We start from the raw sequence: 72,089 nt of genomic DNA on the forward strand, positions 1-72,089 counted from the left end.
GCCTCATCTGAAAGATAAGGATTTTAACCTGGATGATGGCAGATGTTTCTTCCATCTATAAAGTCTCATGATCTATAGAGGAGGAAAAAAAGAGGGAAGAAAGAAAGAAAAAGAAATGAAAGGGAGGGGGCAGTAAAGAAAGGAAAGGAGGAAAGAGAAACAGAGATACCAATGGTGTGAAACAAGAGAGTACTGTACAAAGCAAGTAGCCCAAGTCTTGCAGTGCTGGAGGAAGCAGCATGGGATGGCAAAAAGAACAGTAGATGTGTATTTAAAAGACCTTAGTTCAAATCCTGTCTCTGCTTGTCTTCCTGTGTGAACCAGGACAATTCATTTCCCCTGTCTTGGTTACCATCTTAATGGCTATTTGAAGGTCACCATGCCATAGACTGTCAGCCCCACCCAACTCCACCCCTTGTCCTGTCTTTTGCATTCTTCAATACACTCTGACTTGGCTAGGGTTGGTATCAGGCATGAAATGTGTCCTTGAGATGTCAGACTCAAACTGATCCAGTCCTTCTGCCATGATATCAGAGATTTGCCACTTGCCTTCCAAATAGACTAGGTCCTTGAAGGCAAAAGAAAGCTGTGGTCTCTTGACTTGGACCATCTCTCATCTTTTTTTTTTTTCTTTAAAGGAAAGACCCAGGGAGCCTTTTGTCATCTGCGATGACTCCCACATTGGCAGCCACAGGGGTATGTGGCGTGTGTGAGCCAGAGTCTCCTGTCCCTCACACACTATTCCCAGCAGTAGCTGGTGTGGATGGCTGCTGGGATGCTAGTGGGGAACACGTCACTTTTAATATGGCCCTTTGCAGGTAAGTCAAAGTTGGGGGATGGGCGGAGGGAGGGTTATTTTCAAACCCTCTGACTCTGAAAGGGAATTTCTTTACCAATTTCACGCCTTCACATGAAAGGAGTTTGTCAAAGGCCTGGGCTGGAGGTAAAGTGCTTTAGAGTTACATTGGCAGACCTGTGACTAACTTGCTGTGTGATCTTCGGCAAGTCCCTTAATCTCTGTGTGGTTCAGTTTGCCCAGCTTTTCAGCAAAAGTAATAGCTCTTCCTAGGGTCACCTTGACCTCTCACCCAAAAGCACATTTTGTCCGTGGATCCTCTTGGGATGAGAGTGGAACAAAAATGTGTTTGTTTTTTTTTAATCTTCCATGAAATGCTTTTCCCTCTGCAACAGATGAAGGCTGAATCCTGAGAGAAAGACACTGACATCCTTGACAAAGAGTCAGAGTACTTTTGAGATTTCAGCTAGAGGAGCCTCAGTGAATGCTTTAGAAAGATGGGGGATTGTCCCCAATTCACAGATGGCAGAGGGAAGACTAAATAACCACTCACTTCACTGCAGGGAGGTAGTGTTTTCCTCACCCTGGGCCTCCCTGTTCTCCTCCTGAGGATCAGGAGCAGAGAGCCTTCTGACTATGGGAAGAAAGTCCAATCAAGGAATTTGGGCAGGCTACCATTTTGGTATGACCATGCATGATGGGAGCCTTCCAGCAGACGGTGGGACCCCAGGGCCATGGGGTCTTGGCTGTTTAGTTTACTTTGTGTGATTCCTGGGTAGGAAGAGTACAGTGTTGGTGCCATCTGGGGAGATGGCCTTGACTATACCCTCCAGGGGGTTACATTTATCTCAGGAAGTGAGTGTGACATAGTGGGTGGATGGAACAATGTTTGAATCCTGACTGCTATTTACCACCTGTGTGACTTCTCCAGGACACTTCTCTCTGTGCACCAGCTTTTTCAACTGTAAAGTGATGGGGTTAGACTAAATGTTATGGCAGGGATTCCTTCTGTGTATGGGTTGGCCCAGGTGGCATCTGAGGTCTCTTCCAACTCTCAAATTCTATGATCCTGTGTTTTTGTGATTCTGTGACTAGATTGTCCCTACGGTTCCTTCCAGCTCTAAATTCTGCAACCCTCAGTCCTAGAAAAGCAAGACAGAGTTGGTCTCACTATCTTAAAGCCAGTTGGGCATAGCTACCTGTTGCTAGGTTCCTGGGCATTTTCAGGAGCTTAAGCAATTCCTAGTCTTCTCCCATTTTCCCCACCAAAAGCCATGGGGTAAATGCCCCCATTGACTTCTGGAAAAGTCCCTTCACAGATCAAGGAATGGCAATAGCTTATATTTATGGACTTTACACCTCACTTCATTCTCCCAGAAACACTATGAAGCAAAGCAATACATGATTGTTATTCCCATTTTATAGATAGGGAACCTGAGGCTCAACAAGAAGAAATGTCTTGGTCAAGGGTTTGGCATGACCAGACAATCACAGACACAGAGAACTGGAAGGAAGCTCAGAGGCCACGGAGTCCAACCTAAACAGAAACCCCCTCTATACATCCATCGAGGAGCTTTGCCTCAGAAGGCCTCAAGTCAAGGGGGCTCCAAGGCAGCCCACTCCACTTGTATGGATAGAATGGTTAGGAAACTGAAATCTGTACTCCAGAGCTTCCCCTCTTTGCTCCTAGTTCTATTAAACAGAACAAGTTTGATCCTTTATATATGCAACAGTTTCATAAACTTGAATTGTTTGATTAACTAAGTATTCATTAATCTTCTGCTGTATGCCAGGTACCATGCTAGGCACTGGGAATACAAGCACAAAGAATGAAATGATCCCAACTTGAAATGAGCCTATGTTGGAAGACAACAAGCTCATATGAAAAAAATATATATATGGCATAAGGTTAATATATTTCCCTCCCCTCCCCTCCCCTCCCCTCCCCTCCCCTCCCCTCCCTTCCCCTTCCCTTCCCTTCCCTTCTTTCCCCATTTCCTAGAACTACCTGTTACCCCTTTAATCTCCAAGCACATCTTGATCCTACAGCTTCTCAGGGCTCCTGGGGAAGTTTGGTTCTGGACTCATGGTCTGGGTTCCTGGACATGGTGAGCCAGGAGCCCTGTGACAAGGAGCTAAAAGGAAACAATTTCGAAGAGGGATTATAGTTAAAGCTCAATAGTCAGAGTCAAGTCACACAAATTAAACTGTCCCACAGAGCTGCATTTTGTTTGTTTGTTTGTTTGTTTGTTTGTTTGTTTGTTTTTGGCAGGGCAATGGGGGTTAAGTGACTTGCCCAGGGTCACACAGCTAGTAAGTGTCAAGTGTCTGAGGCTGGATTTGAACTCAGGTACTCCTGAATCCAGGGCCAGCACTTTAACCATTGCGCCATCTAGCTGCCCCCCAGAGCTGCATTTTGAATAAATTCTCTCCTGACCTCTAAGTTTTCAGTAGATATTGGGCAGCCCAACAGCTGCACTTGCACTTTAACCATAGGGATCCAGGGAAATGGCCAATGAATACTGGAAAGCAGTCTCAAAGGAAAAACGACATGACATCGGATCCAAGGGTCACAGACCACTGAAGCATAGCACAATGGAAAGAAAACTGGGTCCAGGGTCAGAAGACTGAGGTTACAGCCACAACTCTACTATTTCTTTAGTATGAAAAGTCACTAAACTTCTTGATGCCTCAGTTCCCTCATCTGTGGAATGAACTTACAACATGCAAGACCCTGTGCCACAAGGTATAGTTAGATCTAGAATGTGGAGGGCCTTAAATGCCAGTTTGAGTTTGTATTTTATCCTCTAGGTCAAAGCTTCTGAAATTGTAGGTAGGAACTCCATATGGGGCTGCATAACTGAATGTGGGGGTCGTGAAAAATTTGACAACAGTAAAATGCTATGTATAACTATTTTATATACCTATATACCTGGGGTCATGTAAAAATTTCTTGGATGAAAAGGGGTCGCCAGTGGAAAAAGTTTAAGAAGCCCTGCTCTAGGTGGGTGGTGTCAAACTCAAATGGAAGGTTTTTATTGTTCAGTTGTCTCAGTTGTGTCTGACTCTTTGCTGCTATTTGGGGTTTTCTTGGCAAAGATACTGTAGTGGTTTGCCATTTCCTTCTCCAGCTCATTTTAGAGATGAGGAAACTGAGGCAAACAGGGCTAGGTGACTTGCCCAGGGCCACTCAGCTAGTAAGTGCCTGAGTCCGGATTTGAACTAAGGTCTTCCTGACTCCAGGTCTGATGCTTTATCCACTGTGCCACCTAGCTAGAAAGGGGCCCCTTAAACTATACAAGGATCGCTGTGGGCTGCAGATTGACTTGGAAAACCACATATTAACATTATGTTTTTGGGGGTATTTTTATTTATTTTGATAAACTTTTCCCAATTACATTTTAATCTTGTTTGGGTAGCACTGGGAACTATGTGTTTGACATCTCTCCTCTAGGAAATAGGAAACCACTGAAGGTTTGTGAGAAGAGTAACATAGAAAAAACCCCCAGAACAGCCCTAACCATATGCCATTAGTACAGAGATGAGGTACTTTGAGTAAGAAAAGAGCCATAACTGGTCATGGAAAGGGCATGGATCAAGGAAGGCTTTGTGGAGGAGGGATTAGCTGAGCTGAGTCTTGAAGGAGAACAGTGATTCTGCAAGGTAGGGATGGAGAGGGAACAGTACATTCTGGGCATGGCAGAAGGCCTGAGCAAATGCATGGAGTACATGGGCAGATGATGTGTCAGAATTAAGTCCCATTGGACAGATCAGTGTCATGTCTGAAGAGGAGTAATGTTTAGTGTTGCTGAGAAGGTAGATTTTATATATATATGTGTGTATGTATCTATATCTATCTATGTATCTATGTATCCATCTATCTACCTATATCTCCAGGTTGAGGAGAGCCTTAACTGCCCATTAAAGTTTATATTGTGTTACCTTGATAAGATTATTTTAGCCAATGAGAAGATGGATCAGAGAGGGGAGAGACCATTTAGGAGACTCTACCTCTGTCCCTTGCATGACTGTTGTGAGAAAATGGATATAATACTTTGAAACTTAGAATGCCACATAAACATAAGTTATTACCATTTTCTAGTTCAACTTCCACATTTTACAAATGAGAAAACTGAGGCTGTCTGTCCTTTACCTGTCTGCCCATTGGAATGCGTCTATTTTAGATGGTAAGGTCATGAACTGTATTTGTATATTTTCTTTCTGGACTATGTCCAATACAAGATCATATAGAATTAGATCAAGGGTCAGCAACTTTATAGAAGTGCAATTTCCCACACTCGTCATTTTAGGGGGCCCTGTCGGGATTTTGGACCTGTGAAGATCATCTCATGACTCCTCATTTGGAAGCTGAAATTTCAACTAGTGGTTGAAAGGCTTGTCAAGGTCTATTGAACTGTAACAATGATGGTGGTGTTGGTGATGATGGTAAGGAAGGATGGAGGAGGAAGAGGATAGTGATGATGTGATGAAAGTGATGGCTTATATGGAAACAGGAAGGTTTTTTATAAACTCATGTGTGGATTGGAAGAGTTTCTGTACATTTTATGCAAAGATATTAGAACCTAGTAGTTGAAAGCAGGTTCCTCTGTTGGGAATGATATGGGATCAAGTTCTAGATGCCTCTAGCTGATGCTAAGTGGCACATTTGGCATAGTGGATAGAGCACTAGACCTGAAGTCAGAAAGACCTGAGTTCAAATCTGGCCTTGGACACTTACTAACATCTTACAGTGTCTGTGACTCCAGGCAAGGTACTTAACCTCTCTTTGTGTCAGTTTCCTTACCTGTAAAATGGGGATAATAATAGCACCTCCCTTCCAGTGTTGTTGTGAGGATCAAATGAGGTAATTGGAAAGCACTTAACATAGTGCTAGTATAGGAAGTGCTAGCTAAATGTTAGTTATTGTTGTTGTTGTTGTTGTTATTATTTCTGCCCTGGCTCATAGTCATTAGAAGAGAATCTTAGAATCCTAGAATTCTAGGCAGGAAATAGACAATGGGAGATCATCTTCTCTAATCTCCTGCCTTCTATTTGATATCCCAGGTAGATGGATCTGAAGTTAGGGAAACTGAGTTTGAGTCCTAACATAGCCAATTATGACCTGTGTGACCTTGAACAAGTCTCTTCATCTTTCTTTTCTTAATCTAAAAAAATGAGGGGGGTGGGATTTGGATTAGATAACCTTTCCCATCCCTTGCGGTTCTAACTCTATAATCCTAAAATGCAGTCTTCTATTTAAGAACTCTTGATTAGACTAGAAAAAATGCATCCTCTTTGGGTCCCTTTATAGCTCCTCTTTCAGCAAAGAAGAATAAAAGGACAATATACCAGACATTGAGTATGAAACCATGAAGAATTCCAGCTTAGGGGATTCTCTCAACCTAATAGAAGGGATGCAAGTTGTTTGCCCATTATGGATGCAAGCAATGCATCTGTTGGCATGGTGGGGGGTGAGTCGGAGGACTCAGCTTTGGAGAAAATATGCCTGAGACCTAGTAGTCTTCAATCAATAAAGTGCTTATGCTTGTTATTGGATTAAAATGGAGCATCCAGCCTGTTAAAAAGGATTCCTGTTGCACCAGACCACCAAAGCACTTCCCATCTCTTTTTTTGGCCACCAAATATTTTTATGATTTTCCACATAAACAAGCAGGGAAAAAGCTAGCAGCCACACTGGCACATCATGTGGCAGGCACATCATGTCCCCAAGAGAGTAGGGATTTAAAAAAAGTCTGGAGGGGGGGTAATTAGTCCATGATACAGGAATTTCTACGGATTCTACTTGGGGATTCTGAGCTAATAAACCAGAACTTGTACTAGGCCCTTCAGACAGTACTTACTTTGGGAGAATCCAAGACTTCAAGAATTCATTCATTTGGAGAATGAATGAACCGTTAGTGAGTTAGGAGAGAGGAAAGAAGGAGGCGGGTGGGTTGGTCTTGGAGTAACCCTGGCTACTTGGGGCACTAAGCCTGGGCACTAAGCATGCCCACTGCCTAGGTTTGGCTGGCTCTCTAGTCTTGGACAGGTCACCTCCCTTCCTGTCTCCAGTCTCTCCTTTGGCAAAAAAAAAATGTGACTTGGGATAGAGGTGAGGGCCTTGGATCCCATAAGAGATGCCACAGAGAGATGGCCTAATGCTTTATGATAACTATTGATTATTCGGTTGTCTTTAAAAAAACACACACACAACAAAACTCCCATCCCCAGGCCAGCTTTCCCAGAGACACAGAGGGGCCTCTCGTAGCCAACCAGCTGCTCTATGCTGAGAGATTTAAAATCCTGTGGTTGATTCTGACTGTGTCCAGAACAATAGGCGTCTGAATCTGATTTATTAATCTTCTGGGGAGTTGAGTAGAGGCAGAGCTTCCCTTGAGAGCCCTGGAGACCAGGCTGTTTACTGAAATGACAATGAGCATGGAGAGAACTCCTGTCGTTTCCATGTTTATTATGGGGCCAAGACATCAGAGAAGAGGTGACTGTGCCCCCCAGAGAGGGGGGTCAGGGGAGGCTCCAAGGGCAGTGGTAACAAAGGACGATTTGGACCTACCTGGATGGGACAAGGGTAAATAGGCTTAAATAGCAGCAGGGTAGCCCGAGGATTAGCCCAAGGGAGTCTTGGCTGTGGTGGGTACTGGGATCCCCCAAAACTTTTGAGAAGCTGGGGGAACTCTTTTCCTTGGAGATCCCTGAAGAAGGAAAAAATTGGTTGCCAATTACTCTCAATGAAGACATTCCTGCCAGTAGCCAATAAGATGGATGTGACTTCAATTCAGTGCAGTTCAGTTCAATTCAATTCAGTTTGGTTCACCTGAATTCAATTCATATCAAGTCAGTTTTCCTCAACGAGAATTTATTAAACCTCTAATATGTGCTGGGTTATCATGTTAGACAGTGGGGTTAAAACAAAGAAAACTGAAAATCATTTCTACTCTGAAGATGATTATATGTTACTGGGGTGTGTGTGGTGGTGGTCATGGTGGTAGAGAATAGCATGTGCATGGATAAGAACACACATATGTATATATACACACATATGTATGCATACATAAATTAATACACACATAAATATGTATAACATATATTTGAGCATTTCTGTGTATGGGTTTATATATATAAATACAAAGTAAATGTGTATATATGTATACAAAGAAAATGTGTATATATGTATTTATGTATGTATATATGTGTATATACATATGCACACAAAGTAATTTCAGGGGGTGAGAGGAGACTTAACAACTGGAGGGATAGAACATTTCAGGCACAGGGAAGAGATATCTTGTGCAAAAAAAATGGACGTGAGAGATAAAATATTTGTTGAGAGAATAGCAAGTAAGCTAATTTAATGGGGACATATAATGCATGGGGGAAAGAATGTTAAATGTCTAGAAAGATCAATTGGAGTCAGACTGTGAAGGGTGAAGTCAAACAGAGGGGTTTTTATTTGATCCTAGAAGCACTAGGGAGCCATTGAAGTTTCTTGGGCAGAGAAGTGAGATATTAAAGTCTTGCCTTTAAGAATGTCATTTTGGCAGCTGTGTGGAGGATGGGTTGGAGATAGGTAGATAAAGGCAGGGAAATGAATTAGGAGGTGGAAGTCCAGGTAGGACGTGATAAGGTCACTTCAGGGTTCTTTCTCTCTCCTAGAATTCTGTCTAACTCTGCAACAAGGAGAGCGATATTGCCTATTATTGATCCTAAGTGAAAGTGCCAGGGAAGAAATTATTAGGGTGGCTTATGGGACTGCAAAGTGAGACATTTGGGGATCAGTGACTAGCTATCAAGTAAAATCAGTTCTCCTCCTAGAAGGTCCCTGGAAGTAAAGTTAACTGAGTCCAAGGCTTGTTACAAATTGCTAATCACAGATGATAAATGAGTTGGTGGAGGGGCAAAGGAGGGTTGTCTCAGATAGCAATGAGGAAATCTGCTCTGCCTGCTTCTTTCTCATGGAGAAGGGGTAGGGAAACTCAGTGGTCTGAGACCCTGAACACTGTACAGTGACCTGGCACCCTGGAGACAGAGGGTCCCAGCCCTTCTTAGTAGCATTTCTCTCTCTGAACCTCTATGAAACCTAATCTTTGCATTCCTAGATTTGCTTGTTCCTGATTCCAGCCTTAACAGGGCTGGCCTTGTTTCCTGTTACTACCTTGCCTTTGTTTGGCATTCTCTCCTATGCAGAGAGCCAAAGAATGTCTGGTACAGTGTCAAGGGCTCTATCTCCAAAAGAGGAAGTGAGTTAAAATCCTACCTCTGAAGCCTCACTTGTGGGCAACTTACATCACCTTTCTGGACCTCATTTTCCTCATCTATAAGAAGAGGGGGTCTGAATAGAAGTCCTCGAAGGTCTCTTCTGGCTCTAGATCTGTGATCCAGTGAATGAAGGCCAATGAATGGACGTAGGATTTTCCTTGGAGAGTCATCCTGTTGGGGCTCAGGGGTGAGACAAGGACCCCGGATTCTGATGCGATGACAATAATCCAACTTTGCAGAAGGCTCTAAGAGACTGTAGGCTCCAGGCAGGGGAGGGAAGGAGAAAGAGGGGAGGGAGGAAAGAGAGAGGGAGAGAGAGAGAGAGAGAGAGAGAGAGAGAGAGAGAGAGAGAGAAAGCGAGAGAGACAGAGAACGAGAGAGAACGAGAGCAAGAGAGAACGAGAGAGAGAAAGCGAGAGAGAGAGCAAGAGAGAGTGAGAGAGAGTGAGAGAGAACGAGAGAGAACGAGAGAGAGCGAGAGCGAGAGAGAACGAGAGAGAATGAGAGAGCGAGAGAGAGAACAAGAGAGAGCGAAAGAAAGCGAGCGAGCGAGCGAGAGAGAGAGAGAGAGAGAGAGAGAGAGAGAGAGAGGGAGAGGGAGAGGAGGGGGTGGTGTGGTGAAGGGAGCCAGAGAAGATGGCCAGTGTTAGTAGGACTCCTGCTAAAGATACTCGGCAGTGATGCCACAAGGCTTTGGCGCCATGCCTTGGGTTGACCACGAGCTTCATTTTCATATGAATGTCAGGGCTGTGGCAGCGGGTTTATAGCTCCCTTCTTTAACATAGCTTTACCAGAAAGCCCCGGTGAGCTTGAAGCTCATTTGTTCCAAGGGCACGCCAGAGGCATGTTGTTTACTGCGGGGAGGTTGGTTGCATGCCTTTGGCTAGGACGGCATCATTCCCATCAGAGTCAATTACCGGGTGGTGCAGGCCCTGACATGGGCTCAGGAAGCAGGGATTGGGCTGGGGAGTGTGTGTGAGATTGTACATGTTGTATATATATGGCTATATCCACACATGGGTGTGTGGTTATAAATACACATACCTATGCATATATAGCTTTGTGTGCACAAATAGCTACACACAGCTTTATATGTAGAAATAAATATACACAAAGAGATATGGGGCAGGGTAGTCTGAGAGGCAGGAGGTCAGGTTCCCTGGGTGACCTTTGACAAGTCACTGAAACTATTGGGCTTCACTCTTTCCTATTGTGTTCAGTCCCACTTGTCAGACCCAGCAGGTCATACTTCCCCAGTTCAAATGATGAAATAAGGGCATCTGTGAGAGTATACCAGGGTTGTTGCTGAGAAAGTGATGACTCTATGGGTTCTGAGTGGCAGTGTGGTACAGAGGGATTTCCAGAGCACTGGCCCTGGAGTCAGAGGGATTGGGTTCAAATATTACCTTAAGCAGCTGTGTAAGCTTGGGCAAGTCACTTAACCTCTCTGGGCTATGGTTTTCTTCATCCTTAAGATGAGGATCTTGCATTTGTTGGCCTCCGAGGACCCTTCTGGCTATAGATCTATGGTTCTGTGTTAAAATCCTATCCATCCCAAAATTTTTCTCTGTGCCCTGGTATTCTTTTCTTTTCTTTTCTTTTCTTTTCTTTTCTTTTCTTTTCTTTTCTTTTCTTTTCTTTCTTTTTCTTTTTTTGGTGAGGCAATTGGGGTTAAGTGACTTGCCCAGGGTCACCCAGCTAGTAAGTGTTAAGTGTCTGAGGTCAAATTTGAACTCAGGTCCTCCTGAATCCAGGACTGGTGTTCTTATCCACTGTGCCACCTAGCTGCCCCACTTGGTATCACTTTCTTTTCTTTCTTTCTTTTCTTTTTTTTGTGGGGCAATGAGGGTTAAGTGACTTGACCAGGGTCACACAGCTAGTAAGTGTCAAGTGTCTGAGACCAGATTTGAACTCAGGTCCTCCTGAATCCAGGACTGGTGTTCTTATCCACTGCGCCACCTAGCTGCCCCACCTGGTATCATTTTCTTTTCTTTCTTTTCTTTTTTTTGTGGGGCAATGAGGGTTAAGTGACTTGTCCAGGGTCACACAGCTAGTAAGTGTCAAGTGTCTGAGACCAGATTTGAACTCAGGTCCTCCTGAATCCAGGGCCGGTGCTTTATCCACTGTACCACCTAGCTGTCCCCTGGTATCATTTTCAATGTCTCTATCAACATAATGGAAATAATGAGACATTCCCAAAATCTGCCTTGAGACTTAATTGTTGTATAATATATTTTGAAGGTGAAATTAAACAGATAAAGAAATTTTAAAGATTATAGACATTAGGTATTGCTACTTGACCCTGCCTGCATTGCAATGTTGAAAATTAGAGATCAAAATAGGAAATAGCCCATTGGACCAACCTTATTTCTCATTCATTGTGCCTTTATCCCCTTTGTCCACTTCAGCCAGTTTCATTAATGTCTTTGCTCTCATTTTGTATGCCTTTATAGCAATCAGTCGATCATCAGGCATTTATGAAGTGCCTGCTATGTGCTAGGTCCTAAGCTAGGCACTGGTGATACGGTTCTTTTTTTGTTTTGTTTTTGTTTTTGTTTTTTTTTTGGTGAGGCAATGAGGGTTATATTTTTTTTTTTGTTTGTTTGTTTTGCAGGGCAATGGGGGTTAAGTGACTTGCCCAGAGTCACACAGCTAGTTAAGTGTCAAGTGTCTGACATCGGATTTGAACTCAGGTCCTCCTGAACCCAGGGCCGGTGCTTTATCCACTGTACCACCTAGGTGCCCCCAGTGATACATTTCTTGATCTCAAAGAGTTTATATTCTGCTGGGAGTAACAACATGTACATATATGAATAAATATAAAGTCTATATAAAGGCACAGAGTAGCACAGAGTGCCAGGCCTGGAGTGAGGGAGACCTGAGTTCAAATTCAGTCTCAGACACTTACTAGATTATGACCTGGGCAAGTCACTTAACCCTGTTTGCCTCAGTTTCCTCTTCTGTAAAATGAGTTGGAGAAGGGAATGGCAAACCACTATGGTATCTCTGCTGAGAAAACCCGAATTAGGGTCACGAAGAGTTGAACATGACTGAAATGACTGAATAACAAAAAAGTCTATACAATAGTAGCCATTCCAGGGAGCATGAGTAGGTATAGATCTTTGCTCTGGCCCCTTCTACTGGCCCTGTTGAGGTACAACCAGAGGCTTCTGTTTAGTTCCTATGTGCCTAATGCCCTTCCCTCTCCACACCACCAACCTGCCTTGATGGAGGGAGTGTGGCAGGGCATTGGCCACTGAGAAGCAAGAGCTACAGGGGCAGCTAGGTGGTGCAGTAGATAAAGCACCGGCCCTGGATTCAGGAAGACCTGAGTTCAAATCCGGCCTTAGACACTTGATACTTACTAGCTGTGTGACCCTGGGCAAGTCACTTAACCCCCATTGCCTCACCGGAAAAAAAAAAAAAAGAGAAGCAAGAGCTGCCTACTTGGATTTTAAAGGGAGAGACAACTTCCACTAACACTCTTTCACTAGTCTTCCAAATGTGTGGTTTCAGACTCCAAAAGGTTTCCCTTAGACTTCCCATGAAGTGAGGTGAGGGAAGGGAGGGAAGTTCTTTCCCTTCCCTGCTCCTCCAACCAACTATATTGCAGCTGTTCTGATATAGCACCGAGAGAAGGTGCTTGTTTAGGTGAGCCTGAGTATAGCTCTGAAGGCCTTTGTAACCTCTTCTCCTTTGAACTGCTTTGCTTAAGCATAGGAGAATAACCTGTACTCCTCTATTTCCAGCCTTGGTAGCTGGCTCAGGCACTTCAGAGAGATCTGGCATCATTAAGAGAATCCAGTGTCTGACAGCAGGAGGTGCTTTCCTCAATGGTACCTTTCTCAGAAGAGAAAATGACCACCACTAGGTAGAGTTCAAGCCCTAGCCTGATTTATCAGAAGATATGGACCTTGAATGAGTTGTTTGGGTAGTGTAGAGCTAAAGTGAAAGAGAAATATATGTTCGGATGACCCATAAAGTGTTCCATGTTTTAGGTAGCAACTCATTGAGAGGAAATGAAGCATGTGAAGATTCCTTGCCAATCAGCAGTGGGGTTAGGCCTGTGAATGGCCATTGTACTTCTTCTTCTTCTTCTTCTTCTTCTTCTTCTTCTTCTTCTTCTTCTTTTGCTGCTGCTGCTGCTGCTGCTGTTGCTGCTGCTGCTGCTTTGAGGCAATGGGGGTTAAGTGACTTGCCCAGGGTCACACAGCTAGTAAGTGTCAAGTGTCTGAGGTAGCATTTGAACTCAGGTCCTCCTGAATCCAGGCCCTGTGCTTTATCCACTGTGTCACCTAGCTGCCCAGACACTGTACTTCTAGCCTGAGCAAGACAGGAAGGCTCAAGCCAGAACAGACAATAAAAAAATAAAGCAGGCCCCTCTGTTTAGAGGCTCCTCCAGAACTAGACCTGGTCTCTGTAAGTCCAGGAGTGGGAGAGGGCTCCCTAGCCTCCTGGGTCAATGTACCTATTACATATACTAAAAAAGAAATGTTTATTTACTTGATTGTTGCCCAGAATGGATAGGGAAGCACTAGAAGTTGAGGAGATAAGGAAAGGGATCATATAGGAAATGGTGCTTGAGCTGAGATTTGAAGTAAACTAGAAATTTTGAGAGGTGGAGAAGAAGAGGGAGTGTATTCTAGGAACAGAAAATACCCTGTTCAAAGTTGAGAGATGGGATATCATGCATGAAGAATAACAAGTAGGCCAGTCTGGGGCTGGAACATAGAGTGGATAGAGGGGATTCACCCTCTATACAATGTATAAAGTCTAACAAGTCTGGAAATGTGGGCTAGATCCAGATTGTGAAGGACTATTTAGTATTTTATTCTAGAGGCAATTGGGAGACCTGGAAGCTTATTTAGCAAGGAAAGGGCATCGTCAGGCCAATGCTTTAGGAAGATCACTTTGGCAACCCAGATGGGTACTTGAAGAAATACTTGAGGCAGGGAAACTAACTAGAAAGCTATTTCCGTAATCTAGAGGCAATCAGGGCCTGAGCTAGGGTGATGGCTGTATCCGTAGAGAGAAAGGGATAAAGGTGATAAATGTGTTGCCTCCTCTATTAGAGTGGAAGCTTTTTGAGGACAGGGACTGACTCCTTTTTGTATTTTTATCTCTAGCACTTAGAAAGTTCCTGGCAAGTTTTAAGCACTTAAATGCTTTTTCATTCATTTAGTCATTCTGGAAGTATGACCATGGTGGTGGTGGTGGGGAGGGTGCTAAGTGAAAGAGAGAGAGAGAGAAGTTGAGGATGACAAGATTGACCAAGTTTATGAACCTGGGTGATTGGAAGGGTAGTGATGCTCTTAGCAGAAATAGAGGTTAGAAAGAAGGGTAGATTTTGAAGAAAATATAATGAGTTCTGTTTTGGATACTTTGAACTTCATCTACCCATGGAATATTTAATTATTTTTTTGGTGAGGCAATTGGGGTTAAGTGACTTGCCTAGGGTCACACAGCTAGTAAGTGTTAAGTGTCTGAGGCCGGATTTGAACTCAGGTCCTCCTGAATCCAGGACTGGTGCTCTATCCACTGTGCCACCTAGCTGCCCGGAATGTTTAATTTTAAATGTCCAATAAGCATTGATCAATGCAGGACTAGAGCTCAATGAAGCTGGATAAATAGATAGCTGAACTCATAAGTACTAAGAAGATCATTGAGAAAAAGTGAATTTCTCCACTCTTCCTTGCTTATCCATGCACTTAGGTTTCATTAGAATATGACTTAACACTGTGTGACCCTGGACAAGTCACTTAATCCCAATTGCCTCACCAAAAAAATAAAAAGAATATGACTTAACAAAAATTACTTCTTCACAGCAGCCTTCCTTGATTTATTCCATTCAACTTATAGTCATAAAAGTTTGGGGTTGGGGCAGCTCGGTGGCGCAGTGGATAGAGCACTGGCCCTGGAGTCAGGAGTACCTGAGTTCAAATCCAGCCTCAGACACTTAACACTTACTAGCTGTGTGACCCTGGGCAAGTCACTTAACCCCAATTGCCTCACTAAAAAAAAAAAAAAGTTTGGGGTTGAAAGTAGTCTTAGAGGTCCTAAGATCATAGACCATGAGCTGAAAGGGTCCTCAAAGGCCATCTAGACTGACACCCTCATTTTATAGACAAGGAAACAGAGGCCCATGGAGGCTAAGGTTACATAGGTAGAAGTCATCAGGGGTGGGATGTAGGATTTGAATACAGCTCTTCTCAGCCATCTAGTATAACTTCTCACCCCATTCAGAGCCCCTTCTCCCTCCTCACCTGGATGTGTTCATCCAGGCTCTGCTCAAGCATTTCTAGCAAAGGGGAATTTCTGAGTCAGTCTGTTTTATTGTTAGTATATACATTTGTAGGGTGGTGGATATTAGTCAGGAACCCTTGATTTATATCCCCTAAGCCTATTTTATGAACTCACAAATGGGGGAAGGAATGGAGAATGAGGGTATTAAAAGCCTGAACAAAGTGCAAAGATGGGTTTTCACTTTGTTACTCCTTTATGAGATTTGAAGTTCTGCCTTGATGGAGTTAGAAAGACAACTTGTCATGGGCTGAATGGTTCCCACCTTACCCCTAGTGGCCTTTAAAAGCTTACTAGTAGGGGGCAGCTAGGTGGCGCAGTGGATAGAGCACTGGCCCTGGAGTCAGGAGTACCTGAGTTCAAATCCGGCCTCAGACACTTAACACTTACTAGCTGTGTGATCCTGGGCAAGTCACTTAACCCCAATCGACTCACTGAAAAAAATAAAAATAAAAATAAAAATAAAAGCTTAATAGTGCTAGAGGCAATTGTGACAGGAAGCAGCTTCAAAGAAGGCACCCCCTAGTAGTCAAGGCAAGAGTATTAGCTACAGATGAAGATCCAAAGCTTGATAGGGGATTCATCTCTGTTTCCCCCTTTATGTCTCTACCAGAGGGTGGGGGGCGGGGAGGAGGTTTTCTTCCCCTTTGTCATGGTCTCATATTGGAGTTTCTCAATTAGTAAGATACACTGCCCAGTGAATCAAGGAGATAGCCAGTGGAGGCAGCTCTGAGTAATGTGAATGTTGGCAGCAGAGACTAGTACCAGCTATGGATTCAAGAGAGAAACAGCCTTGGAGTTGAACTACAGAGAAAAGTAGGCCCAGGAAAACCAGCTGATCCACTTGCCCAGCAGAAACATTGTGCTTGGATGGGAACAACGTGAGGACACCACAAGGAGAAAAAGAATGTTGAGAGGCCCTACAATAACTGTCTTGGGTACGAGTTGTTTGTCCTTCGTTTTTGAATAGGTCGATGTTTTGACTTGTGTGAATTGGATTTAAGTGAGGCAGAATTGTGTAAAGCCATCCACCTCACTCTTTCTTCCTGAATCATCAAAGTCCATTGTCAGGATAAAAGTCAAGATGACTGGCAATGGCTCAAGATGCGGTAGATGGCCTTGGCATCTTCAATGTCTAACCAAACTCTAAGTGCTCCACAGTGCCTGCTTCAGCCACCTTCATGGACATGGGAACAAGTTGTTCTCATCCGCCCATTCCACCTGGGAGAAGTCTTCACATGCTTGGGGCAGACATCCCTCTAACTCACTGGCAGATTTGAGGACTGTTACCCGCAACCCAGTTTAACCCATCTGCTGAGAGTTACCCAGGGTGTAGCTGTTGCACATGCTACAGCTTCTTGGAGCCACAGGGGAGAGTTGAATGCCAGGTAGACACCAAAGGTGGATGAGCCACCCTGAAAAGAGCCCAGAAAACCCTGACCCCTGAAGGGCTAGTCCTCCTTAAACACCCTAACCCGTCCTGGCCACGAGTATTCCTTACATGTATGTCTCAGTATAGTATATGCCCCCTCTTCCTACTAATGCCATGTGTATTTGTAGGACAGTGTACCCCCAGTTTATGGTGGGGAGGGATATGTAAAACTGTAAAAGTTACCATTCTTATTGTGATCTTATGTAAATACTTTTGCTTCAAACTAATTGAATCTTCTGGTGGACCATTAAGAAGCACAATAGTGGGAGCTCTTGAGCTATACAGTTATTCTTTTCACATTGTGACTTGTGGTCTTGATATATCACCAGTCAGCATAAGAAATTAAATGGAGATATTGGGAGAGTTTTGCCAAAGCCACAGATGACACAGAAACAGTTTAGAAACTCAGAAATGCATGAAATATATGTATAATATCAACATGTTTTGTCTTTTTTTTTGTGAGGCAATTGGGGTTAAGTGACTTACCCAGGGTCACACAGCTAGTAAGCGTCAAGTGTCTGAGTCTGGATTTGAACTCAGGTCCTCCTGAATCCAGGGCTGGTGCTTTATCCACTGCGCCACCTAGCTGCCCATGTTTTATCTTTTAATACCATAATAATTCAGATATCTTTTGGCATGGATTTTCCAGATTGCCAGGCACCATGCCCCTAGTCCCCACAATGTGGAAGGGATAATTATAGTTTTATGAGTAAAGACTCACAGAATATCTGGAATCTGGAAGAAGTTGTCACCCTCTGGGGAACCCACCCCATGAATATGAGTGTGAATTGGCAGGTTAGGGGGTAGGAAATTCTTCCTTATATGTGGAGTTTAATTATGCCACCCATCCATTAATCCTAGTTCTACCATCTTTCAAACTAATTCCTTTTCTCCAGTCTAAATACCCTGAGTTCCTTCAATCCTTCTTAACTCAATGGCCTATAGTCCCCTGGAAGGATTCTGTTTTGTCAGTGTCCTCCTTAAAGTGTGGTCTCCAGAGCTGAAGTTCTCCTTGTAGATGTGTTTTAACCAGCACAGAGGACAACGGGACTCTTTGAGTCATGCTGATTCCTGCGACTGGGAATCAATCAATCAAATATGAGGTTTCCACAGCACTGACACAATCACTTTGCACTGTGAAATCTTGTGCTTGTTGGTGTCATGCTCTAATTCTTCTCTGGTGGTTTAATTTATGTGATTTCCCCTTCCCATCCTCCTGCCCCACCTCAACTTGATAATAAAATGGTTGAGTTCACAGACTATGTTTTGTATTTGTTTCTTATCTCTTCTCCTTGTTCAGAATGGGGCATTCAATTCAACTCAATGAACTTTTTGCACATTTAATAGATGTTCTGTTAATGTTTGTTGAGGAAATGAACGAATGAACGAACACAGATGAGTGAATATGAATAAAATTTACTAGGATTTGAGGTGATAAAGCAATGAAATCCCCAAGGGTGATTTTTCCTGCCTGGCCTGGTTTGAGTTAGGATTTGAGGGTTAACAAGACAATTTAGAGTAGCAGCAGGTGCTGGGATAGGGTGAACACAGCTGGGGACCCCACTATAGAGAAGCAACCTTGGCAGTCCTCACTTTTGATTTAGATGGCAAGAGTGAGCTGGGGCTGGCTCCTTCCCTTGCTGTGAATGATGACTTAGGCCTGGAGATCTTTGGGAAGTCCCCGGGGAACTGATAATGACTAGTTCATCAATTGTTTTCTCAGTATGGGCAAAGACAATACTCACTCTCCCTGGGGAGCCAGGATGTAAAGGCTGGATGGCTAAAACAGGTAACTGGGCGTGCCCCATTCCGCCAGACAGGCCTCCTTCAACACTGTGTTAAGGAATCAGGTTCCTGACCTCTTCTCCCCAGTTGGCTGCAGCCTGCTAAGACACCAGAATATGAACCCCAAATCTTAACCTCTGGTTAAGCAACAGAATTATAAATGAAACCAAGGTGTCCATTTAACCTGATTACCTCAAAAGAAAAATAAAGAACCATGCTTAAGGTCACACAACTAGTCTGTGTTTAGGGGCATGTGAACTTAGATCTTAATAATAATCACTAATATTTGTATTGATCTTTAAGGTTGGCAAAATTTCTTTACAAATATTTCATTTGTTCCTCATAACAAGTCTGGGTGTAGGTGCTATCATAATCCATATTTTCCAGATGGGGTAACTGAGATAGATGTAGGTTGAGTGACCTGCCCCGGGTCACACAGCTCCTAAGTTTTGGAGGCATGATTGGAACTCAGGCCTTCTGGATTCCAAAGCCTATATTCTATCCACTGCACCACTTAGTGGTCTTATTGCCTGTAAGTCCAGCACTTTAATCCCTATGGCTGGTCATTGCTTCTACACTGACCTCAACTGCCTCTTCATTGGCTTATTTTGCTTTCTCTTTAGCCTCTGGGCTCTCTCCTTGATCTAGTGTGGCATTCCTTTTCACCATTTTGGTCCTATGCCATGAAAGGGGTTATCGTTGTTCATAGAAGATGTGCAAATCTCACCAGGAAGTTCAATGTCTCTTTTTTTCTCTAGTGACCATTCCCTGTCCCCCTCTGCCCCTCCACTCCTTTCGGACTCTGACCATCTGCCTCATGGGCCAGGAGGAAGCAGAGAGTAAAAAACAGAGACTGCCTTCCCTTGCAACCTTCCAAGTGGAAAGAGCTACTACTGGAGGTAAGGGATTGTTGCTCAGGCAGATTTACAGGATTTGGGATATTCCTTTCCTGGAGCCATAGATGCTCCTAAGTAGAAGGTACCATAGAGAACATTGAGCCCAGTCCCTTCATTTGACTGGAGATAAAACCAAGACCAAGAGGAGGGGAAAGACTCTGCCCAAGGTCACCTAGCTAGTTTGTGGTAGAGTGAGAACTAGAAGCCTGGTCTGCTGATGTGTCACAGTCTAGTGCTTTCCACCACACCATGGTGCCTTCTATCAGAGTCATGTTTGTAGAAAGGGGAAGTAAACTGGTACTTAGAAGCATCAGTCCTACACCCTTGGCCTCCTTGGTACGACATTCATACATCTGGCGCTTGGACAGAGATTGGCCTTTGCAACTCTTTCACTTTAGAGACAGGGTTACCAAAACCCCAGATAGCTAAATGACTTTACGTACATCCAAGGGCATGCAGAAGCCAGTTCTTATTGTGTGTCCATGGAAACACAGAATGAAATGGCAGAGCTGGGATTGGAGCACAAATCAATCAATCAATTAATCAGCAAGCATCTGTCAATCTCCTACTACATCCTAGGCACCGTGCTAGAGGATGGAGACACAGAGACCAAAGCAAAATGGTCCCTAGCTTCAAGGAGTGTGTTCTAAAGGGAGACAACACACACATATAGAAACATCTGCAAAACATAACTTTGCAGGGGGGCAGCTAAGTGGCATAGTGGATAAAGCACCAGTCCTGGATTCAGGAGGACCTGAGTTCAAATCTGGCCTCAGACACTTGGCACTTACTAGCTGTGTGACCCTGGGCAAGTCACTTAACCCTCATTACCCTAAACAACAACAACAACACCCCATAACTTTGCTGAAAGGATTCTAGCAACTGAGAGTATCAGGTAGAGGGTGATTCTTGAACCTGGTTTTGAAGCAAATAAGGAATTCCAAGAGGTGGAGATGATGAAGGAGAGGGTTCTATTCATGTGGAACAGGCAGCTCAAAACCACAGGGCTGTGACATGGAGTTATGTACAAGGAATGGAAAAGGGGTCGGCGTGGCTGGACCATAGAGTGGGGTGGGTGGGGTATATTGTATGATAAGGCTGGAAGGGGCCAGGCTGTGGATAGTCAGTAATTCACTAGATAACTATTTATTAAATGCCTTCTATATGCCACTCACTGTGCTAAGTGCTGGTGATATGAAGCAGGGACTCAGAGCCTAATAGGGAAAACAACATGCAAACAACAATCCAAAGGATAAATTGGGGATAATGAACAGAGGGAAGGCACTAGAATGAAGGGGGATTGGGAAAGGCTTCCCGTAGAGTTGGAATTTTAGCTGAGACTTGAAGGAAGCCAGGGAAGGCAGCGGACAGAGATGAGGTGGGAGAACATTCCATGTGTGGGAGCCGGCCAGCCAGCCAGCCAGAGAGAATGTCGGGGGTTGGGGAAGGAACAGTGAGGGGGCCAGGGTTTCTAGACTGAAGAGTATGGAAGAGGGTAAGAAGGATGGAGAGGTTGGGGAGGCTTGGGTTATGAAGGACTTTGAATGTCAAACAGATGTTTTTATATTTGATCCTGGATGCAATAGAGATCCAGTGGAGTTGGTCAAATAAGGGAGTGACCTGGTCAGATCTGAAATTTAGGAACATTGATTTGACAGCTGAGTGGAGGATGGGTTGGAATGGGGAGAGACTAGAATCCTGAGAAGTGATGAAGGATTGTGTGAGTGCAGGAAAGACAAGAGATAAGAGCAATGTTGCAGAAACAGAAATGATAAGATTTGACAACTGTTTGGCTATGTGGGGTAACCAAGAGATAGAGAAGTGGAGGACCATACCAAGAGTGTGAAGTTGGGGGACTGGAAGGATGGAGGTGCCCTTAACAGTGATAGAGTAACTTGGAAGAGGGGTTTATGGTTGTTTAAGGAGTACTTGCACCTCTGGGGGCAGGGTTTGCTGAGCCCTTTTCAGGGCTGCTTATCCAACTTTGCTGTCCACCTGGCACTTAGATATCATCAAGAAGCTGTAGCATACACAATGGCCAAATCCTGGGAAACTGTTTCAGCAGACAAGCTAAACCAGGTTGAGGGTAATGGACAGACCTCAAAGCTGCCAGTGAGTTAGAGAGATGTCTACCCTAAGCATGTGAAGATTTCTCCTGGTGGAACGAACAGATGAGAACAATTTATTCCAGTGGCTGAAGCAGGTGCTCTGGGGCACTTATAGCTTGGTCAGACATCAAAGATGCCAAGGTCATTCACTTCATCCTGGGCCATCATCAGTGGTCTTGTTTTTTGTCTTGTCACTGGACTTCAATGACTCTGGAAGAGAGAGTGAAACTGATGACTCTGTGCAACTCTGCCTCATTTCAATGCAATTCACAAATGAGTCAAGATGTTGTCCTGTGATGGTCCTCTTCGAAAACAAAGGGCAAATAACAAAGGTAGTAGTTTGGAAGAGGAGATTTGTGGAGAAAGCTCACAAGTTCTGTTTTAGACACTTGAGTTTGAGGTGTCCATGGCTCATATGTCAAATAGGCATTTGGTGATGCAGTGTGGTGGTCAGGATAGAGTCTGGGGTTGGATGTATAGATATGAGAGTCATCTAGCCAACAGTCACTTATTAAGTGCTTCCTACATGCCAAGGACTGTTCTAAACTCTGGGGTGCAAATACAAGCAAAAAGAAACTCAAGCCCCTGTCTTCAAGGACTTTATATTCTAATGGGAGAAGATAACATATAAAAAAGGAAAGAAAAAGAAAGGTGGGGGAGGGGAGGGAAGAGAGAAAGAAGGGCATGGTGGTAAAGTCCAGGGAATCAGAAGCAGAGTTGGGAGAGAGGAATGAAGGAGGGTTGGCCTGGGCCCTTCCTCAAAATAGGGGTTCTAGGAGAAATTAACCAACAGGAGAAGGGGGCCACAGAGGGAGAGGGACATTCTAGTGTGTGCCCTGTGGATGGAAGGATCTTCCAGTGAGAAAACTACAGAGATAACATTTAAATCCATGGTAGCTGATGAAGCTAGCAAATGAGAGAGAATGGAGAAAAAAAGCAAGTTAAATCAAGTCAAATAAGCATTTATAAAGTGTTCACTATGTGCCAGGTCATGTGCTAAATACTGGAGATGAAAAGAGACACCCTCTAACCCTCACCCCCACAAAACCCCAATTCCTGCCCTCAGGGAGGTTACATTCTCATCTAATAGTGGGGGAAAAATAGAAGAGGGCAAAAGACAGTCTTGAGGATACACTGACAGTTTCTTTATAGCAATAAAATGGGACAGATTGAGGAGTCAGGACACCTGGGTTCTCTTTGCAGTTTAGCAGCTACCTAGCTCTATTGTCATGTCATTCTCTCTGGGCATTCATTTCCTCCATTAGATGGGGACTGGATGCCCTTTATGGGTCTTGTCTGTTCTTACATTGTCTCAATTTATTCTGTAACAATGCTGTTGCAGGAGAAGTTTTTCCAAGAAAGGAAACCCGTCGTGTAGGCACGGCAGTCCAGTTGGGTATTAGGATGTTGTCCATAAGACTGGCTGGAGAACAGTTTAATTAAACACAAGGAAGGGGCGGGGAGACACACACACACACACACACACACACATATACACAGAGAGACACAGAGAGAGACACAGACACACAGAAAGAGATAGAGAGAGAGAGAGAGAGAGAGAGAGAGAGAGAGAGAGAGAGAGAGAGAGAGAGGTATGTCTGATCCAATTCTAAGGAGAAATAAATATAAATGATTGAAAAAATATCAGTTACTTTGGGTTATCTGCACCTTCTCCCTCCTCTGTCCCACCCCAGCAATGTATGAATAATTGAGAGCTTCTGAAAGTTATAAGAATAGTTCCTATTCATAAAGGTTATGGTTACAACATGTTTTATCTCACTTGAGTCTCAAAATGTCCCTGAAAGACAGGTAAAGAGTATTTCCCCTATTTTATAGGTAAGGAAGTTGAGGGGTGTGGAAGTGAAGCCCCTGACTGGAGATCACACGGCAAATGGAAGAGCTGGGACTTGTAACCAGGTCTTTGGCCTCTATATATTTAAGCTCCCTGAGGGTAGGGATTACTGCTTTTTTGTCCTTGCATCCCCAATGCCCAGCATAATACTTGCCATATAGTAGGCACTTAATATATGCTTGTTGGATGGTTGATTGACTCTAAATTCAGAAGTCTTTTTACTATACTATGTAACTGGATTATTATTATTACTTTTTGAGGGGGTGGGAAGGAAATCAAACAATGACCTCAAGAAAACCCAAGGATAGATGTCTTGGGGAGACTGGGGGACTCCTTCATTCAGCTGGGACTTGATCTCTTCTAGTTCAGCCTGGCGGGCCCCTTCCCCCTTGTAGCCACACTCCTTGGGGGACAGTATCCTTATCTTTCACTCCCCCAGCCCGTTCTGGGCACTCCCCATGCCTAGTGTACACACACCGCTAGACAGTGCCCAGAAGAATGAATTGCTACCCAGATTTTATCAGTACACAAGCAAGATTCAATGATTTATGAAGAAATCTTGGTCCCGTCTAATGGAATTTTCCCAAAATAAATTCATGTAAACAACTTCCCACAAAGAGGTAGTCAGTGTAGCCCGGTATGTGTAAACAGCGTTAACAGTTGAGAGCAGTCTGAGCTTCCCCACGGCTGTGCAGCCTGGAGAGGGGGCCCAGCGGTGACTCCCTTTAGCAAAACACCTTTGGCTCCAGGCCTTCTGACATCATAATGTCAACTGATTCATTAATCCCACCCCCCCACTCCCCACCTCCTCCCTTAAAAAAAAAAAAAAGGTCTTCTTTTACTATCATCCTGTATGATGCGGCAGTACCATTTTGCAGCTTAGGTAGGAGCTGGGACAGTAATTTTCAGTTTAAATTCTTCATCCCATTTCAAAACCAATCAGAACCCTGAGACACTATTCATGACAAGCAAGAAGGGCAGGCACCAGACAGAGAGTGAGAGTCAGAACAAATGGGGGAAAGGGATGAGGAGAGAGAGTGGCGTCTAGTGGTAGGAATAGATGGGTATGTTTGCTGCTTCGTTGCAGATATTAATAAATTTTTACAGTGCTCCTAGAATTAAACTGGGGCAAAGCACAGTGGAAGCTTGTGGGTGAAAGACTCAGGTGTCTCTGCCATTGATTACCTGTGTCCACAGCTGGGCCATCTCACTTCTCCAGGCCTCAATTTCCATATCTAGACCTATGAGCTATGGCTGCTCTTGAGATGCTAGTCAGTCAGTTAATAAACACTGATTGTTGTTCTTCTTCAGTTGTTTCAGTCATGTCTGACTCTTTGTAATCTTATCTGGGATTTTCTTGGCAGAGATTCTGGAGTGGTTGGCCATTTCTTTCTCCAGCTCATTTCACAGGTGAGGAAACTGAGGCAAACAGGGTTAAGTGACTTGCCCAGGGTCATGCACAGCTAGTAAGTGTTTTGAGGCCAGATTTGAACTTAAGTTTTCCAGACTCCAGGCTTGGTATTCTATCCACCTTGCTGCCCCTAAACATTGATTTAGCACCTAATGAGCCAATCACTATACTAAATGCTTGGGATACAAAAAAGGCAAATGACAGTCCTTGACCATAAGGAACTCCCAGTCCAATAGGGGAGATGGCAAGTAAACAACTATGTAAAAAAACAAGCTATAGACAGGATGAATAGGAAGTAACTAAGAGATGGAAGGCACTAGTATTAAGGGGAGTTGGAAAGGCTTCCTGTAGAAGATGGAATTTTAGTTGGAACTTAAAGGAAGCTAATCCTTAACTTCCTGGCTGGGGAGTATATGGTCCAATAGAGCACGTTAGAGACTGGGACCGTGTGAGACAATCTGTAGACCAGCCTTCCGGAGTAAAACCATTACTGGATTTATGCAGGGTACACACATTTATCCCTAATTCTTTCCCAATCAAGTTTGCCCCCCCCCCAAAAAAAAAAACCAGAGCTGTTTTCAAGATGGTGATCCAATGGAACAAGTGCTAGATTTAGTATCAGATGGCCTGGGTTCAAATCCTGACTTTGCTACTTACTGCCCGTGTGAGCTTTGGGCAAGTGACATAACCTCTTTGGGTCTCAGTTTCTTCATCTGTAAAATGAAGAATGTGGACTAGAAGACCTCTCAAGTACCTTGCAGGTTTAAATCTATAAGCCTATGATCTGCAGCCCTTAGACTCATCCTCTCTTCCTATTTCTTTTGCTCCTAGAGACTTGTTGATCCCTGTCATCTGAAGATACATAACTTAGAGCGTGTGCCCTTTGGGAGATAATAGCGACTTTAGTCACAGTGGCCAGAAGACTTTTCTTGCAGCAGTGATGGGGTGAGACAGATGTACAGAATGGGGTGGTACCCAACAGGCTCACTGCAGCCATGTTTCTCCTCCTCACTGAGGTCAGAGCTCTCACCAAGGTCACCCTCCACCCCAGGGATGGTGAGTCTTTTGTTTCTCTGGAGCCTATCCTAACCCGTCTGCCGACCTCAAGACTTGACCCATAGTCCACAGGCGGTGCTCCTGACAGCTCTAACATTTGAGTCATTTGATTTCCTTAGACTTAGTGGGTAAGGAAAGCTATGGAGAGAGGGATGGGAAAGGCATTTATTTACCTATGCATACTTGAGGCAAAGAGGCAGAAGGCTTGGGATGGGAGCTGCCGGACTGCAATTTGGGCACTGAAATTCTTCATTATCCCTTTGTCTCAAGGAAATGATAAATTTAGTCAAGACACTGAATATCTTCCTTCTTTAGCCTTTTGAGAGCTGCTCAGAGAGGGCCAAACCCAGTGACTTGAGTTTGTCTTCTTTTTACGGCCCCTTTCTTCTCTGCTGAGCAGGGGCAGGGGTGGGGATAAACCAAAAAAAAAAAAAAGAGCAAGGAGTGTCAAGGAATGCTCTGATGTTAATGGAAAGAGCACCAATGGCCAGGATATCTGCATTCTACTTCTAATCCTGAGTTTCCTCTTCTATTGGACCAGATTCTTCCTTCCTTCCTTCCTTTTTTGGAGGCAGTTGGGGGTAAGTGACTTGCCTACGGTCACACATCTAGTAAGTGTCTGAGGCTGGATTTGAACTCAGGTTCTTCTGACTCCGGGGATGGTGTTTTATCCACTGTACCACCTAGCTGCTCAGGACTACATGATTTCTAAGGGCCTTTCCAGGTTCTGAATTTGATGACTAGAGAGGCAGGGGAAAAGGACATATGGTATAGTCTAACTGAAAGTATTTATAGCCCAAAGTCCAAGGTCCATATCCTGGCCTTGTATGACCTTGGGTACCTATCTAGGTCTCAGTTTCCTAATCTGTAAAATGAGAGGGTTGGACTAGGTGATCCCTAAAGTCATTTGCAGTTCTAAAACCCTATCATTCTCATCCTGGCTCATTAGCTGGGAGATATAGTTGTTCAGTCATTTCCTGTCAAAACCAACTCATTGTGATCCCATTTGGGGTTTTCTTGGCAAAATAGTTTGCCATTTCCTTTTCCTCCTCATTTTACATCTGAAGAAATTGAGGCAAACAAGGTTAAATGACTTGCCCACAGTTACACAGCTGGGAAGTATCAGAGGTCATATTTGAACTCAGGTCTTCCTGATTCTGGGCCGGGCACTATATTCACTACACCAACCTAGCTGTATGGTAGATAATAGGGGCTTGGCCAGATTTGAGAATCCTAACTCCTGTATGACTTTTTCAGAAGCGAGTTTTTCTAACTGGTCAGTTAACACTTCAGTCAAAATAAATCAAGCTTGGGGGCAGCTAGATGGTGCAGTGGTTAAAGCACCGGCCCTGAATTCAGGAGTACCTGAGTTCAAATCCGGCCTCAGACACTTGACACTTACTAGCTGTGTGACCCTGGGCAAGTCACTTAACCCCCATTGCCTACAAAAAAACAAAACAAAACAACAAAAAAAACCCCAACAAAATAAATCAAGCTTGGAGAATAATTTGTGTAGTAACAATCACAACAGCAGCAGCTAGCATGTATATATTTTTCTTTTAGGTTTGCAAAGCACTTTACAAATATTATCTCATTTTATCCTCCCAACAACTCTGGGAGGTAGGCATTATTGTTGTCCCCATTTCATAGATGGAGAAACTGAAACATACAGAAGTTAAATGACTTACCTAAGGTCTCAGAGCTAGCAAGTGTCTGAGGGAGAATTTGAACCCAGGCCTATCATTCTCTTCACTATACCACCTAGCTGCCTGGTAACAACAATAGCATAAAACAAAAAAACAAAAAAATAAAGACTTTCAAAGACTTACAAACTCTGATCGATGCAATGACCCACCAAGGGGAAGCATATTTCCTAGCAGAGAGGTGATGGAGTTGAAGTAGAGAAGGAGACATTTGTTATAAGACATGACCCATTTATACGTTTGATTTCATTGACTATGCTTATTTATTACAAGGGAGAATTGATTTATTTGTTTTAATTTGGGAGGAAGTGATGGAAACTGGTGATAATGATGCCTTTTCCTTTCACCCCCAGTTCCCAACAGATGAAAAGAGCATAAAGTACACATTTGAAAGAATACATGCAAGCCAAAAGAAGGAGGTTGAGGAGACAGATAATAAGGGCAGTTTTGAAACTAATGTTGAATTTATTGTATATTTAAAAAGGAAGCTGTACATAATAGAGATTCAGGGTTTCATATTCAACCCTTTTTTTCTGTTGTTTACACATGGAAATGTTCGTGTTTGTGGGTGTTTATCAGTTTCAGAATAACAAAAAAAAATAAATGTTTAAAAAGAAATTAAATAATAAAACAAGCTTGCTTTATAGAGAGGCCTAGGAAGCCATTTCCATCTTCCTGGATTTGTGTTGGTTCCAGGAATCTTTTCATTCTTGCAACTCTCCCCCATCACCCCTACCACTGGCTTCTTAGGCCCATTCATCTATGACACCTATTTCTGAGGCCAACAATGGACACTCACAGTGAGACTATTTATAGCAAGAGGTATGCTGGTTTAACATGTTTAAGATGTTAACAATCAGCTTTCCTGGAAGGAAAAAAAAAAACAACTCTGCATGATACACTTTTTAAGTTGGATCTGCATTATTAACATTTTCTCTATTACTTTAATAAGTCTAGACAATCAACAAAACAATAAGCCAAGCCCCAATTTATAGGTTGCTGATGTCCTGAGATGTAAATGCTCACACTGAAAATTTAACAATCAGCTCTCCATCTTGTAAAAGATGTTTTGGCATACCTAGCTGAATACCTCAGGGCTGGAATCCCCATCAAAACCCAACCCAGAATTGACATGGGACAGAGAGGAGAGAGGCAAGCTTCATCCTAAGGGTAGGAACAAGAAAAGCAGCAGCAGTAGCAGCAGGCCTGCAGTTTTCATTCCTTTCCTTCGGTGACATAAGATGAGCTGGTTTAATCCCTTAGCTATGAGAAAGGGAACACAGAATCTCAGGGCTATCCAGCCCCTGGAAGTATCCTCTCACCCTACCCCACCCTTCACCAGCTGGGAATTCTGGAGGGGGAGACAGTCAGTACAGGGAAGTCGCTAGGAGGCCTTAGCCCGCCGAGTCTCAGGAAGTCAGCCCCCTGCCTCCTCTCCTGACTCCTACAGCAGCATCTAGAGTGACAGGCTGACTAGTGACGACAGGCGGAGAATGTGGAGGCCAGGGAGGGGCGCTGGTGTTTGAGTGAAGGGCATGGCAGATACAGGGGAAGCAGCTGTGTGGGGCCCTGCTTGGCTAATCACCACTAATACAGCATGAAAGGGGGTGGGAGAGTCACCATTCCTGGAGATGTTCTGTACGTTTCTGCACACAGACATATGGACACCCAACCTTTGGTCCTCTGACCAATCAGAGGGGCTCAGATAATCCTAAACTGTCTATATGGGGGTTTGGGATGGATCAAGGGGATCTCTCCTTCTTAAAAAAGGATGCTTTGATTGAGCTGATAGGAACATGAATTGCTATCTTCCTGAGCCCGGAGAGCAGTGAGGGAATGGCTTGAGGTGGACTGGGAAGCTGATCCCTGATAACCAACAAATAAATAGATGCTTCCTGTCTAGATTATTGGTTGCCGATTGCTATTCATAGGACATATAAGAGTAGACTCAGAGGGACCTTGGGGGCTGGCCAATCTAAACCTCTCGTTTTACAGAGGAGGAAACCGAAGCCCAGGGAGGTTAAGTGACCCGCCTGAGGTCACATGGATAATAAGTAGAGGAGCCACCATTTGAACTCAGGCCCCACAACAGCGGCATATTTCTGTTTTATGTGTCCCTGGGTATCTGTGATGTTATCTGCTTATCTTACGTCTTCTGGAACAAGGCCACGGTAATTCTGGCTTGCCAGGAATCTCTGGAATCCAGTGGAGAGGCTTTGGGCTGTGCTGATGATCTTTGATAAAAGGACAAATGCTCAGCCAATGACTTTGGCAAAGTCTTGCTCAGAAGCAGGGGAATAGATGATGTGGCCCCTGGGGAATCTTTACAGGTTTCAAATTCAGGGGCTACTTTGTATTAGAGAGGCCAGGACCTGGCTTAGCTACTGTTCTGCCGTGAGGTACTTGTGGAGGCAGAAAGACCAGGTTAATAACGGTCAATGGATATCTTCCCCAGGAAACACCTCTGTATGAGGTAGGCTCCCTTCTATTGGGCAGACAGGGCAGATCACCATAGCAACTGGATGGTAGGTAGTAGTGGGAAGGTTTCAGACCAATGTCCCTTCCTTTTCCTCAAAAATAGTGATCAAATTCAGGGAACACACCTCTACTTGTCCTTGTTGCTGGAGAGCCTCAAGCTCTTTGCTCTCTTGGGTATCCCCTGTCCCACCTTTCTGTCCTGTGGGTTGTTCCTAGGAAAGGACCTATAAGCCTTAGTGGGATCCTCCCTTTGGCCACCAGGTGGTGGTATTGCCCCAATTTATAGTTCAACTCTTTCACCTTAAGTATCAGAAAGCCCAGTGGGAGGCAGCTTGCCCCTATATACTTTTTTTTTAAATGGAAGTTGATAATGAGGAACCACACTCTATAAGGCTTGGGGCTATGGGCTACTCTGGTTCCCCTGCCCCAAGTTTTTATATGATCTCCAGATCCCTGTTCTTTGTTATTGATCCCTAGTTTCTAAAATCAGGGTGGAACATCTTTAAGAGACTTGTAGGACCCCCCCCCCCCCCGCCGCCCCCAGCCCTGGCCAGGATATCCAGATATATAGTATAATAATATAATACAGATATACAGTATAGTCTGTAACCCAGACCTGCTCACCGTGGTCTCTTTTCCCCCCAAGGATTCTGGAATCTCATAGACAAGTTCCAATGCTGGGGACCTGACACAAGAGAGTCAAGGATCTTTCTTTGACTCATTGTTCCACCTGGTGCTCTCCAGGAAAAATCTCCTATATAATCATGGCTTTGTGTCTTTAAATCAATCAATTAATCAATCAGCAAGCATTTATTGAGTCCCCTAGTCCTGCATAGGAACTCAGGGTATAATGAACACATCAGCTATAGTATATAATTTTTTATTTAACCCTCCTCCCCGAAAATGTATAAGATGGAAAGGATTCAGAGAGCCCCAAAACAGATGCAGAAACATAGAAAACACTTGAAGAGGCCATTAGGCTCCATTCAATAGGAAAACACACTTTGTGGGGCTGCTGGACAGGCAATTCTCTTTCCATTGACCTGCACTTTGTGAGTAACTCACAGGCACAGTGGGTTGGGCATGGCCCAAAGCTCTTCCCTCCTCCCACTTCCCATAGTAAAGTTTTAATCCTTTAGCTATAGGTTGAGCCTCTTTTGTAAAGGAGGGAGTTGACAAGGGAAGCCTCTGATCAATTGGAAGGGTTCTCCTCTCAAGTTGATGTGATTACAGGGCATAGGCCCGTGTTTTCTGTATTGTGATCTGGGCTGGAAGTAAAAGGGAGGGAGAAAAAAAAAACCTCATCCATCTGCTTTTATAGACTATGGGGGCAGGGGTGGCTCATCCATCAAGCAGTGGAATTCTCCCTGACTCTTCACTACTCATCTTGGAGATAGACTCAATCACCAGGAACCAATCAGAGGAGCTACCTAAATTCTCTCAGGAAGGTGCTAGAGTACAATACCTACCTTCTCTGAGGTATTTCTGGAGAAATATTCTAGTGTTGTGAATGTTGATTGGTGAATTCATCGACTCAATCAGGAGCTCCCTGATCAACTCTTCTCTCTTTTGATAGTGTCATAGGGGATTGGGCAATAGGGTAGAGGGTGGACAGCTCATTTTTTTTGTGGGGTGATGAGTGGTAAGTAACTTACCTAGGGTTACACAGCTAGTGTCAAGTGTCTGAGGCTGGATTTGAACTCAGGTCCTCCTGAATCCAGGGCCAGTGCTTTATCCACCTAGCTGCCCAGGCAGACATCTCTGGAAGCAGGTACAGATATTTCCCTACTGGGTTCAATTCTCAGAGCTTGTGCATATATCATTTACTTGTTTACATGGGTGAAAACTTGTTGAGCTTACTTTCAGGCGGGGTGACTAGTATTGGGAAGTGACTTTTTCTGGTTGGCTGAGGGGCTAGAAGGACCCATTGCTTATGACTTGGTGGGCCAGAATCCATCCTTTTTGTAAAAGCTAATTGCTATTAACTGGTTGATTTCTATAGGAGAACATCTTGTATTCGGGCTCAGGAGCTAGTGTGTTAGAAACCTTTACTCCTCAGAGTTATCCTTAAAACCCAGAAGGGAGTAGTTGTCAACTACCCTTTGGAACACAACCTGTCATTTGGGAGAGTGAGCCCACACAGGGGGCTTCTTCACCCTGGGACTTCATTCTGGATAATTTGGGGGTCATTAGCATTTATAAGAAGTCACTGGGGAGATTACACACTCTGGCCTCTTGTTATCAGATGTCCTTATCTTAGGGATCTATTGGAGAAAAATTAGCATTTTTCTCTTTTGTTTTAGACTATGTGTGGATGGTGTTTTCTAATAATGTGTTTCCTTGATGAGTCACACATGTTCCTTTGAAATCACTTTCTTGTTTGAAAGCTTATGCACTTATATCTTTAAGAACAACCATTATCTAGTAGCATGCTCTGCCAGATCCTGTCTTCTTTTTTTTTTCTTTTGAGCAGTTTGCCTATACTATTTGCCTTAATGTGAGATCCCTATGGACTGTAGGTCCATCAAGCTTGCTTGTTGGCCTACAATTCAGTCCCAAGAGTTTAATCCCTTTTGGAAGGCCCATATGTATCTGCAGCTAACCCGACCCTCTTTTCTTTCTTTCTGAACTGAAGCTGTTTTCTCTTATTATTGGATGAGTTTGGAATTCCATCCAGATTGCTCTTGCAGTGGCAGGGACCCATTGGAGAAATTTCAGGTGCCTTTTGCTAATATCAGGCACATCAGTAGGGAATACATGGGGCTGAAGGGTACCTCCCGATTCCTGGTCTTGGGCCTCCTTTTCTCCTTCAGGAAGTTTTCCCAAGATTCCCCTCACTTGTAGCTTTTTGTGAGTCTTTGTTAAAGGACACAAGTGTCTCCTTCTCTTCTTCCTCTTCTTTCTTCTTTTCTTCCTTTTTCTCCTCTTTCCCCTTGTCTTCCTCCTTTTCTTCTTCTTCTGCTTTCTCTCCCTTCTATTCCTTTTCTTTCTCCTCTTTTTCTTCCTCCTCTTCCTCTTCCTTTTCATCTTCATTCTTCTCCTCCTCATCCTCCTTCTCTTCCTCCTTCTCTTCTTCCATTTCCTTCTCCTTTTCTTCCTTTTTCTCCTCCTACTGTTTTTCTCCTCCTCTTCTTCCTTCTTTTCCCACTTCTCTTCCTCCTTCTTTTCCTTCTCTTTTTTGTTCCTTAGTCCATAGCTGGTCCTTCCTTTTTCAAGGGTCCTACTCTCTGAAGCTACTACCATACTTGGGTGATGGGCTTGCCACATTAATCTGCAGGTACTTGCTCTGTTGTTGGATACTGCTCCTGCTTTCAGCAGACTGTGCTCCTAAGTCTAGTGAGGAGTGGGGTGATCTTCTGACAGTCTGGTCAGTTTCCTTCCTGGATATTCATTCACCTAATGCAGGGAAGAGGAGCATAGAATTTCACATACTTAGGGACAAATGGGAGCCAGGGTCAAGGGGAATGATATTTGCTGGTAGTCCTTCACCTGGAAGCTGATGGCGGTTCTTGATTCAGTTGCAGCTGCTAAAGAAAAGAGTTTAGGAAGGGCCGTCCCTTCTGCTTACAACCTCAGTTCTGGGTAAGCCACTCATGAGTCATCAGTCCTTCCATTTCCTCAACGAACCAAAAAACTCTTTGTCACTAAGCAGTACCAGCCCCTCAGTCACTATGTCTGGAAGTGGGTTCACTTGGTCTTCACATATGGTCAGTTTTGAAACAAGCAGGGAACGTCTGTGATGTGCCTGCTTCAAGGGCTGGCTTTCCATTGACCTGGCCCCCATTACACTAGATAAAGTGCTCAGGTCACTTCACTTGGAATCTCCTCCCTTCTCTCAACTTTTCTACTGATACCTCACTTACCCCCAAGTGTTTTCCCCTCAAGCTCCTATGACATGGATCTGTGTATACATGTGTGTGCATGTGTGTGCATGCATGTGTGTGTGTGTGTGTGTGTGTATGTGTGTGTGTGGTCGGAAGGACAAGAGTTTCTTGTTTGTAACTATTTGATGCAATGTTCTGAGGCTCAGTAAGGCAGAGGGGAAAGGAAGAAGTCTTTTTACTCACAATGATGATAGGACATTTCTCCTCTAACACTTCTCTTCCTCCTTCCCTTCTTCCTTCACTTCCTCCTCCTCCTATTTCTCTTTCTCCTTCCCCTCCTTCTTTTCTTCCTCCTCCTTCCTCTCCCTCTCCTTTTATCCTTTTCCCTCATTTTCTCTTCTTCCTTCTCTTCCTTCTTCTTTTTATTCTCCTTTCTCTCTCCTGTTTTTCATTTTCTTCATCTCTTCTTCCTTCTCCTTTTTCTTCCCTTTCTTCTCCTTTCCCTCCAACTCCTCCTCCTTTTTCTCCTCCTGCTCTTCTTCCTCCTTTTTTCCTTCTCATTTCAAAGAGTTTTTATTGAGTACTTGTTGCTTGCAAAGGAGCAGGCTGGAGACAATTTCTTTGTTTAGGGCATTTCCACAGACTGCTGAGAAGATGGGACAAATTGCCTCCTAGTTGGGAATGCCCCTTTGTTTTGAAATGGTCCTGTCTTCCCTTCCCCCCAAGGCCATCACCTCCTGTCTCTCCCCCAGGAATTAGCTTTGTCCATGCACAGTTGCATGGATCTTAGGATCAGAGAGAACATCTACCCAAGAATGTTTGGAGCAAGTGGAATAAAAACTGGGGCTGATGTGGGAATGAGTGGTCTGTTCTGGTAATTGTGGCTGCCATCTGATTTTAGAATGGTTAGGCATGTTTTGAGGCTTAAAGCATCACGGAGGATTCAGTATAGATCTGAAGAAATCCAGCAAGGAGTCACAGATGTTCATATCAATCAACAAACGAGCATTTATTAATTTATGAGTAAGTACTTATAATGTGCCAGGTAATGCCATATTGACAGCATGCTAGGGTGGAAACAGTACCAACATAAGAGTCAGAAGAACTGAATTTTAGCCACGGTTGTTCATCCTGTTTCCCAAGTGACTCTGGGTGAGTGACTTCACCTCCTTTTCTGGTCTGGAAAATAACGGTCATCTCTGAAGTGCCTTACAGTTCTATGAGTCTATGGAATCATTTGACCCTTGCTTTGGGGGGAATTTGGGATCTCTTTTGTTTAAGCTCAGAATCTTCAGGATCTGGGTCGATACACCTAAAATGCAGTTGACTGTGGCCTGTTACTGATGTATATACCTTTTCATTCATTTTTATCTTTATCTAGTTTTCGCTCTATCAGTTCTTTACATGTATTCTCTACTCCGATTTATGAAAGCCAAATTTCACATCTTTTCTTTTCCTGCAATCAAGTTCCCTTCCTCATCTTCCCTAGTGCTCACCAGTAATAGTATTCTTCTAGCCTCCAAGGCTCAGAAGCTGGGGACTATCTTTGAGTTTCTGTTCCCCTTTGGAGAATTCCAGCTGGTGTCCTGCTCATTCCTCTCTCTATGGTCTTATGCTATTCCCCCTGACTAGAATGTTTATTAATTCCTTTGTTCTTTGTTGCCTTTATTCATCCAACAGCTATGTGTTACATGCCTACTATGTGCTAAGGGTCATGGGGGTATATAAAAATAATTTAGATCTGTGAAACTGACAACTAGCAGGTGATATAACACATACATAAATATGCAGTGACTTTACAATACCCCTGATGCAGAATGGCAGCTAGGTGGTGCATTGGATAAAGTGCAGGGCTTGATATCAGGAATACTCTGAGATAAAAATCTGACCTCAGACACTTACAACTGTGTGACCCCGGGCAAGTCACTTAACCCCTGTTTGCCACAGGTGCTCATCTGTAAAATGAGGTGGAGAGGGAAATGGTAAAATATTTCAGTATCTTTGCCAAGAAAACCCCAAATGGAGTCCCTAAGAGATGGACAAGACTGAAGTGATCAAACAACAAGAAGATGCAGATTGTGATAAGAACTTGTGAAGACATCTGGGAGTTTCTAACTTTAGCTCTCAAACGCCCGGGCTATCATTTCCTAATGATTGCCTCCTGGGGAATACTAATATTGGCTCCTGATCAACTTTGTCTCAGAAACCCAATAGAATTGGAACAGCATGCATCAAGTCATTCATGGCAAGGTATCTGGAGGGCACCTACAGCAGTGCTTTTTGGCATTATGGATGTGATCTGACTTAATTCCTTGTTATTCATCTTGCATCTTTTTATTTTAACTTAATGGGAGAGATTTAGTGAAAATGTGGGATTATGAACTGTGAATTGAGAGAGAATTATCCCTTGAGTATTATGAGCCAAGAATGACCAAGACGGTCAGGTTTTGGAAGCATAATAAAAATACAAACTCTTACTTGAGGTTTGATTAAAAAAAGATCATTTCTAAGTGAGCGAATTGTGAAGAAGGCTTCATCCTGACCTCAAGTTTCTTGATCCTTCCTTATTCTTGTTTCCCATCTTTCTCATTTTGGCTTTACTAGATGTCATCTCCAGTCTTGACCCCATGTCTACCATTGTAATGTTTCCTTAGTTACCACCCTAGTGTCCCTTGCCTTTCACCATTCCCCAGCTGTTAATCCTCATCCTTAGTTAACACCCACCATCTCTTTCCTGCTTCTCTGCAACTTCCTTTGAACTCTTCTGCTTTGCTGATGAGATTCACAAAATTAAGGCCATTTTACTCACTAAATTATTTGTGGTTCAGAACCTCGAAGGGATACTCAATACTACTTACAATACTTCTTTACTTTTATTAGCTCCTTATCACCTGTTCTATAGTCAGTGTTCCAAATTTTTCATCTTTCCTACAGCCCCCAAAATAACCTTCATGCCCCACACTTAGCAGATAATTTGGTTTCTTAGTTCACCAAGACTGAGGATATTTGAAAAGAGCTCCCACTTTCCCCTCTCTCCATTGCTAAAATCTTTTCATCATCACACACTCTATCATTCTTCCTTCTTGTCTTGTAGGGAGGCCTTAATTCTACTCATTCCCACCTCTTCCAGAACATGGCACCAGCAATCATTCCCTCTTTCTCATGAATCTTAAGCCTTTCTCTCTTTAAAAGCTTCTTCTCATATGCTTAGAAACATCCTTAGGTAGTAGTAGTAGTAGTAGTAGTGGCAGTAGTAGTAGTATAGTAGTAGTAGTACCCATTCATATATTTTCTCCTCTTGTTCATTGTTAAACTTTCCATTTTCTACTTTCTCATCTCTCATAGATCCTTCAAACTGGCTTTGACCTCTATCACTCTAGGGAAAAATCTCTTTGTAACTCTGGGCAACTCATTTAACTATGACCCTGGCAAGTCACTTAACCTATCTGTGACTCAGTTTTCTCATCTTCAAAGTGGCAAAAAAGAGGGTTGGACTCCATGCCTTCTCTTAAATGACATGAAATCCAATGGACTTTTAAAAAAGTAGTAATTCTTTATAACAGCTCTGTAGCATTTAACACTGTTGATCATTCTCCTAGATAATCTTTTTATGGTTGACTTAAGAGACAAGACACTCTCCTACCTCTCCTATCTGTCTAAGCATTCCTTTTCAGTCATCTCATATTCTTCCTGGCCCCTTAAGGTATATTTCTTACAAGGTTCTATACTTGGTCCTCTTTTCTTTTCTCTGTAGATTCTTTCCCATGTCATTAACTATTACTTCTACAGGTTAACTTTCAAATATCTCCAGTTTGAGTTATTTCCTGAATCTCCAATTATATCATGCGTGTGTTCTTAACCTAAAGTCTGTCAACTTGTTATTCTTAATATTTTAATAATTCTATTATAATAGAATTAATTTCCTTTGTAATCTTGTTTTGAATAGAATTTTATTTTCCAAAATATATGTAAAAACAAAATTTTAACATCAATTAAAAAAAAACTTTGATTTCCAACTTCTCTTCCTCCCTCCATTCCTACCCCCCACCCATAAGAACTCAAGCAATTCAAAATAATTTATATATGAGTAGTCATGGAAAAATTCCCATATTAGCTAGTTTTGAGAGAAAACAGTAAAAAATCCCCCAAACTTCAGATTAAGGAATTGTCAAAGAGGAAATGAAAAAAAGATTTTAAATGTGTTTCCATCTGTTTTCAGATACTATCAGTTCTTTCTCTGCAGATGAGCTGCAATCATCATAAGTCTTTCATGGTTATATTGGATCATTGCCTTGCTGAAAATAACCACATGCTTCCCAGCAGATCATCCCCCACTATTGCTGTTATTTTGTATACAGTACATTTCACTCTGCTTCAGTTCATGTAGGTCTTTCCAGGTTTTTCTGATAGTATCCTGTTTATCATAACCTTTATATAGTACCTTAAGCTTGACTGAGAATTTTCTTCATAAAAGCCCAGCAAAGTAGGTACCATATGGGCAGCGAGGTGGCACAGTGGACAGAGCACCGGCCCTGGAGTCAGGAGGACCCGAGCTCAAATCCGGCCCCAGAAATTCAACATCCATTAGCTGCACAACCCTAGGCAAGCCACTCAACCCCAACCACCTCATAAAACAAAACAAAACAAAAAGTAGGTACAATACGTTTTGCCATTATAATCAATCATCATAACTATTTCCCTCCATCCCACTCTCTTCCCATGACATTTACTCTATCTTCTTTTTACCTATTCCTCCTCAGAGGTGTTTTACTTCTGACTATGGTCTCCCTCGCTCTGCACTCCCTTTTTTTCGTCCTTCCTTCCTTATCCTCTTCCCCTCCTATTTTCCTGCAGGGTTAAATAGATTGCTCCTCCCAATTGGGTATGAAAGCTATTCCCTCCATGAGCCCACTCCAATGAGATCAGGGTCCCTGAGCTAATTCTGTGTTCTAAATTTTTCTTCCTCCCTCCCTCCTCAACCCTCCCTATGAGATCAAGCAATTCAATATGTCATAATGGTGCAGTAATGCAGAACATCTTCATCCTCCTTAAAAGTGTTTTGCTTTTTACTGCTCTCTCCCCCAATCTGCCCTTTCCTCCTTCCCTTCTTCTACCTCCCCTTTTCTCCCTCCCCCCACCAGGGCAAAAATATATTACTATATCTACTTGAGTATGTATGTTAGTCCTTCTTTGAACCAATTCTGATGATATCAAGGTTCACTCGTTCCTCAACTCCTTCCCCCTCTTCTATTCTCCTCCATAAGCTTTTTTCTTGTTTCCTTCATGTGAAATACCTCTTCCCAGACCATCTCTCCCCTTCTCCCTCCCCCAGTTTATTCCTGCTACACCTCAACCCTATTTTAATGATGTCATCATGGATTAATTAGGTGGCACAGTGGACAAAGCACCAGCCCTGGACCCAGGAGGCCCCAAGCCCAAATCCAGCCCCAGACATAAGACACCCCACCCTGTCTGCCCTACAAGGAACAAAACGTAAATGCTTTACAGATATAATACCTTCATATTCAGTTCACCCCTGACTTCTGTGAATTTCTTACTGAGATAGTTCTTATTATTTCAAAGTATTAATCTTCCCATGTAGGAATGTAAACAGTTTGATTTTTTAATATCGCTCATGAAGTCTTTTTCCTGTTTACCTTTTTATGTTTCTCCAGGATCTTGTATTTGAAAGTCAAATTTTCTATTCAGTTCAGGTCTTTTCATCACAAATGCTTGAAAGATGTCTTTCTCATTGAAATCCCATTTTTGCCTCTGAAAAATTATACTCAGTTTTGGCTGAAGTCCCAGTTCCTTTGCCCTCTGGAATATCATATTCCATGCCCTTCGGTCCTTTAATGTAGAAGCTGCTAGATCTTGCTTTATCCTTATTGGAGCTCCACAATATTTGAATTCCTTTTTTCTAGCTGCTTGCAGTATTTTCTCCTTGACCTGGGAGTTCTGGAATTTGGGTATAATATTCCTGGAGGTTTTCCTTTTGGGATCTCTTTCAGGAGGTGATCAGTGGATTCTTTTGATTTCTATTTTAGCTTCTGCTTCTAGAATATCAGGGCAATTTTCCCTCACAATCTCTTGGAGGATGGTGTCTAAGCTTTTGTTTTGGTCATGGTTTTCAGGTAGTCCAGTGATTTTTCAAATTATCTCTCCTAGATTTATTTTCTAGGTCAGCTGTTTTTCCAAGGAGATATTTCACATTGCCCTCTATTTTTTCATTCAATTGGATTTGCTTTACTGTGTCTTGGTTTCTCATAAGGTCACTAGCTTCCATTTGTTCAATCCTAATACTTAGGCAGTTATTTTCATCAGACAGTTTTTTAATCTCCTTTTCCATTTGGCTTTTTAAACTGTTGACTTTTTTCTCATGACTCTCCTGCATCGCTCTCATTTCCCTTTCCATTCTTTTTTCCTTTTCTCTAAATCTTCTTTCTATTTCTCCTACTTTCTCTTCAAAGTCCCTTTTGAGAGCTTCCATGGCCTGAGACCAGTTCATATTTTTCTTGGAAGCTTTGGATGTTGGAGCTTTGACCCTGTTATTATCTTTTTCTTCTGAGGTTGTATTGTGGTCTACCTTACCCCCAAAGAAATTTTCAATGGTCTTCTGCTTTCTCTGCCTACTCATCCTGGCTTACTATTTCTTGGCTTTTAACTCCTTCTTAAAGTGTGGCGCTGCTTCCAGGACACACTGTTCAAGCTACAGCATAGCCCGGAGGGATGGTTGGGCTTTTTCTCAGCCTGCCTGGCCTCACTTTCATTTGATTTTAAACTCTTCACTGGGGGGGGGGGGAGGGGCTGCTTCTTGGCTCCACTCCTGTTCTCAGCTTCAGAGGGTCCCAGGTGCTTTGGGTTGAGGGGGGGGCAGGCTTTAATCTCACCTGGCCTGTTCTCAGGTCTGGAGATAACCTCAGGCCTACTTTACTAAGCAACCAACCAGCAAAGCTTTCTGTGGTGTGGTTCTCAGCTTCCAATGAGACTGCTCTCCTGCTCCCCTCCCCGACCTGGGTCTCCTGCCACTCAGGATTTCTTCCTGGTTCCCCGATGGAGTGGGACAGTCAAATCCTTCCCCCCAGTCCACTGGTACCCCTGCACTTAACCCCTCTGGGCCAGCCATTCAGTCCAACCATGTGCTCGGTTCCAGAAGATGCCTGTGCTGCAGCCGATTCAGAGGCACTGGGGCAAATTCCTCTGGTGGGTGTCTGGTGTGTCAGCCTGATTGCAGAGTTAGGCTTTATTTGTGGCCCAGCATGGCCCCCTGAAATCTATCTATAGCTGGAGAAAACTCTCAGCCCATATTTTTGTGTGTTTTTCTGCCCCAAGGGTTCTTTTATTGCTATTTTTGGGGTGATTGTATCAGGAGCCTTGTGGGTTTAATGTCTTTCCTCCGCCATCTTGGCTTCTCCCCACTCCTTTGTAATCTTATGCATTTTTTTGTGTATGTAAAAGCACCGTTGCTTACTGTCTCAGGGAGAGGAGAGGGGAAGGAGAGACAGAACTTAGAACTCCAAAGTTTAAAAAATGTTAAAAATTGTAATTGTAATTGTGTAACATAATTGTGGAAAAATAAAATATTATATTATATATTAAACCCCCCAGCATTCTTATGAGTCCATAGGCTTCAACCAATTGCCAAAGGGGGTCCATAAAAACAATCCTTGGCTAAAGGATGCCTCTTCCATCAAACCTAATGTGTCCTAAACTAAGCTGATTATTTTTCCTTTCCTCCTTGGTTTTCTGACTGTTTCTGTCTGGATTTCTGACTGTTTCTGTCAGTGGTATCACTGAATACATATTGATTGACTGACCATGATCCTCAATCAACCCAAAGATTTAGAGGAACTCCGCCCTCTCCCCACAATGTAGCGGGTTTCAAAGAAGACATGTACAAACAGTTAATTGGGATGGGTAGCAAGAGAAAGGTTGGGATCATTATCATTCCAGGGAGTATTCTCATTTTTTGTTGTGCCGTTTTCAGTTGTGTCCAACTCTTTTTGACTCTATTTGGGCTTTTCTTGGCAAAGATACCAGAGTAGTTTGCCAATTCCTTCACCAGTTCATTTTGCAGATGAGGAAACTGAGGCAAGCAGGGTTAAGTGACTTGCCTAGGGTCACACAGCTAGAAAGTGTCTGAGGCCAGATTTGAACTCAGGTCTTCCTTACTCTAGGTTTAGTGCTCTATTCACTGTGCCATCTAATGTCTGGATTCTCATTAGAGGCATTTAGGTGGCACAGTGGATAATGTTTTGGGCCTACAGCCAGAAAGACCTGAGCTCAAATCCAGCCTCAGAAACTTAATAGTTATATGACCCCAGGCAAGTCACTGAACCTTCATCTACCTCAGTTTTCCCAATTGTAAAATGGGAATAATAACATCTAGCTCAAAAGGTTTTTGTGAGACCAAATGAGATAATATTTGAAAAGGACTTAGCACAATGCCTAGCAATAAATGCTTCTTCCCCCTTCTCTTCCCATTAATGAGCTACCCAAGCTCCATCAAATAACTGAAGGATGAATGGGCCCCGGGTTACTTGGCCCTCTCTCAGTGACACATCTGCATTCCACACTTTTCAATGGCATAACCAGAAAATTTCTGAGTGCCTTTCCTTAGGCCTTAAACAGTGGAACCCCAGAATAAACTTAGCAATGATCTATAGCTAGATTTGATATGGTCCAACCTTAGAATTCATGGGGAGAGAGAAAGGGAGAAAGTTGGGAGGGAGAAAGAAAAAACACACAAAAAACCCCCCCAACCAACCAAACCTCCCGATAAGAGATAAGAATCTCATTATATACATTTTAAATGACATTCTAGGGGGTCTTAGTGATTTTCATATGAAATCTCTCCACTCAATCCTGGCATCTGTTTCTCCTTTTAGGATAGAAACTAAGAGACTATTTTACATATCTTTAGAGCTCTATCACCAATGAAATCTTTTCAGAACTTCAGTGCCACCCCCAACCCTCCTCCCCCTTCTCTCCAACGTCTCCCTCTCTATTTAGGATTAGATTTCTTGGCAGACGACAGTCGCTGCTCTTTTAAGTGATTTATTTATTAAGCTGGATTATTTTTCATCTCCAGCCTGGGCATTTTCAGACTGCCGAGTTCACCTTCTGATAATTGGGATATGACCCTGGGCCAGGAGCCCTCCCCAAACACTCCAGTATGTGGAGTCCTCGGTACGTATTCCTCCAGGCTCAGAAAGACAGCCTCTCTCTTCTTCAGCCCCATCCCCCATCTGCCTCCCCGAGCTGTGACAGTCTCTTCTGAGACATGGATGCACAGCTGGATGACATCATCAGGAATGCACAGGGGCTGTCAGATGGCAGAGAAGGGCCAGAAATAAGATGCCACAGGGAGCAATCACACTTTCACTCTTTGCATTAGGCAGGAGGGAAAAAAAGAAGGCAGGAAAGATAATCAAGAAATCTAGGGTGTTTGCTAGAAAAGTTTGAGTCAATGATATCTGCAGGCGACCCCAAACCTCTCTTCTCACACTGAGCTTTAATCCCGTCGTATGTGTCGTCTACTGACCTTTAAGATTCACAGGGTCCTAATTTTGGAAAGAATTTCAAAAATTCATTTCCTTTACCTACAGCCCTGGGCAAGCCACTTAGCCTCCCTATAATTCTGGGCAGTTCACTTAACTATAACCCTGGGCAAGTCACTTAATGTCCCTGTGACTCAATATCCTCATCTTCAAAATGGTAGAAGTAAGGTTGGACTCCATACTCTCTAAAATCCTTTCTAGCTCGAAAGCCTATGATTTTATCACTCCAAGACAGATTTGGCCTCATCTGCCCAAGCACAAAATTGTCCATCTTGTTTTTAGAGGACTCCAGGAATAGAGTCCACAATGACTTACTTTGATTGGCTATTCCAGTTTCAAGTAACCCTTTTCAGATCAAAATCTGAAAAAAAAAATCAGAATTTCAGAGTTGGAAGCACTCTCGGGGCTATTTAGTCTGACCCCCACCTAAATAAAAATCCCCTTGACTATACACTTGATAAGTGGTCATCCAGCCTTTGCCTGAAGACCTCTAGTGAAGTGGAGGCAACCCATTATCTCCTGAGGCAACCCATTCTACCTTTGGATAGCTTCTGTTGCTTGGAGATTTTCTCTTAGACCATTCCTAAATTAGCCTCCTTGCCACATCAACCCCTCACTCTAGTTTTGGCATCAAAAGAGCCCTTATTCCGCTTGATAGACCTCCAAGTGCTTGAAGACAGCTCTTATGAACTGCCCAAGTCTTCTCTTTTCCACACGCAACATTCCCAGTTACCTCAATTAATCCTTGCATGACATAGACTTGGGGCCTTTAACAACCCAGCTCATTAATGCCTTCCTTAAATATGGGTCCCAGATTTTGGAACACAATAGTCCAGATGAAGTCTGGCCAGGGCAGAGTAGATGTGACTACCATGCCTTTTATTGAGATAAACAATTGATCAACCAACCACAAATATCAAGCGCCTTCTATGTTTTTAACATTGTAGAAAATACAGAGATCTGAGATGTGGACCTCCATGCACTTCATCGAATTGGGAGCTGTTAGCATTCTTGTAGATCTTTGGCTATTAAGAGACAAGTTGGTGAAGAGAAGAAGAAAAAGAAGAAGAAGAAGAAGAAGAAGAAGAAGAAGAAGAAGAAGAAGAAGAAGAAGAAGAAGAAGAAGAAGAAGAGGAGGAGGAGGAGGAGGAGGTGGAGGAGAAGGAGGATCATAGGAGTGAGAGGTGGAAGAGGCCTTAGATATCATCTAATTCAGTCTAACCATTTTACGGAAAAGGAAATTAAGTCTCACAAAGGTTAGGGAATTTCTTAAAGGTCACACAAATAGAAAATGTCCAAGCTGGAAAAAGAGACCAGATCATCTCATTCCAAAGCAATTAATCATAAATGAAGTCCGTATTTGCCAGGCACTGTGTAAAAAATGAAAGTCTCTGACCTCAAAGAGCTCAGGTGCAACATAGAATGAAAAATATATACAAAATAAATAGAACATAATCTGAGAGTGGGAAGGCCCTAGCAACTGGAAGGGTGAGAGAGTCGGGGTTTCAGAAGAGCCTTCATGTTGATTGGGGTGAGAAGGTAGCACATTTAAGGCTTGGGGGATTATCCGTGCAAAGCCAGAGAGATGGGAAATGGAGTATGAGCCATGTGGAATAGCTAGTGTTCTTTGTTGTTGTTGGTTTTTTTTTTTATGGGACAATGAGGGTTAAGTGACTTGCCCAGGGTCACACAGCTAGTAAGTGTCAAGTGTCTGAGGTCACATTTGAACTCAGGTCCTCCTGAATCCAGGACCGGTGCTTTATCCACTGCACCACCTAGCTGCCCCCGCTAATGTTCCTTGTATTGCACCACTATTTACCTGGGCAATTAGAAAACCAATAGTAAAACCAACGCCTTGCTCCTTTCTCATAGACTTGTTGGGATTTTCACTAGGACAACAGCACTGCATCCAGTAGGAGTTGTGGGTGTACATTAGTCAGTCAGTTAACTTGAATGATTGAGTCCTTTTGTGCAAAGTTATAGAAATGTTTCTAGAAGTCCTCCAAGATAATAGGGTAGAATCCATTTCCAATCCAGAGCCCTTGAATCCAGTTTTGCCAAAGATCCTTCCCTCCTAGGTCTCTGCCCCCACAAAGTCATTGCACACTTTGGGGGGCCCTCCTTTTAGAGGTCTCCAAGCCTGGCAGGGCAGTAATGGGATGCATCAGTGCATACAATCCTTGCCTGCTAGGGGTTTCTACTCTAAACAAGGGGTTAAAAAGATGAAGGTCTGAAGATATTTAAGTTACAAGTGCTTGGAGCAGCTGGCGCCTTGGGTTGGTGAGTCTCTCTGGGGACGTCTGCCATCGTAGCCTTCAGAGAGTGGGGAAACATGGACAGAAATTCCTGTCTCCTGATTGTTTCCGTCCTGGAGCTTGTTGTAATCATCATTGGGGTTTAGGACCCAATCTGATGGGAGAGGCCACAGAGTTGCTATCGAGACATAGGCAACCCTGGATCCATGTACTTTGGCAAGGGATCCAAGATACTAAGCCGGGAATTATCCCTGAATTATATCCAATTGATGAGGCTGTAACTCCATCCAGGGGCTCTGAAGATAGTGTTAATTTGCCAGAGCTTTTCCCTGGGGCGGACTCTGAGGTCACTAGTAAGTTGTCCCTAGAGGGGTGGGGTGGGTGCGTGCTCTCCAGCGGGCATGCCATCGTTTGAAATCAGAGCTTATTGTTTTTAATAGCGTTACGTTATATAATTCATTTCTCATGTTGGTGCTTTGGTAAACATTTTTCAGGCAGGGCTGGTGTCCTGGTGGTAGGGGCCCCTAGGGGCTGGGTCCAGGCTCAGCCCCAGAGCACTGGTCTAATCCTTTCCCTTTCAAGTCTTGCAGACATTCCACTATTCACATGATGTCATAGCCTTGAGTCTCTCTTCCTTAATGACTTGTGAGTCATTATTGTTATGGCTAAGACAGGGAGGATCAGCTCTTTCTCTCGTTGTTGGTGCGGGGTTCACTTGCTTCTGTTTTTTTTTTTTCTCTTGGGTTTTCTGTTCCAATTTCAAATTTGCTTCCAGGCCCTTTGGGGCATTGGAAAAGTGGCAGCAGTATGAAGACCCAAATTGGAGAATCCATCTGAGGGCAAATGGAGTCATCTATTAATTCAACAAATTGATCAGTGCCCCCAATGTGTTGAACCCCATATCAGGTGCTATGAACAGAAATACTGTAGAGTTCCACAACCTCCAAATTGTCTTCTTGATTCTTCTTCAATCAAGCTATTAATGCTCTTTCATCCTTTATCTTGCATTTAGTTATCTGTGTACATGGTACCTTGAAGAAGTATGGTATAGAAGAGGGCTTTGAAAAATAACTATTTGAGGTTGTATTTGAACTCAGATCTTCTTGACTTCAGGTCCAGAGGCCTGTCCATTGTGCCACCTGGTAGACCATGAGAAATAAGCACAAATTGCTTTGTCCTTCCTGGCAATGATAAGACTACTGAATGTTTAGATTGCTTTATTATTATTATTTTAATTATAACTGATGCCTTTTGTTTTTCATCAACATTATTTCTAGATGTAGAATATCCCCTGTTCCCCATACCAGGAATTGAACCTTCCTTTGCAATAGAAAAATAAACAGGACCAATTTATAAAATGGTTATGTCTGGTAATGCATGTAATATTCTGTCCTTATATTCCCTTGCCTTTCTGCTAAGAGGAGCAGGGTATGTTTAAATGTTTGTTTTTTGGAACTGTTGATTATTTTTCAGAGTTAGAATTTTTATAGTCATCTTTTTATTTATATTGAAATTGCAACCTGTGGTCCAGCAAACCCCAACATCTAGGTTTAAATGGTCTTGGCCCAATCTTGGGGGCTACCAAATAGTCAATCAACCAAGCAATAACATTTTATTAAGCATCTAATATGTGCCATGCACATATTTCCTGTTTCCTAACCTCTAACCAAAGTTTACTTTTAGTTCACCATAATGGTGGTCAACAGGACCCCTGGCTTTTATACGAACATTTAAGGTAACATGAATATGAGGTATAGGAAAGACGTTCACCAATATAGAAAATTGAGAAGATGCAAAGTACTTGCTCAGAAATGGAAAATCAAAAAGCAGTCCAAACCCTCCTGTTTTAGGCTTAGTGGTCAAGAACACAAAGTTTCTATCCATTAATGGCTTCTGGGCAGGGAAGATAGATCATAAGCTTCTTGAGAGCAGGGACTATCTTTTGCCTCTTTTTGTATCTCCATCACTTAGCATGGTGCCTGACACATAGTAGGTGCTCAATAACTGTTTATTGATTGACTTATTCCCTTCCCTCACCCTTCATCCTATCCCTACTTATAGTACTCCATAGGAAAAGCAGAAGGGAAAGGTCAATGTGTCAACACATTTAGCCTCTCAAGTTCCTGCCATTTCTCAACTGTTTCTATGATCCTAAGGGCTGAACATATCTGTTAATTCACTTTTGTTCACCAACAAAAAAAGTTGATTACCCTTTATGATCTGCCCTCCCCAGAATCTGAGTCAATGCAATAATTTTTGGGGAAGTCCTGTCAAGGAAACCCACCCCATGTTGTGTATATTGTTCTATTGGTTCTACTTCTTTCGCTCTGTATCAGTTCATACAAACCTTCACATGTTTCTTTGAATTTCTCATATTTCTTATTTCTTACTTTATGATAACATTTGTCACATTCATCTACATATAGGTAGCTAGGTGGTACAATGATTAGAACACTACACCTAGAATCAGGAAGATCTAAGTTCAAAAATAGATTCAGATACTAGCTGTATGATCCTGGGCAAGTCAGTTATTGCCTTCCTCAGTTTGTTCATCTGCAATATGGGGATAATCATAACACCTACCTCTCAGCGTTGTTGTGAGGCTACAATGATATATTTGTAAAATGCTTTGCAAACCTAAAAACACGGTGTAAATGCTAGGTATAATAACAACAACAATAATGATACAAACAGTTTTGTTCAGTCATTCCTTAATTAATGAGCACCCATTTTGTTTCCAGTTCTTTGCAGCACAAAATATGATGCTTTGAATATTTTGGTAGAAATTGGAACTTTGTTTCTGTCTTTGACTTCAGGGCACATGCCCACTAGCAGCATCTCTGGGTCTGAGTTTAGTCACTTTTCTTGCGAAATTCCAAATGTTTATTCAGGATGGGTGGACCAGTTCAAAGCTCTATTAACAGTGTATTATTAGTTTGCCTGTTGTCCCACCAACATTGATCATTTCCACTTTCCGTCATTCTTGACAGTTTTCAGGCAACTGTCACAACTGTCATCATTTTTACTTTTCTTATCAATCAATTAATTTTTAGCATTTTGGAGCATGTTTTCTATTTACAGTTTGTGATTTTCCATTTGGAAACTGATTGCTCGTATACTTTGATCCTCTGTCTGTTAGAGAATGACTCTTCAGGTTGTATTTTTTTCCCTCCTAATAAGCATCAAATCTATGTGAAAGTCCAACTCTCCCCTTTCCCCCTCCCCATGCTCTTCATTCTCTTTATGCTGCATTCAGGACCTAACATAGTGTTTTTGAAATTCATAAGTTCTCGGGTACTGGAAGTAAAAGATATTTTTGTATTATAGTTTTAGATAACTACCGCAATTGCCCAGGTCATTACTGGTCTCATTCCTCAAATCATCCTATATTTACTTCTCTTTGTACATGTTGTATTCTCCTATTAGTATGAAAACATTCAGAAGGCAGGGATTCTTTTGCTTTTGGCTTTATATACTCTTCCCTGGCTTCTGTCCTTACTTTCCAGGGGTATTCATAGAGTAAGCATTTAGTAATTGTTGTTGAATGGAACTTTACATCAGCCTGAAAGCGACCTGAGGGCAGGTATCATGGCATTCATTTGTCTACCCTTAAGATGCTTGAATTCTAGGTGATTAGTAAATGTTTGTTGAATTTATTTTTATTAATTCATTTAGTTATTTATTTTTCTTTTTTTTCTGGGAAATGAAGGTTAAGTGACTTGCCCAGGGTCACACAGCTAGCAAGTGTCAAGTGTCTGAGGCCAGATTTGAACTCAGGTCCTCCTGAATCTAGGGCCGGTGCTTTATCCACTGTGCCACATAGCTATCCCCCAAATTCATTTATTGCACAGAAACACAGAATTTGGGAGTTGAATGGGACCTCAACTGGCATCTCATCCAACCTATACATGAAAGAATCGCCATTACAATATACAGACAAGTTGTCATTCAGCCTCGGCTTAAAGACCTCCAAGGAGGTCGAACCCACCACCTCTCCAGGAAACTCGTTCCATTTTTAGACAGCTCTAATTGTTAGGAAGTTTTCCTTGACATTAAGCCTAAATTGGCTTCTTTGCAGCTTCCCTCCATTGTTCCTGCTTCTGCCCTCTGGGGCCAAACATAACAAGCCTAATCCCTTCTTCACCTGACAGCCCTTCAAATACTTGAAGACAGCTACCCAGGCTCCCCCTGAGTCTTATTTTCCCCAGGCTAAACATTCCCACTTCCTTCAATCTATTCTGATATGATATGGACTCGAGACTCATCACCATCCTCTTTGCTCTCCTCTGGACCACCTCCAGCTTATCAATTTCCTTCTTAAATCATGGTGCCCAGAACTGAACACAATACCCTAGATGAGGTCTGACAAGGGCAAAGGATTTAAATAACTCTTTATTCCCAGCTAAGAGCAGAATCCAGACATGGGCCAGGGCTTCTGGCAGATGCTGAGTGCCGCTCCTGTATTTACATGGAGTGGCGGCGGGGTTCAGAGGAAGGAATAGGGACAGTCCGACTGACGTCGAGAGGGTGTGAAGCTAGGGCTGCACCATTCCTGTATATGGCTAAAACCTTGGAAATCTTTGGCCCATCATCAATAAGGCCTGTTTTACAATAATCTTTCTTTGGATGACCACAAGACATGGGGAATGCAAATGAAGAAGCTGGTCAGCTCCCAGATGTGGTTCTTTCACGTCATGAATCAAAACACCTGCTGGTTTGTTCCAACGCTCTGCAAGACCATAGGCCCTTCTAGCACCTGAGCTGGTACAGAGACTGGGTCTGAGTCAGAGCATTGCCAAAGGCAAACATGATCAGCTTGGCCCGGAGCTACCAGGATAGGAATTTGGCCTTAGTGATTGCTTGCTGCTTCTTTGAAGTACACAGTGTGTGGGAAGGGATAAGGATAGCCTTCTGGGAAACCCGTGTCATTCTTCACTTCATAAATGTCGCATTCCTGTGAATTGATTTATTTAGAATGACCTATACCCGAGTTTGAATTCTGGCTTTGGCTGTACCAATGACAACAGATAGCTGGAGGTTGTCAGAATCTTTGGGCTTTTGGCTTTTCTAATTCTTAGATCTGGAGATGCTATCTTCTGTGATTATGTTGAGAACAGGGCTCCTTTGATGTGAAAGCCTGAAGGTGTTTAGACTATAAGCATCTAGAGCAGCATTCAAGGCTGGCTCTGACTCTTGGGGTTTCTCTAGAAGAGTCTACCCAATAAAGACCTAATTGCTTGAAAAGCAAAATAAACATCCAATCTACTAGTTCAACCATAGGGTTTCTTACAGCTGCAAGGCAACAAAGCCATAACTAGAATGGGGTATCTGGGAATTTGCTCCAGGACACTTAATTTGGAGGGTGCCGATAGCAATTGTATTCCTTCAGTGTCAAGGAACAATTAAATAACTAAAAATTAGCAAGAAGTTAAAATGGGAAGATGCCAGATGGCAACCCCACCCTATATTGCTCTCCCTAACTTTCCTTCTCACTCCCATTCCCCCTCCCCTCTCCATTGAAGAAGAGATTTGTGCCACTTGCCCAGACATGGATTATGAGGCTTGCTCTGTTGCCTAATTATAGATATACCTTAGAGACCATCCAGTCCTGGAATTATTGGGTTTATGGATAGGTTTCAGGGGGTCTGTGAACTTGGAAAAGAAAAAAATAACATCTATTTTCTTTTATTGAAATTCTTCTAACTGAAATTGAACATCTCCTTCAATTTTGGATTAAAAAAATCCTTATTTCAAGAAGGGATCCATAGGCTTAACCTATCAGTCAAAAGAAGTCCACAACATACAAAAAAATTTAAGAACCCTGATATAGTCTCACCTTTGTCTTTTATAAGTGGATAAAGAAATCCAGGCTAAGAGAGGTGAGATGTTTTGGCTCTGTTGTTTTTGTTCAGTCATGTCTGACTCTTTCTGAACCTATTTGGGGTTTTCTTGGCAGAGATACTGGCTTGCAATTTCCTTCTCCAGCTCATTTTACAGATGAGGAAACTGAGGCAAACAGTTAAGGGACTTGCCCAAGGTCACACAGACAGCAAGTGTCTGCACCACCTAACTGCCCCAGGTGTTTTGGCTAGATGACACCCAAGAAATGAGTTACCTCGCTGGAGCCAGAGACCAGATCACCTGACTCTGGCTTGTACTCTTTCCACCACATGATGTGGCGGCTCTAATTTTGTGGTTTATTCATCGCCAAAGGATTCCTATAACTGACTCCTCTCCCCCTTGCTTTCCCTCGATTCACCCTGAAATTGATTGATTTCTTTCACCGAATTGACTGTATCATGCTATCGGTTGTCTGTCGTAGACATAGCCTCTGTGAGGTGCCGAGCATCTCATGCAACGGGGCGGGGAAGCCTCCTCTGCTGAGGGAAAGCAGGGAAAAGCGGCCCCTTTGATCGTCCTAACACGCAGTCCAACAATGTGACCGCGGAAAGATGAACGGAGTCGAGTTGCTTCTCTGGCAAGATTCCTCTTCCCAGTGTGTCAGCTTCGCAGAAGCAGGAGGAGTGGAAGCGACCCCTCGGAGCCAGGCAGCAGGAATGGCTCCAGAAGCCCAGCCTAAGCCCTGGGTATCTGAGTCATCATCTCCCGGTGGTCCCTGGGAGTGTCAGACTGCCTTAATCCCTTCTGTCCTCGGGCGCAAGCTTTCATTTGTCAAACTAAAAATATTCCCTCGGGGAACCTCTTTCGGCTGCGGTGAGGTGGGAGATGGAATGGCATCTTCCTCATCATTTCCTGACAACACATCACCCATTCAGTGTTCAGTGGCTCAGCGTGGAGTGGCCAGCCAAAATGAGTAATGTATCCCATGGTCCTCCAGTCTAGGCTGATTTACCTCTTTCCCCTCTCAAAAAGCGTTGAAGAAAACCTTTTTTATTGTTGCCTTTTAAAAATAATATACTCACATCTTGATACCCTTTCTTCCTCCCTTCCTTATAACAAATGATAATACATAAGCAAAATTAATCAATACCTTATGTAACATACTGCATCCACCTCTGTACCTAGACATATTTGTTGTTGTTGAGTCGTTTCAGTTATATCCAACTTTCATGGACCCTTTTGGAGTTTTCTTGGTAGAGCTCTTGGAGTGGTTTGCCATTTCCTTTTCCAGTTTATTTTACACATGACGAAACTGAAGCAAGCAGGGTCAAGTGACTTGCCCAGGATCACACAGCTAGTAAGTGTCTGAGGCCTGATTTGAACTCAGGAAGATAAGTCTTCCTGACGCTTTGCCTGACACTCTATTCATTGTGCCAGCTAGCTGCCCCACCCAGACATAAGAAATGTGTTTTGTCATTGGCCTCCTGAGAAGTTTTTTATATTGTTCTTCTAATGCTTTGGATAGTACTCTACCAACTTAAAGTACAACTGTCCCCACAGTTGGACACACTGTACTTTGACCCTAACATAGTGATGTCATTTTGGTCCTCTTTGAGAAAGAAGGACAACAACAAAACTAATCAACCTTAAACATTTTTTTTCAAAAATGAATTTTGGGGGCAGCTAAGTGGCGCAGTGGATAAAACACTGGTTCTGGATTCAGGAGGACCTGAGTTCAGATCTGATCTCAGACATTTGACACTTACTAGCTGTGTGACCCTAGGCAAGTCTCTTAACCTGCATTGCCCCCCCCCCATTGTTCTAGAATATCACAGAATGTCCCTGGTACACCCATCATGTTTGATCCTTGCAAAAAGGTGAAATGACCTGAGTGATAGCACTAAGGGTAATGTTGCTTTATCCTTTTGTAGTCTGTACTTTCTAAGTTGGTATCAATGGTTCCAGTGACTTTGATTTGAATTTTGTTGCTGTTTAACATTGTCCTCATTTACAGAGATGTAGTCATTGTGTACATTTTTGTCATCATCACCAGTGTTTTTAGCTCTGCTTTATTCACTCTACAGGACTTCACGTATCTGCCTTCATTTCTCGGAATTTTTAATATTCATCATTCCTTATGATTCAGTATGGTTCTGTTACATTTATGCAGCATCTTAACTAGATATTTTTGCAAATGGGGCAAAATGAGGGCAGGGTGAGGGGGCTGAAGGGGCTACGGAGGAGGCTATCCTGGGACACCAAGAGGTTTCTCCAGTACTGAGGTCCTGGCTACTGCTGGTGAGACTGGAGAGAGCAGGATAGTGGGAGGGCCAGAGATGGCACAGCCACTGAAGGGAGAAAGCAAACCCTGCTGCCACTTTGGCTGGCACCAGGGGCTGCATGGGCAGGGGAGGAATCAATCAATCAATTAATCCCTCCATCAGAATTTAAGCATCTACAATGTGCCATGACCTAAGCAAGGTGCTAGGATACAAAGACAAAAATGAAAACGGTCCCCACCCTCAAGGAATTCACATTCTATCAGGGGAGACAACATATACACAAATAAGTATATATGAAATTTATACATAAAGATGTAATTTGGGGACAAAGGGAAGGCATGAAGAGCTGGGAGATCAGGAAAAGCTTCATGTAGAAGGTAGTGTTTGAGCCTCAGGAATCTTGAAGGAAACAAGAGATTCTAAAAAATCGAGGTGAAGAGAGAGTGCAACCTAGGCATGGAGCACAGCCTGCATAAAGAAAGGGGTGGGAGATGGAATGTCACAAGTGAGACACAGCAGGAAAACCAGTTGGGTGGTTTGTAAAGTCCACCATTAGGATCAGAGGGATTAAGATTAGAAGAGGAGTAATTTATAATAAGAGCAGAAAGGAAAGTTGGGACCAAGTTGTGAAGGGCTTTAAATGCCAGAGGAAGTTGTATTTTATCCTACTGGTATCTGGAAGCTACTGGAGTTCATTGAGCAGGGGACTGACATGGTCAGTTCTGCACTTTAAGAAAATTGGTTTGGTGGTTGCGTGGACAATGGGGTGAAGTAAGGAGGGCCTTGAAGTAGAGCAACCAATTAGGAGACTACTGCAATAATCTAGGCAAAAGCTGATGAGGGCCTGAACAAGGTGGTGGCTCTATAAGTAGAGAGAAGGGGCTTGGATGAGATAGATACACAAATAACAAGAATTGGCCACAAAATGGTTATGTGAGATGAGGGGGAGTGAGGGGCCAAGGGTAATACCAAGTGGGTCAGTCTGGGGGAATAGAAGGATGGTGGTACCTTTAAGAGAAATAGGAAAGGGGGGGCAGCTAGGTGGCACAGTGGATAGAGCACCTGCCCTGGATTCAGGAGTACCTGAGTTCAAATCTGGCCTCAGACACTTGACACTTACTAGCTGCGTGACCCTGGGCAAGTCACTTAACCCCCTATTGCCTGCAAAAAGAGAGAGAGAGAGAGAGAGAGAGAGAGAGAGAGAGAGAGAGAGAGAGAGAGAGAGAGAGAGAGAGAGAGAAATAGGAAAGACTGGAAGAGCCAATATCTTGCAGGATGGTGCTATTGGATTCCTTGAAATTTCCCATCCTTGGGACAAAGCGCTGCTGGCCCATCCCTAAGTAAGACTTTGCATTCATATACAACAACTGATTCAGCCAGTCTCTAATGCTTGGGTATAGATTTCCCTCCAACTTTTGCTTGGAGACTTGCAATAAGGAGATCCCAGTATGTCCCAAGGCGGTCTATGCTATTTTTGGACAACTCTTTATATAGTAAGGAAATTTTTCTTGGCATCAAAACTAGATTTGACCCCTAGAAGTTTCTACCCACTGTCCCTTTGGGGTCAAATTGAACAAGTCTTATCTCCCATATGATGACCCTTGAAACACTTGAAGATGATCATTATATCTCCTTTGAACCTTCTCTTCTTCAGGCAAAACATCTTCAATTCCCTTAATCGATTTTCATACAGCATGGACTTGAGGCCCTCCACTGTTGAGGTTTTCCTCCTTTGGATAGTCATCTGTAAAATGGGAATGATAGCATTTACTTCACAAAGTTGCTATAAAGACCAAAGTAAGATAACATTTGTAAAACGTTTTGCAAACCTAAAAAATGTTATAGAGATGTTAGCTATCATTCTCCTCCTCCCCCTTCCCATGTGCTTCTTGTTCTCCTCCTTCTCCTTCTTCTCCTCCTCCTCCTTTTTATTCTTCTTCCTTCTCTTTTCTTCTTCCCTTTTATACCTTGTGCACATTAGACACCTTACCAAATATTTCCTAGCATTGTTATGAGGATCAAATGAGGCAATATTTGTAAAAAAACAACACTTAGTGCAGTGCCTGCCACATAGCAGGTGTTTAATAAATGCTTATTGCCTCCCATAATGAATGTATGTTGAATGAATGAGAAAACTTAGAAGACTTAAGGAACATTTTTAGATGAAAGAATTTCGAATCTGATGGGGAGCTACCGTGACATGCAGGAGAGTCTCACCTGAAGCCTATAGGATCATAGGTTTAGAGCTAGAAGAGACCTTATGGGTCATTGAGACAATCTCCTTATTTTACAGATGAGGAAACTGAGGCACAGAGAAGTTAAGTGACATCCAGAATCATTCAGTTAATAAGTGTCTGAGCTAGGATTTGAACCCATACTCACCTGAATTCAAGTCTAGTGGTCTATCAACAGATATTCCACACTGCCTATAACTCCTGGTCACATGAAAGCAGGAAGGATAGGCACCTATCTAGAGATGAAATTTTATATGTATGTATGTATGTGTATATATATATATATATATATACACACATACATGTGCATATATCACAGCATAATGATACTTTGGATCACGAGAACCTGGGTTCAAGCCCCATTTCTACCATTTAGTCTCTAAATTATATCTGGCAAAAGGCAACCTATGTAATGTTTCTAGTTTCAGTTCCCACCTTTGTAAAAGGAGGAGACTGGACTTCACCTCTGGGGTCTCTTCTAGTTCTTAAACCTATAAAACAGTCACTTTCTTTAACAAATATTTTTAATACTAAAAAACTGTCGGGGGCAGCTAGGTGGCGCAGTGGATAGAGCACTGGCCCTGGATTCAGGAGGACCTGAGTTCAAATTCGGCCTCAGACACTTAAAAATTATTAGCTGTGTGACCCTAGGCAAGTCACTTAACCCCAATTGCCTCACCAAAAAAACCAAACCAAAAAAACTGTCTTCCCAGCCTGGACTAGAGGTATTTCTCTGGTCATAAAACAGATATCATGTGTTATAGTAAGTGTGAGCATGGTGAAGTGGATAGACCCCTGTGCTTGGAGTTAAGGAGATATGTTCAAATCTCTCTTCAGACACTTTCTAGTCTTAAGACCCCTAGGCTAGTCACCCTGAAATCATATAGCCAAACAATTAGGAAACAATGTGGTGTGAGAGCACTTAGGTAGAACGATGAATAGAGTATTGGACTCGGAGTCAGGAAAAGCTGAGTTCAAATCCTGGTGCACACTCTAGCTCTGTGGTCTTGGGCAAATATTTGAGAATTAAATGAGCTAATATTTGTAAAGTGATTCACACACCTCAAAGCGCTATGTAAATGCTAGCTATTATTAAGTTCTGGGATTAGGGAGCAGAATTTAGCCGGTTTGCTTCAGAAGTGAGGAGCAGGCACATGCCAACACTTTTTAATTTTAATTTTTGCTATCAACCAGGTGACCTGGAGGAGGGAAAGTCCTCATTACTCAGGTATCTAAATAACCATTGCTGCGATAGGAGTCTTTTATCTTCTGGCAGTTTATGATTAACATGGATTGTTGATACAATTTCCCTTTGTCACCTGGTCCTTTACTTTTCTCGAATCATCTTTCTTCAACCTTTTCCTTAGTCCTATTTGTCCCTCAAGTGGGAGAAAGAAGCATTGGCTAGCAGGGGGAGCCATGCCCTTTGCAGACAGATTACCTTCAGGGAGAAAGAATCTCCAGCTGAAGATCTGAAAAGAGCAGCCAAGTCCATCCCTGGGTAAATGTTCCATTAGAGAAGACTCTCTCTCTCTCTCTCTCTCTCTCTCTCTCTCTCTCTCTCTCTCTCTCTCTCTCTCTCTCTCTCTCTCTCTCTCTCTCTCTCTGTTTGTGTGTTCCGGCCCGTGTGGGGAGATGGGACTCCTCCCAGCTTCAGACTGAATTACTTAGAAACAGAGTTGGGACAACCTGAAGGAGTCTGGGTTTCAGCACACCAGAACCCACCATTTCCCAGATAGTTTTGATTTGGCAAAGTCCAAAAATAAAACTCCAGCCCACTGTCTCTCGGCGCTTTCTTAGAGCTGGGTACTCTGCCAGAGCAATGGAATCCGTATGTTAGGAATTCAAGTGCGCACAGCTGGCAGAGACGACTGATTCAAGAGTGCCCCAGACAGCTCTTGTGGATCTCTTGCTTCTCCGGATGGTCCTTGTCCCTTAAGATGGGATTTCTCCCAGGCTTTTCCTTGGGGGGGGGGTTAAAGGATGGATGGCCCAGAGAGACTCCACTATAGATTCATAGCTCTAAGAATTTTCATCCATTCAACAGCTATATGCTAGGCACTGTACAAAGCCTTGGAGATGCAAAACCCAAAATAACATAGTTCTTGACCTCAAAGGACTTACATTCTACCGGGAGGATAGAACACATGCTTTTGTTGTTGTTCAGTCGTTTCAGTAAGTCCAGTTCTTCATGACTTGGCAAAGATACTGGAAGAGTTTGCCAGTTCCTTCTCCAGCTCATTTTTCAGATGAGGAAACAGGCAAACAAGGTTGTGACTTGCCCAAGGTCACAAGCTAGTAAGTATCTGAGGTCAAATTTGAACTCAGATCTTCCTGATTCCAGTGTCTTCATGACCTCACAGAACAAAATACACATTGATAAGTAAATTCGACATATAAAAGTAGATTAAAAAGTAATTTTTTTGTGGTGGGAGAACACTAGAAACCGGGGTGGGGGGAGACAGAAAAGGCCTCATGTAGGAAGAAGCCCCCAAACTGAATCTTGAAGGGAACTAGGGGATTCCAAGAAAAAATATGGAGGGAAATCATTTCAGGCATGGAATACAGCTTGTGCAAAAGCAAGGCGATGGGAAACAACATGTTGTATATAAGGAATAGCAAGTAAGCCAATTTGTCTAGACTGTAGAATGTATGAGGGGGAGAAATGTTAAATAATCCTGGAAAAATGGGCTGGAGCCAGATTGTGAAAGGCTCTAAATGCCCAACAGACTAGTTTTTATTTTCTCCTAGAGGCAATAGCGAACTATACAAGCTGTTTCTTCTTTTTAAAAGTTTTATTGAAGACTATTGTCTTTGTGTCACAGTCACCTCGGAAAAATGAAACTCTCTCTGTAGTTTGACCTTTCCCTTGTGACAAGAGAAAAGATTAAGTAAAAGCATCGAATACACTGAGAACATCTGCTGATGCATACAATATTCTGACCTGATAGTTCCCCACCAGCCTGTATGGGGAGAGAGGTATATTTTATTCACTAAAGCTTCCTGAGGAAAGGAGGAACATACACTTTAGGAATATTAGTTTGGCTTGCTCTGTGGAGGATAGAGTAGAAAAGGGGGGGAGACTGGAATTAGGGGAACCAATAGGAGGCCATTGCCATAGTCCAAATGAGAGGTGCTAAGATCCTAACCTAGGCTGGTAGCCACATGAGTGGAGAGAAGGGAAGAGATGGGAGAAATGTAGAAGTAAAATAAACAAGATTGTTTAGATTTGGGGAATGAAGAGGGAAGAACTGAGGATGAGTCCATGTTGTAAACCTGAGGAATTAGAAGGATGGTGATGCCCTTGAAAAAATCTATCTATCTATCTATCTATCTATCTATCTATCTATCTATCTATCTATCTATCTATCTATCTATCTATCTGTCTGTCTATCTTATCTTTCTATCTATCTGTCTATCTATCTTATCTTTCTGTCTATCTATCTGTCTGTCTATCCGTCTATCCATCCATCCATGTATAAAAGAAAGGAGAGAGAGAGAGAGAGAGACAGAGAGAGACAGACAGACGGACAGAGACAGAGACAGATAGAGAAGTTAGGAGTAGAGGGAGGAGAGGTAGGTTTGGGAAAAATGATAAGTTCATTTTAAACATGTAAAGCTTGAGATGCACATGTGTAATCTAGCAAGCAGTTATTGATGTGGGGCTGGAACTTTGGAGAGAGACAGGAGATGGGCAGCACTGGGAGTCATCTGTATATATGTAATAATTTTCTTAGCTCCCAATTTAGCTTATTGTCTTTTCCTTTCCAAAAAGAAAAGTCTGTTCTATAATCCAGATTTCTCTGGTTCTGTGCAGTTGACATATACCTCTTGGGAAGAGTGATGAGAATTTTTCTCTGTTTTTCCAGGGTTGTCTTGTTTCTTGACTCATCAATGTCAAAAATAGAAGAGTGTGATACAGACAAGAAAAAAAGGTGTGTGTGTGTGTGTGTGTGTGTGTGTGTGTGTGTGTGTGTGTGTGTGTGTGTAAGAGGTAGGAGGGTGGGAAAAGCTTTTCTTATGAAGAGCGATTCTGGACACTGAGGAAATCCAATTCCAAGGTCCATGGAACAGGAAGGAAAATTCACAGGTGGCAGAAATCCTTCACATTTAGGAGGAAGTGAGATATATTGGAATGATTGCTAAGTCCTTATTGAAAGGCAAAGATGCCTATCATGTAAAGCTTGAGATGCACATGTGTAATCTAGCAAGCAGTTATTGATGTGGGGCTGGAACTTTGGAGAGAGACAGGAGATGGGCAGCACAATAGACAATTAGACAATATGAACTTGAAGATCATTTCCAGCTCTAATATTCACAGATTTACAGAAGCTCAGGGCTGGAAGGGACCCATTCCTGAACATGAATGCCTTCTACAACATGTCTATCAAGTGGGGGGAACCCACATAATTCCTGAGGCAGACCATTCCACTTCTGGGTAGCTCTAATTGTTGGGAAGTTTTTCATCTTGTCTAAATTTGCTTCTTTACAACTTCCATTGCTCCCAGTTCTGCTTTCTGGGGCCAAGCAAAATAAATTTAATCCTTTTCCCATCTAACAACCCTTCAAGTCCAAGAAGGTAACTCTCATGTCTCCTCAGGTCTTCTGTTCTCCAGGCTCACAGTCCTGTGAGTGACTCTGGGACCCATAAGGAGATACACTGTCTTTCTGGGGCAAGTGTCCAAGATATGTCAGATGAATTGATAGATGTCATCTTATGGCATCCAAGACACCACACTCTCCTAGTTCTCCTATCTTTCAAATGGCTTCGCTTTCTCCCTTGTTGGCAAATCCTCTTTTCCCCTCCCCATTAAGGTGAATGTTGCCCAAGATTCTGTCCTTGGCTCGCTTTTTTCTTCTCTCTCTTCCTTGGCAAACTCGATCACTCTCATGGCTTAAACTCCTACCTCAATCTCAACAGCTCTTAAATCTGGATCTCTAGATCTGATCTGTCTCTTGAGTCCTAGAACTCCATCTCCAACTGCCTAGAGGGCATCTCTGCCTGGATATTCTCCCAGCACTCCCCAACATGTCCTAAACTGAACTTATTCCCTTTCTCCACAAAACCTGCTTTTTCTGACTTCACTCTCCTGTCAGGGCACCTAGTCTTCTAGGTTTAAAACCTTCTAGTTATCTTTGACCCTTCCCTCTTCCAAACTCTTCCTCTTCCTATTGTGGCTTTCTCTTCCAAGCCACATTTGGTGGCTTTCCAAGTCTCGTCTGCTATATCGACCTTTTCTTCTTTATTTTCGCTGTCACCAAATAAACCTGGACAATTGCCATAGTGTCCTAACAGGTCTTCTCACCTCCACTTTCTCTCTCCTCCAAATCATTTGTTTCCCAACTACCAGCCTGATATTCTTTGTACCCAAATCCAATTATGTCACCTCTTTACTTGCAACCCTTTTTTTTTTTTTTTGGTGAGGCAATTGGGGTTAAATGACTTGCCCAGGGTCACACAGCTAGTAGGTGTCAAATGTCTGAGGCCGGATTTGAACTCAGGTCCTCCTGACTCCAGGGCCAGTGCTGTATCCACTGCATCACCTAGCTGCCCCTACTTGCAACTTTTTAGTAGACTCCCCTATTGTCTCCTGAATCAGTCAGACTCCTTAGCCTGTCTTTCAAGACTCTCCACAATCTAGCATTGCTCTATTATGCAGGATGATCTGAGTTCAAATCCTACCTCAGACACTCACTAGTATAATCCTGGGCCATTCACTTAACCTCTCCCAGGCTGAGCTTCCCCTCTTCTAAAATGAGGATTGTAATAGCACCTACATCCCAAGGTTGTTGTGAAGATAAAATGAGATAATATTTGTAAAGCATTTTACAAACTTTAAAGCAGTATAGAAATGCTTTGTGTGTGTGTGTGTGTGTGTGTGTGTGTGTGTGTGTGTGTGTGTGTGTGTGTGTGAGACAATTGGGGTTAAGTGACTTGCTAGGAAGTGTCAAGTGTCTGAGGTCAGATTTGAACTCAGGTCCTCCTGAATCCAGGGCCGGTGTTGTATCCCCTGCGCCACCTAGCTGCCCCAGAAATGCTTTTTTATAAATGCTTATTATTTTTTTAATCATTTTTCAAACTTTAAAGCACTATAGACATGCTAGTTAGTATTATTAATGGCAATAATTATTATTAATCTGTGGCCATGGGAAATTCACCTTATCTTTCTGACTTTCATTTCTTGAAAGTGAGGACAATAACACCTGTAGTATTTACCTAGTAGGTTTTCTGTGAGAAGTACATAAATGCTCTTTATCATGAAGGGCCTAATAATTGTGCCCTGAATTGCAGTGCTGCTTATTTCTGCTGATTCATGTGGGAAATAAAGAATATAGACAGGAGAAAACTGAAATACTTCCACAGAGACTTTAAAGTCCTGGGTAGGAAACTAAGGGACTTCGAATCACAGGTGGTATTTTTATGTCTTCTTCCGGTCATGAGTGTGGAGGAGAAAAGAAGCTACGGGAGGTGAACAGCTGGTTATGCAGATGATGTTGCAGTACAAGATACAGTTTCCTGGACCGTGGCTCGTGATACCAGAAGGATGGGCTGGCTTTTGGCATGGGACAAAGTGCATCTCATGAGGATTGGGAAGAATGCGTTTGGCAGGAAACCCAATGAGCTCTTTAAACTGGCTTCTGAGAGGGAGGGAGAAAGAAAACACCCAGGCAAGATTGTAAAACTGTATAACGTGCAGAGCAGCATGTGCGACAAAAAGAAGCTTGCAGAGGAGGAGATGCCCGATGATTTCTGGGTGAAAGGAATAGGGCAGTGGGTCACCAATGATGCCCATTGTGGTTGAGGTGGTGTAGTGTGGTAGATGGAGCATTGGACTTGGTTTTACAAGACCAGAATTAGGGAGGTGGGAAGGGAGGGAGGGGTAGAATTTGGAACTCAAAACGTCAAATAAAAATGTCTATTAAAAACAAAGACCAGAGTTCAAATCCTGGCTCCGTTATCCAATACCTCTTTGAACTTCATTTTCCTTATCTGTAGAATAAATGGCTGGACTAGATGACCTCTAAGTTCCCTTCCAACACTATAATCTAGGATCCTATGAAAGATTTAAGGCCGCTGATGTTTATACAGGGCATCTCCAAAGTCTGAATGGAGCAGTATACTTTATTAGCATATGTTTGCACTAAGACTTTTGGGACATCCACTGCCACCACCTGAAAGCAGGCTCTTATCACTTCTTACCTGGACTATTGCCATCAACCTTTTTTCCTCTTTCTTTCTTTCTTTCTTTCTTTCTTTCTTTCTTTCTTTCTTTCTTTCTTTCTTTCTTTCTTTCTTTCTTTTGTTTGTTGTTGAGGCAATTGGGGTTAAGTGACTTGCCCAGGGTCACACAACTAATAAGTGTCAAGTGTCTGAGGTTGAATTTGAACTCAGGTCCTCCTGAATCCATGGCTGGTGCTCTATCTACTTCGCCACCTAGCTGCCCCTTGCCATCGACTTTTGTTTTGTTTTGTTTTTTTAGTGAGGCAATTGGTGTTAAGTGACTTGCCCAGAGTCACACAGCTAGTAAATATTAAGTGTCTGGGGCTGGATTTGAACTCAGGTACTCCTGACTCCAGGGCTGGTGCTCTATCTACTGCTCCACCTAGCTGCCCCTTGCCATCGACTTTTAACTGGCTTCCCCGACTCCCATATCCTTCCCTACATTGATCCTTCCTTGCTAAGTTGCCAGCATCATCTTCTGCAGGAATGGGTCTGATCATTTCCCTCCTCAGCTAAAAATACTCAAGTGGAACCCCACCCCCTTACACATAGGATTACATACAACCCCCTTAGCCTGGCATCGGAGGTGCTTTACATTTTGTCTTTGTATCTCCAGGGCTTATCATAGTGTTGGCACATGGCAAGCATTTAATAGATATTCATTGATTAGTTTGAATCATGCTTTCTCATTCTATGTAATTATTGTCTAAGTTCTCCCATATATCTTCCCTATACCACTGGCCCAATTCATTAGGGTTTTCTCAGTAGTTCTTTGTAGATTTTGAGGGTGTCAGCCCAGCACTTGGACAGTCCTTTTTTATTCTTCCCTTGACTTAGATAGACCCACATCTTTTTCTGACCACCCTTCTCCTGCATGGTTTCTCTTCCTCTGCTTCTTGTGTATAAATCATCAGCTTCCTTTAGTGATGGTCAAGCATGTTCTGTTATTATGTAGACATCTTCACTTATTTTTACCTCTCCTTGTTATTATTTCATGAGGTGATATTGCTTACAATTTTTTTTTGGTGAGGCAATTGGGCTTAAGTGACTTTCCCAGGGTCACACAGCTAGTAAGTGTCAAATGTCTGAGGCTGGATTTGAACTCAGGTCCTCCTGAATCAAGGGCGAGTGCTCAATCCACTGTGCCACCTAGCTGCCCCACTTATAATTTTCGCCAGCATTTTCCATAACACTTTTAAAAATGGACTTGTATCCTTCATTATTGTTGTCCTTGCCTGCTACCTCTCTTTCCTTGGCAAGATCAAGTATTTGCTTTGTAAAGTTATTTCTGGGTTCTTTTGGCCTTCTTGCTGTCGATAACTTCACATTGCTTAAATTTTTGCTGGAAAAGTATGATAGGAAGTGGTGAACTGGTCATATGTAAGGGGTGAGGGATGATACTCAAACAGCTCTAGGCCATTGGGTGAACTCCATGTGGAGAACTTATGGGAGGGCATGGACAAGAATCACTGGCATGGATTCAATGAAGCTAAGTACTACAGTGTAAAGAAGACTGGATCTGGAATCAGGAAGAACTGAATTCAAATCCAGCCTTAGGCACCTCCTACCTAGGTCACTCTGGATAAGCCACTGTTTGCGACATTTTCCTCATTTGTAAAATGCGGATAGTAATAGCACCTACTTCCCAGGGTTGTTGTGAGGATGAAATGAGATAATAGTTGTAAAGGACTTATCACAGTGCCTGGAACATAGTAAGCACGGTATAAACATTATCGTCATCATCACCACCACCACCACCACCACCATCGTCATCATAGTCATTGTCGGCATCCTCATTATCCTCCTCCTCATCTGTATCATGGGAGAGAACTCCTAGAGCCATGAGACCACAGGTTCGTGTGCAGATTTGAATATACCTAAAGCCATAAGAAAAGCACACAAAGTTTCTCTAAATGAATTAAGTTCTCTGGGCCCAGAGAAGGACACCCCAGGGTGCTGTGTAAACTTGAAAATATTATTTGAGTCATTGTCGGCAGCAAAATTGAAAAGAAGAATAGAGAATGGTAGGAGAGTGCCCAAAACTTTGAAATGGGGAAATATCCTGATTTTCAATAAGGAGAAAAGGATAAATTTGGAAACCTATAGACTGTTAAGTAGGTGGCTTAGTGTTCAGTGTGAACACTGAAAAAACAATTTGGTGGGGACTAGGTACCAACACGGATTGGTTGAGAACAAGCCAGACCAAAGTAATTGAATTTCCTTTTTTTGGATAGGGTTACTCCATTAGTCCATCACGGAAACACCTTAAGTGTAACATATTTTGATTTTAGCAAAGGATTGACAGTCTCACACTTTTGTTATTCAGCTATTTCAGTCATGTCTGACTCTTTTTGACCCAATTTGGGGTTTACTTGACAAAGGTAGTAGAGTGGTTTGCCATTTCCTTCTCTGGATCTTTTTACAGATGAAGAAACTGAGGTAAACTGGGTTAAGTGACTTGGCCGGGGTCACACAGCTAATGTATCTGAGGTTGGACTTGAATTCAGGTCTTCCTGACTCTAGGACTGGTGCTTTATCCACTGCACCAACTACTGTCCTCTCTCATAATAATTTTGTTATAAAGATGTGGGTTGAGTGAATATACCCCCAGTGAAAATGAAGTTAAGGCAATTATTAGCAGTTGTTTTGCTTAATTACTTGGCAGTAAAAATGGATGAATATTTATAAAAATATGAACTGTCCAGATTAATAGAAGAAGAAATAGAATACTTAAATAACCCTATCTCAGAAAAAGAAATTGAACAAGCCATAGGTTGAATTTTCCAAGAAAAAGAATCCTCAGGACCAGATGGATTCACAAGTGAATTCTACCAAACATTTAAGGAACAATTAATCCTAATGTTGTATAAGTTATTTTTTAAAATAGGTAAAGGAGTCCTGCCAAATTCTTTTTATGAAACAAATATGGTTTTCTATCTTAACTAGGGAGAAAAAAAGCCAGAGAAAGAAAACTATAAACTACTTTCCTTAATAAATATCAATGAAAAGTTTCTAAATAAAATACTAGCAAGAAGACTACAGCAATTTTTGACAAGACTCATACACCTCACCATGGGGGATTTATACCAGGAATATAGGACTGATTCACCATTAGGAAACCTATCTGCAAAATTGACCATATCAATAACAATAACAATAGAAATCATATGATTATATCAATAGATGTAGAGAAAGCCTTTGGCGAAACACATTGATTCCCAATAAAAACACTAGAAAACATAGGAATCAATGAAATCTTTATTAAAATGATAAGTAATATCTATCTAAAACAAAAGGCAAACATTATCTGCAATGGGTATAAACTTGAGGCCTTCCCAATAAGACCAGAAGTGAAGTAATAATGTCCATTATCACCTCTATTATTCAATCCTGTCCTGGAAATGCTAGTTATAGCAGTAAGACAAGAAAAAGAAATTGAAGGAATTAGAATAGCCAATAAAGAAACAAAAATATCACTCTTTGCAGATGATATGATGTTATATTTAGAGAACCCTTGAGAATCAACTAAAAAAGTAGTTTAAACAATGAACAACTTCAGCAAAGTTGCAGGGTATAAAATAAACCCACACAAATTATTAGCATTTCTATATACTACCAACAAAACACAGCAGAAAGAGGTAGAAGGAAAAATCCATTTAAAATAACTGCAGACAATATAAAATACTTGAGAGTCTATCTGCCAAGACAAATCCAGGGTACATGAACACAATTATAAAATGCTTTTTACACAAACAGCTGGAGAAATATTAATTTCTCATGGGCAGGTCAAGCCAATATAATAGAAATGACAATTCTGCCTAAGTTAATTTACTTATTCAGTGTCATACCAAGCAAACTACCAAAGAATTATTTTAGAGCTAGAGAAAAATAATAATAAAATTCAGTTGTAAGAACAGAAAGTCAAAAATATCAAAGGAATCAATAAAAATGTTAAGGAAGGTAACCTAGCAGTTCTAGATTTCAAAATATATTACAAAGTGGCAAATGGGGTCATGAAAAGTTGGGTACGCCTAGAATGACTGAACAACAAGGCATAGACCAACATCTCACATTGTATGGGGTATTTTTGGCAAAGATACCTAGAGTGGTTTGCCATTTCCTTTTCCAGATTATTTTACATACGAGGAAACTCTGGTTAAATTGATTAAATTAAATTAAAAAGCTTTTGCACAAACAAAACTAACAGTAAAAATTAGAAGGAAAACAGGAAATTGGGGGAAATTTGCAAAAACTTCCTCTGATAAAGGCCTCATTTCTCAAATGTATGGGCAATGAAGTTGAATTTAAAAGTAAGAGCCATTCCCCACTTGTTAAATGGTCAAAGGATATGAACAGGTAGTTCTCAGAAGAAAAAAAATCAAAGCTATCAATAGTCACATAAAAAATGTTCTAAATCACTACTGATTAGAGAAATGCAAATTGAAATAACTCTGAGATACCACCTCTCACTTCTCAGACTGGCTAACATGACAGAAAAGGAAAATGACAAATGCTGGAGGGAGTGTGGAAAAATTGGGATGTTAATGCATTGTTGGTGAAATTGTGAACTAGTCCAGCCATTCTAGAGAGCAATTTGGAAATACACCAAGAGGCTATAAAACTGTGCATACCCTATCACCCAGCAATAGCTCTACTAGGTCTATATCCCAGAGATCAAAGAAAAGGGAAAGGACTTATTTGTACAAAAATATTTATAGTAGTTCTTTTTTGTGGTGGCAAAGAATTGGAAATTGAGGGGATGTCCATCAATTGGGAAATGGCTGAACAAGTTTTGGTGTATGGGTGTAATGGAGTAATATTGTGCTGTAAAAAATGACAAGCAGGATGGTTTCTTTCTTTCTTTCTATTGGTGAGGCAACTGGGGTTAATTGACTTGCCCAGGGTCACACAGCTAGTAAGTGTCAAGTGTCTGAGGCCGGATTTGAACTCACGTCCTCCTGACTCCAGGGCCAGTGCTCTATTCACTGTGCCACCTAGCTGCCCTGAAGCAGGATGGTTTAAAAAAAATCTGGGAAGACTTACACTGATACAAAGTGAGCAGAACCAGGAGAACATTGTACACAATATTGTAAGAATGATCAACTGTGAAGATTTAGGTACTTAGATCAAGACAATCATCTAAGACAATTCCAAAGGACTCACAATGAAAAATGCTATCTCCAGAGAGAGAACTGATGAACTCTGAATACAGATTGAAACATACTTTTAAAATACTTTATTCTTTAATTTTTCATGTGTTTTCTTTTGCAACATGATTGATATAGAAATATATTTTGCATGACTTCATATGTATACATTAAAGTGCTTGCCTTCCCAAGGAGTAGGGAGGGGCAAGAGAGTAGGGAAAGAATTTGGAACGCAAACTTTTAAAAAACGATTGTTAAAAATTCTTTTACATGTAATTAGGAAATATTTAACAAAATAAATAAAAATAATTAAAAGATTTTTTAAAAAGAAAATTAAAATGTGGGCTGGATAATTATATAGTGATGTATATTTTCAGCTTGTTGAATCACATTCAAATTCCGTTTAATTCAACAAACATTTACCAACCCTTAAAACTTGCACAGGTCCTAAAGATATGCACTTGAAGAATTATACAGTTCCTTCCCTCACGCACCTTTTAATCTAATGGGGAAGAGGAGTGAGAAATACAACATGTGCACAAATATCAATGTGATATTTGAGAGAACCAGGCGATCAAGAAAAAGTCTGAGGTAAAAGATCATTCTCAGCTGGGGGTGGGGAACATGAGAGACATAGGATAATAAGATCATAGATTTAGATCTAGAAGGAACCTTAGAGGCCACCCACCCCCATTTTATGCATGAGGAAATTGAGGCCGAGAAAATTTTGTGACTTTCCCAGGTCCACACAGCTCAGAAGTATTTGAGGCAGGCATTTAAACTCAGGGCTTCCTGACTCTAAGCCCAGAACTTTATTGATTAAGTGACCTAATTGCCTGTGATTCATGAAAGAGGTGGCACCTGAGCTGAGCCTTAAAGGATCCTTTAATCTTGAGGATTTCCACAATCGTAGATGAATTTGAAGAGTATTTATTCTAAGAATAGGGACTGGCCTATAGAGAGAGGATGTTGGAAAGAAGCAGCAGCAGCAGCAGCTTGTTTAGAAAATGGAGTGCCTAAAGAGGAGGGATGTGAAATAAAGCTACCAAGGTAGTTTGTCAGTAGAATATGGAGGTTCCTAAGGCCATGGAATTTATATTTTACCCTATGAGCAATAGGGAGCCATTGAAAGTTACTGAATGAGGCATAACGTGGTAGTTTTGTGAATTGAGAAGACTATTTTAGCAACCGTGTGAAGAACGTCGATTGTCACATTGGCATCAGCCTGAGTCGGGGTCAGGAGGATCTGGTCTTCGTCTTTTGGTTGAAGGAACTAGGCATCTTTAGTTTGGATGAAAGAAGACACAGGAAGAATATGATAGCTGTGTCCAATTATTTGAAGGGTTGCCATTCAGAGGAGGGATTAGGGATTAGGTTTGTTCTGTTTGGCCCCAGAGGGCAGAACTAGGAGTAACAGTGGAAGGTGCAAAGAGGCTGATTTGGGTTTAGTGTCAAGAAAATCTGGGGCAGCTGGGTGGTGCAGTGGATAGAGCGCTGAACCTGGACTCAGGAGGAGCGTCGTTCCAATTTGGCCTTAGATACTTAATAGCTGTGTAAGTCACTTAACCCCAATTGTTCCCCCCTCCCCCCCGCAAAAAAAGAAAGAAAAAATCTCCCTAAAAGAACTGTCCTAACAGGGAATAGGCTGCCTCAGGAGGTGAGGGATCCCCTATCCTTGGAGGTCTTCAAGCAGAGGCTCAAAGTCCATTTGTAGATTTTTTTTTTTTTGCGGGGCAATGGGGGTTAAGTGACTTGCCTAGGGTCACACAGCTGGTAAGTGTCAAGTGTCTGAGGCCGGATTTGAACTCAGGTACTCCTGAATCCAGGGCCAGTGCTTTATCCACTGCGCCACCTAGCCACCCCCTGTAGATTTTTATAGTAGGGATTTCTTTCATCTATAGGTTGTTGTACTAGATGACACCTGACTTTACACCTAACTCTCCAATTCTATGATTATGTTAATTGTGAAAGGGACAGCTAGGTACAGCAGTGACTAGAGCATTGGCCCTGAAGTTGGGAGGACCTGAGTTAAAATCTTACCTCAGATACTTACTAGCTGTGTGACCCTGGGCAAGTCACTTAACTCCAATTGCCTCAATCATCCTGGGCCATCTCCAGTCATCTTAATGTATATCTTGCCACTGGACCTAAATGGCTCTGGAGGAGAGAGTGAGGTTGGTGACCTTTCACAGCCCTCCCTCACTTAAATCCAATTAAGTGCATGTCATGACATAATTTCCTAAGAACAAAGGACAAACAACAACTGTGAAAAATTTTTTATCACTGAATTGGATGAAGACATATAAGGCATAACTTATTCTATGTGTCCTCAAAAAACTGGTAGTAATGGCTAATGCACTAGATGACAGAATTAAGATTCAAAATTTTCTTTAAGGGATGGGCCAAAGGGGCAAATCTAACAAGATGAAATTTACTGACATATTTATGATCATATCCAGGTTAGGCACTTCTTTTACCAACAAGATCAAAATCCATCTATACCATCTCTTTCTGTGTGATTCCTCCCCCCTCCACGTCCTCCCATAATTTTTTTTTTCGGGGCAGTGAGGGTTAAGTGACTTGCCCAGGGTCACACAGCTAGTAAGTGTCAAGTGTTTGAAGTCAGATTTGAACTCAGGTCCTCCTGAATCCAGGGCCAGTGCTTTATCCACTGTGCCACCTAGCTGCCCCCCCCTTCCATAAATTTTTTTTATGGAGAGATAGGATTTGTTACATGCCAAGGATATCAAACCATCACTATAACCTTGTCCATCATGTTCCTTGGGACCTGCCTTGATATATAGCTTAGAATCCTGGACTCGAGAGCCTGAGGTGTGGCAAAATTCCTCCAGACCACTTGCTTTATATCCAGTTTGATCTCTGAAGCTATCATCAAGTTGGGCAACCCTTGTGGAGAAAGAATACACCTTCTCTGCCACCAGAAAACACCAAATGCTGCCACAAAGAGAGTAGCAAGGCTGCTTGGCTATTGCAGGGAGGAATCCTGAGGGAGAGACATGGAGTTAGCATGTGTCAGGCATTTCTAACCACTGCCACCTCCTTGACTACTACATCTCCTGAAATTGAGGTTGAGATATCCCAGGATCCTGAACCAAAGAGTCCCAGAAATAGTAGCGGACCCACCTAGCCCACTGGTCCTGCTTCCAGCCTTGTCCCCAGAGCCATCATTTAGGGAATTAGCCATTGTGGAGATATGACCTGGCAACTACTTCTGCCAATGCTATAGCACCTACTTTCTCAGCAACATCTACTGAAGAATTGGAAAAGAAAGTTTTCACCATCAAATTCCTTGGCATGATCAACTAGCTCAACATCAGAAATGGGTACAGTTTTATCAGTGAAAGTAACATTAAGGAAGATGCTTTAGGGGCGGCTAAGTGGCGAAGTGGATAAAGCACTGGCCCTGGATTCAGGAGTTCCTGAGTTCAAATCCGGCCTCAGACACTTGACACTTACTAGCTGTGTGACCTTGGGCAAGTCACTTAAGCCCCATTGCCCTGCAAAAAAAAAAAAAAAAAAGGAAGATGCTTTACTATCTGCTTTGCTGATGCCCCTTAAGGATCACTGGGCCTTTTCATCTTACTTGCCCCTAGAGTCTCCTATATCTGTTGT

Source organism: Dromiciops gliroides, chromosome 4 (assembly GCF_019393635.1).
Source record: "Dromiciops gliroides isolate mDroGli1 chromosome 4, mDroGli1.pri, whole genome shotgun sequence".
NCBI lineage: Eukaryota > Metazoa > Chordata > Mammalia > Microbiotheria > Microbiotheriidae > Dromiciops > Dromiciops gliroides.